Here is a 72,089-nt window from a genome sequence, read left to right on the forward strand (position 1 = left end):
TAAAGCTGCTCATTCGTTTTCTACACTTTGCAAATTAGCGCTAGTAATACCCTGTTCTGTTTGCACTTCTATTTTAGGTACTTTTTTCTTATCTTTTTACCTGCTGTACTTAGCTGCTGCGAGATTTAATATGTCACTATTTGATACTAGAAATAAAACATATATGGATATGGAGACAGAAATAGCCAAATGGTCAGATTCACAATCGATTAGACAAAAAATAACATACAATAATGACGAACATTTAGAAAAACTATTACAGAAAGAACTTAAAATAAAGTGGGAAATAGCAACATTGGAAAAATATTTAAAAGAAGGTATCACCCCAAGAGGCTTAAGATACTTTAAAACCCCCACATTTGATAAAGACGTTACGAGTTTCATGGAGGAATGGAACTGTATGCTTGAAAACTTTTCGATAACCTCTATGAACCTGATTATAAAAAGAAGAAAAGAATACCTTAAAGAACTAGATTTAGAGATAAATAGAAGCCAAAATGCTATTCTTAACAAACTAAATCAAGAACAATTCGATTGTATGACACTGGAAATTAAAGAAAGTTTAGATAAATTAGAAAAAGAAGTTATCAATATAAAAAAGAATAAATATATAAGAGACACGAGAGACTATAAGCTTAATCAAGTCAGAACATTTTCTAAATACAGTTATCAAAATAAGGATTCAGAAACAAGAGAAAACCTAAAAAATCCTAAAGAATACCCGAATGAGAGATCAAATTCAGACAATCTAAGAGATGATAGGGAAAAAAGAATATATCCTAAATATAGGGAGAATAAATCATATAACCAAAGATATAATGACAATTATGGACAAACCCGTTTAAGCAATTGGGACAGACCCAGAACATGATATGCCCAGAACAAAGAAAGATATCAAAATAGGGTTGACTATGGGAGAGAAAAGGATGAAAGGAGAGTAACATACGATGCAAAACCATGGGAAAGAACGAACTATAGAAAAAGACCAGTATATGAAGAGAGATCGAGGGAGAGAAATGAAAGGAGACCTTTTTTCAAAGATGTAAGACCAAAGGAGAGAATTGTAAGGAGGGAAATTGAGAATGGGTCCCCATATCAAGAACCTGCCCATTTTTTGAAAAGGAGAGAACCTCTACCCACACACAATAGATTCCTAACCCTAGATGAATTTGAGGATCAGGATTTTTGGAGGAGCAGGGGAAAAGAGAGGCACAAAAGGGAAGACACCTCAAACATCACTACACCCTACAAAAGACAAAGAAATTCGAGTATAGAGGAACTAGAGGAGGAAAACATATCCAAAAAGGAAAAACGAGAGAGGCCACAAAGAAATCAGATCCCATAAAGGGGATCTTTAATTTAAGCCAAAAAATTTTAACAGAACATCACAAAAAAGTGCTAACGAAAGACCTAAAATTTGCCCCTAATAAACCTCTGAACCAGTTTGAATTTTATATAGACCTAAATAAATTTAAAAGAAATGTATGTCTAAAAAAATACTTTGCTAAAAACCCTATAGAACGACAATATAATCAAGAGGAGGAAATAAGATATACTAGACTAAAAGAAAAATCTACATTTTATCCAAAACAAATGATTTCTGAAAAAATGATTACATTTGAAACCATGGTAATGACGGAAATCAAAAAATTGGAGAAAAAAGATAATTTCAATTATAACCTTACTATGCAAGAAAGACAAGCCTTGAAAGATTTAAAATCAGATACTGACCTGGTCATTAAGCCGGCAGATAAGGGAGGGGGGATAGTCTTAATGTCTAAAGAGCTATACTGCAAAGAGGCCGAAAGACTATTACTAGATGGACATACATATCAAAAACTTAATTATAACCCCAGTAAAAATATGAATCAAAACTTTTTAAAAATTTTTAATAAAGGAAAAGAGTTACAAATACTAAATGAAAAAGAATTCGACTTTTTAAATATTAAATATCCAAACATTCCTGTATTTTATTTTTTACCAAAAGTTCATAAAGATGTAAGTAATCCCCCAGGGAGACCCATTGTAGCAGGAATAGACTCAATATCAAGTAGATTATCCCATTATGTAGACATTCACCTCCAACCCCTCGTTAAGAAAACTACCTCATACATTAAAGACACCATTTCTATTTTAAATATTTTAAAGGAATGCTCTTGGAGCTCGAATTGCTTTTTAGTCACTAGTGATGTTACGGCCCTTTACAGTAATATCCCACATAGTTACGGGTGTAATGCAACTAGATTCTTTTTAACCAATTCCTCAGATCTAACAAGCATCAAAATAGAATATATTTTAGAAGGTATGGATTTAATCCTAAAGAATAACTTTTTCTGGTATGGAGAGGAATTCTATCTCCAGATCAATGGTACGGACATGGGGACCAAGTTTGCCCCCAGCTATGCGAATTTATTTATGGCCCATTGGGAGGAAGAGTTTATCTATGGCCAGCATGGCTGGAGGCAAAACTTGGTCACCTATGGCCGGTACATTGATGACATTTTTTTCATTTGGGAAGGAGAGGAAGGAGATTTAATGACATTTTTAAACTTTCTTAATAATAACACATGGGGGATAGCACTCACCAACAACTGGAGCAAATCGGAAATTATATTTCTGGATTTACAGATATACATAGAAGATGGAAGCATTAAGACTAGAAATCACTTTAAAACTGTAGAAGCTAATAGTTTCATAGGTAGGGAAAGTTGTCATTTTGCCCCCTGGCTCGAGAATGCCCCTAGAGGACAATTCCTGCGTATCCGCAGGAATTGCACTGATCTTACCACCTTTGAGACCCAATCAAATAAGATTAAACAAGAATTTATAGAGAAAGGCTATGAGGAAACGAAATTGGAGGATGCTAGAAAAGAAGTAAAAACAATGGAGAGGGAGAAGCTTTTAAAATACAAAGAGAAAAAGGATAATGAACTCAAAGAAATTCCCTTTATATGCAACTATAGCACACAAAATCATAAAGTCAGAAATATTATTTCCAAATTCTGGCCCATTCTCCTTCAAGACCCTACAGCAAAAACCTTCCTTCCTGAAAGACCCAGATTCATACACAGAGGAGTGAATAATTTATGCACGGCACTTACATCCAGCTTCCTAAAAGAAAGAAAAACTAATGACACATTTTTAAATTTAGATAAGGGTTTTTTTGGATGTGGAAGCTGTCTAGCATGTAAAAGAACTACCAGCAAAAAGAGACATATAAATCATTTTTTTAGCAAAGACGGAACTAAATATAAAATTAAAGAACTCCTTACTTGCCATTCTAACAACCTCATTTATTGCGTGGTATGCCCTTGTGGTTTACAATATATAGGTAAAACCACAAGGGCATTACATATAAGAATTGAAGAACATGGAAGGAACATATCTAAAGGGTTTGAGAACCATAGCGTCTCGGCCCACTACAAAATCCACCATAATTGTGAAACAGCTGGTACCCAATTTTTTGCAATTAAAAAACTAGAAAGAGATTGGAGAGGAGGAAATTTCGATACAAGAATGAGTAAGAACGAGATGGAATGGATTTTTAAGTTAAACACGCTCATCCCATATGGTCTTAACACGGACTTTGAGATGTGCCATTTTTTAAAATAGATATATGTTTTATTTCAAATGTATGGGGATATCGTTCTTATGATGTATTTTCACTTGGGTCTTTGTATGCCTTTTTTTTTTAAAGCTTTGATATTGTAAATTTTACTCAATAGATATATTAACAAATGCCCCCTCTTGCTGCTTATAGCTAGGACCCCCTATGGAAGTATTTATGCACCTTATGGTCCTGTTTATATTTTTATGATTCATTTTCCCAGTTGCCACATTAGATCTCCTGTGAATTTTTCTGAATTTTTCTGTATTATAATTAATTTTTCTGTAATAGATTTATGGCTCTATGTATTAGAGAGATAGAAATCAAATATACCTATTCCTTTTTCACGACAAGATTCAATAAGCAATTATTATTCCCCTTATTGAGAGGAACAAAAAGACATGACTTCTATCGTTATGAATTGATGCGTTTAATTAATATCCCACATCTATCTCCCAATGCTGTATAATGATATCACACACTTCCGGGTATCGGCCGAGTGAACCGCAAGGTGGAACGCATGACGTATCGGCCGAGTGACACGTGACCGGAAGTGATGCGAAAACCCGGAAATAAATGAAAACGAGACGTGAATCGCAGGGCGTCACCGTTTCCATGGAGAAAGCCCGCGGAATCACGGACTCATAATCAAGGATTGGACTTTTAAAGAGGTATAAAAGCAGGAACTGGTCCCAAAGAAGAAATAGAGACTTTTTTATCCCGTTGAAGAAGCTGTTATAGCGAAACGCGTCCTGGAGCTTGGAGAATACCGGTCTTTATTTATTTGGACTTTTTATATGCCTATTCAGTGTTTTTATATTGTTATATATAGTTTTTTATACTGTTACAAATAGTCTTATGTGAATAAATATACTTATATTTTTATAACACTGTTGGCATTGTTCCTGCTCTTTTAAAGAAGGTGTGTGGTCCTTAACCACATATACCCTTGATCAGAGCCGATGTGGATGGCTCTGTGTCTGTAAGTACAAACCTGTTCTTCTTTTATACGTATTTGGAACCATACGGTACTGCACCATATATATGTTTCAACATTTCAGAGATTCAAGAAAGCAATATCCAGTAAAAAGAAGGGATAGGGTCGCCTTCACGGACCCCACGGGCGATCAAATTGAGCTATACACTATTAGCTCTCCAAAGTGTGAGTGGGAATTTTTCACTCTTAATTTAAATTTATTTTAATTTTGTCACAGTTTACACTATGTTTGGTATATTCTGTTTTTTTTAAGGTATTGATTACCAACTTAGGACACCTTTGTGTATACCTAAAAGGTATTGATTACCAACTTAGGACACCTTTGTGTATACCTAAAAGGTACTGTTTATATATATACTTACACTTTAAAGTTTATTCACAAATTGTTAATATTACAATTAGAATCCACAACTGTTATAATTAAATATTCTATAGCGCTTCACCAGCACTACCACTAGACCTACTCTTAAAGATAAGAACTTGGTGTTAAAGCTGCTCATTCGTTTTCTACACTTTGCAAATTAGCGCTAGTACTACCCTGTTCTGTTTGCACTTCTATTTTAGGTACTTTTTTCTTATCTTTTTACCTGCTGTACTTAGCTGCTGCGAGATTTAATATGTCACTATTTGATACTAGAAATAAAACATATATGGATATGGAGACAGAAATAGCCAAATGGTCAGATTCACAATCGATTAGACAAAAAATAACATACAATAATGACGAACATTTAGAAAAACTATTACAGAAAGAACTTAAAATAAAGTGGGAAATAGCAACATTGGAAAAATATTTAAAAGAAGGTATCACCCCAAGAGGCTTAAGATACTTTAAAACCCCCACATTTGATAAAGACGTTACGAGTTTCATGGAGGAATGGAACTGTATGCTTGAAAACTTTTCGATAACCTCTATGAACCTGATTATAAAAAGAAGAAAAGAATACCTTAAAGAACTAGATTTAGAGATAAATAGAAGCCAAAATGCTATTCTTAACAAACTAAATCAAGAACAATTCGATTGTATGACACTGGAAATTAAAGAAAGTTTAGATAAATTAGAAAAAGAAGTTATCAATATAAAAAAGAATAAATATATAAGAGACACGAGAGACTATAAGCTTAATCAAGTCAGAACATTTTCTAAATACAGTTATCAAAATAAGGATTCAGAAACAAGAGAAAACCTAAAAAATCCTAAAGAATACCCGAATGAGAGATCAAATTCAGACAATCTAAGAGATGATAGGGAAAAAAGAATATATCCTAAATATAGGGAGAATAAATCATATAACCAAAGATATAATGACAATTATGGACAAACCCGTTTAAGCAATTGGGACAGACCCAGAACATGATATGCCCAGAACAAAGAAAGATATCAAAATAGGGTTGACTATGGGAGAGAAAAGGATGAAAGGAGAGTAACATACGATGCAAAACCATGGGAAAGAACGAACTATAGAAAAAGACCAGTATATGAAGAGAGATCGAGGGAGAGAAATGAAAGGAGACCTTTTTTCAAAGATGTAAGACCAAAGGAGAGAATTGTAAGGAGGGAAATTGAGAATGGGTCCCCATATCAAGAACCTGCCCATTTTTTGAAAAGGAGAGAACCTCTACCCACACACAATAGATTCCTAACCCTAGATGAATTTGAGGATCAGGATTTTTGGAGGAGCAGGGGAAAAGAGAGGCACAAAAGGGAAGACACCTCAAACATCACTACACCCTACAAAAGACAAAGAAATTCGAGTATAGAGGAACTAGAGGAGGAAAACATATCCAAAAAGGAAAAACGAGAGAGGCCACAAAGAAATCAGATCCCATAAAGGGGATCTTTAATTTAAGCCAAAAATTTTTAACAGAACATCACAAAAAAGTGCTAACGAAAGGCCTAAAATTTGCCCCTAATAAACCTCTGAACCAGTTTGAATTTTATATAGACCTAAATAAATTTAAAAGAAATGTATGTCTAAAAAAATACTTTGCTAAAAACCCTATAGAACGACAATATAATCAAGAGGAGGAAATAAGATATACTAGACTAAAAGAAAAATCTACATTTTATCAAATACAAATGATTTCTGAAAAAATGATTACATTTGAAACCATGGTAATGACGGAAATCAAAAAATTGGAGAAAAAAGATAATTTCAATTATAACATTACTATGCAAGAAAGACAAGCCTTGAAAGATTTAAAATCAGATACTGACCTGGTCATTAAGCCGGCAGATAAGGGAGGGGGGATAGTCTTAATGTCTAAAGAGCTATACTGCAAAGAGGCCGAAAGACTATTACTAGATGGACATACATATCAAAAACTTAATTATAACCCCAGTAAAAATATGAATCAAAACTTTTTAAAAAATTTTAATAAAGGAAAAGAGTTACAAATACTAAATGAAAAAGAATTCGACTTTTTAAATATTAAATATCCAAACATTCCTGTATTTTATTTTTTACCAAAAGTTCATAAAGATGTAAGTAATCCCCCAGGGAGACCCATTGTAGCAGGAATAGACTCAATATCAAGTAGATTATCCCATTATGTAGACATTCACCTCCAACCCCTCGTTAAGAAAACTACCTCATACATTAAAGACACCATTTCTATTTTAAATATTTTAAAGGAATGCTCTTGGAGCTCGAATTGCTTTTTAGTCACTAGTGATGTTACGGCCCTTTACAGTAATATCCCACATAGTTACGGGTGTAATGCAACTAGATTCTTTTTAACCAATTCCTCAGATCTAACAAGCATCAAAATAGAATATATTTTAGAAGGTATGGATTTAATCCTAAAGAATAACTTTTTCTGGTATGGAGAGGAATTCTATCTCCAGATCAATGGTACGGCCATGGGGACCAAGTTTGCCCCCAGCTATGCGAATTTATTTATGGCCCATTGGGAGGAAGAGTTTATCTATGGCCAGCATGGCTGGAGGCAAAACTTGGTCACCTATGGCCGGTACATTGATGACATTTTTTTCATTTGGGAAGGAGAGGAAGGAGATTTAATGACATTTTTAAACTTTCTTAATAATAACACATGGGGGATAGCACTCACCAACAACTGGAGCAAATCGGAAATTATATTTCTGGATTTACAGATATACATAGAAGATGGAAGCATTAAGACTAGAAATCACTTTAAAACTGTAGAAGCTAATAGTTTCATAGGTAGGGAAAGTTGTCATTTTGCCCCCTGGCTCGAGAATGCCCCTAGAGGACAATTCCTGCGTATCCGCAGGAATTGCACTGATCTTACCACCTTTGAGACCCAATCAAATAAGATTAAACAAGAATTTATAGAGAAAGGCTATGAGGAAACGAAATTGGAGGATGCTAGAAAAGAAGTAAAAACAATGGAGAGGGAGAAGCTTTTAAAATACAAAGAGAAAAAGGATAATGAACTCAAAGAAATTCCCTTTATATGCAACTATAGCACACAAAATCATAAAGTCAGAAATATTATTTCCAAATTCTGGCCCATTCTCCTTCAAGACCCTACAGCAAAAACCTTCCTTCCTGAAAGACCCAGATTCATACACAGAGGAGTGAATAATTTATGCACGGCACTTACATCCAGCTTCCTAAAAGAAAGAAAAACTAATGACACATTTTTAAATTTAGATAAGGGTTTTTTTGGATGTGGAAGCTGTCTAGCATGTAAAAGAACTACCAGCAAAAAGAGACATATAAATCATTTTTTTAGCAAAGACGGAACTAAATATAAAATTAAAGAACTCCTTACTTGCCATTCTAACAACCTCATTTATTGCGTGGTATGCCCTTGTGGTTTACAATATATAGGTAAAACCACAAGGGCATTACATATAAGAATTGAAGAACATGGAAGGAACATATCTAAAGGGTTTGAGAACCATAGCGTCTCGGGCCACTACAAAATCCACCATAATTGTGAAACAGCTGGTACCCAATTTTTTGCGATTAAAAAACTAGAAAGAGATTGGAGAGGAGGAAATTTCGATACAAGAATGAGTAAGAACGAGATGGAATGGATTTTTAAGTTAAACACGCTCATCCCATATGGTCTTAACACGGACTTTGAGATGTGCCATTTTTTAAAATAGATATATGTTTTATTTCAAATGTATGGGGATATCGTTCTTATGATGTATTTTCACTTGGGTCTTTGTATGCCTTTTTTTTTTTAAGCTTTGATATTGTAAATTTTACTCAATAGATATATTAACAAATGCCCCCTCTTGCTGCTTATAGCTAGGACCCCCTATGGAAGTATTTATGCACCTTATGGTCCTGTTTATATTTTTATGATTCATTTTCCCAGTTGCCACATTAGATCTCCTGTGAATTTTTCTGAATTTTTCTGTATTATAATTAATTTTTCTGTAATAGATTTATGGCTCTATGTATTAGAGAGATAGAAATCAAATATACCTATTCCTTTTTCACGACAAGATTCAATAAGCAATTATTATTCCCCTTATTGAGAGGAACAAAAAGACATGACTTCTATCGTTATGAATTGATGCGTTTAATTAATATCCCACATCTATCTCCCAATGCTGTATAATGATATCACACACTTCCGGGTATCGGCCGAGTGAACCGCAAGGTGGAACGCATGACGTATCGGCCGAGTGACACGTGACCGGAAGTGATGCGAAAACCCGGAAATAAATGAAAACGAGACGTGAATCGCAGGGCGTCACCGTTTCCATGGAGAAAGCCCGCGGAATCACGGACTCATAATCAAGGATTGGACTTTTAAAGAGGTATAAAAGCAGGAACTGGTCCCAAAGAAGAAATAGAGACTTTTTTATCCCGTTGAAGAAGCTGTTATAGCGAAACGCGTCCTGGAGCTTGGAGAATACCGGTCTTTATTTATTTGGACTTTTTATATGCCTATTCAGTGTTTTTATATTGTTATATATAGTTTTTTATACTGTTACAAATAGTCTTATGTGAATAAATATACTTATATTTTTATAACACTGTTGGCATTGTTCCTGCTCTTTTAAAGAAGGTGTGTGGTCCTTAACCACATATACCCTTGATCAGAGCCGATGTGGATGGCTCTGTGTCTGTAAGTACAAACCTGTTCTTCTTTTATACGTATTTGGAACCATACGGTACTGCACCATATATATGTTTCAACATTTCAGAGATTCAAGAAAGCAATATCCAGTAAAAAGAAGGGATAGGGTCGCCTTCACGGACCCCACGGGCGATCAAATTGAGCTATACACTATTAGCTCTCCAAAGTGTGAGTGGGAATTTTTCACTCTTAATTTAAATTTATTTTAATTTTGTCACAGTTTACACTATGTTTGGTATATTCTGTTTTTTTTAAGGTATTGATTACCAACTTAGGACACCTTTGTGTATACCTAAAAGGTATTGATTACCAACTTAGGACACCTTTGTGTATACCTAAAAGGTACTGTTTATATATATACTTACACTTTAAAGTTTATTCACAAATTGTTAATATTACAATTAGAATCCACAACTGTTATAATTAAATATTCTATAGCGCTTCACCAGCACACTACCACTAGACCTACTCTTAAAGATAAGAACTTGGTGTTAAAGCTGCTCATTCGTTTTCTACACTTTGCAAATTAGCGCTAGTACTACCCTGTTCTGTTTGCACTTCTATTTTAGGTACTTTTTTCTTATCTTTTTACCTGCTGTACTTAGCTGCTGCGAGATTTAATATGTCACTATTTGATACTAGAAATAAAACATATATGGATATGGAGACAGAAATAGCCAAATGGTCAGATTCACAATCGATTAGACAAAAAATAACATACAATAATGACGAACATTTAGAAAAACTATTACAGAAAGAACTTAAAATAAAGTGGGAAATAGCAACATTGGAAAAATATTTAAAAGAAGGTATCACCCCAAGAGGCTTAAGATACTTTAAAACCCCCACATTTGATAAAGACGTTACGAGTTTCATGGAGGAATGGAACTGTATGCTTGAAAACTTTTCGATAACCTCTATGAACCTGATTATAAAAAGAAGAAAAGAATACCTTAAAGAACTAGATTTAGAGATAAATAGAAGCCAAAATGCTATTCTTAACAAACTAAATCAAGAACAATTCGATTGTATGACACTGGAAATTAAAGAAAGTTTAGATAAATTAGAAAAAGAAGTTATCAATATAAAAAAGAATAAATATATAAGAGACACGAGAGACTATAAGCTTAATCAAGTCAGAACATTTTCTAAATACAGTTATCAAAATAAGGATTCAGAAACAAGAGAAAACCTAAAAAATCCTAAAGAATACCCGAATGAGAGATCAAATTCAGACAATCTAAGAGATGATAGGGAAAAAAGAATATATCCTAAATATAGGGAGAATAAATCATATAACCAAAGATATAATGACAATTATGGACAAACCCGTTTAAGCAATTGGGACAGACCCAGAACATGATATGCCCAGAACAAAGAAAGATATCAAAATAGGGTTGACTATGGGAGAGAAAAGGATGAAAGGAGAGTAACATACGATGCAAAACCATGGGAAAGAACGAACTATAGAAAAAGACCAGTATATGAAGAGAGATCGAGGGAGAGAAATGAAAGGAGACCTTTTTTCAAAGATGTAAGACCAAAGGAGAGAATTGTAAGGAGGGAAATTGAGAATGGGTCCCCATATCAAGAACCTGCCCATTTTTTGAAAAGGAGAGAACCTCTACCCACACACAATAGATTCCTAACCCTAGATGAATTTGAGGATCAGGATTTTTGGAGGAGCAGGGGAAAAGAGAGGCACAAAAGGGAAGACACCTCAAACATCACTACACCCTACAAAAGACAAAGAAATTCGAGTATAGAGGAACTAGAGGAGGAAAACATATCCAAAAAGGAAAAACGAGAGAGGCCACAAAGAAATCAGATCCCATAAAGGGGATCTTTAATTTAAGCCAAAAAATTTTAACAGAACATCACAAAAAAGTGCTAACGAAAGGCCTAAAATTTGCCCCTAATAAACCTCTGAACCAGTTTGAATTTTATATAGACCTAAATAAATTTAAAAGAAATGTATGTCTAAAAAAATACTTTGCTAAAAACCCTATAGAACGACAATATAATCAAGAGGAGGAAATAAGATATACTAGACTAAAAGAAAAATCTACATTTTATCCAAAACAAATGATTTCTGAAAAAATGATTACATTTGAAACCATGGTAATGACGGAAATCAAAAAATTGGAGAAAAAAGATAATTTCAATTATAACCTTACTATGCAAGAAAGACAAGCCTTGAAAGATTTAAAATCAGATACTGACCTGGTCATTAAGCCGGCAGATAAGGGAGGGGGGATAGTCTTAATGTCTAAAGAGCTATACTGCAAAGAGGCCGAAAGACTATTACTAGATGGACATACATATCAAAAACTTAATTATAACCCCAGTAAAAATATGAATCAAAACTTTTTAAAAATTTTTAATAAAGGAAAAGAGTTACAAATACTAAATGAAAAAGAATTCGACTTTTTAAATATTAAATATCCAAACATTCCTGTATTTTATTTTTTACCAAAAGTTCATAAAGATGTAAGTAATCCCCCAGGGAGACCCATTGTAGCAGGAATAGACTCAATATCAAGTAGATTATCCCATTATGTAGACATTCACCTCCAACCCCTCGTTAAGAAAACTACCTCATACATTAAAGACACCATTTCTATTTTAAATATTTTAAAGGAATGCTCTTGGAGCTCGAATTGCTTTTTAGTCACTAGTGATGTTACGGCCCTTTACAGTAATATCCCACATAGTTACGGGTGTAATGCAACTAGATTCTTTTTAACCAATTCCTCAGATCTAACAAGCATCAAAATAGAATATATTTTAGAAGGTATGGATTTAATCCTAAAGAATAACTTTTTCTGGTATGGAGAGGAATTCTATCTCCAGATCAATGGTACGGACATGGGGACCAAGTTTGCCCCCAGCTATGCGAATTTATTTATGGCCCATTGGGAGGAAGAGTTTATCTATGGCCAGCATGGCTGGAGGCAAAACTTGGTCACCTATGGCCGGTACATTGATGACATTTTTTTCATTTGGGAAGGAGAGGAAGGAGATTTAATGACATTTTTAAACTTTCTTAATAATAACACATGGGGGATAGCACTCACCAACAACTGGAGCAAATCGGAAATTATATTTCTGGATTTACAGATATACATAGAAGATGGAAGCATTAAGACTAGAAATGACTTTAAAACTGTAGAAGCTAATAGTTTCATAGGTAGGGAAAGTTGTCATTTTGCCCCCTGGCTCGAGAATGCCCCTAGAGGACAATTCCTGCGTATCCGCAGGAATTGCACTGATCTTACCACCTTTGAGACCCAATCAAATAAGATTAAACAAGAATTTATAGAGAAAGGCTATGAGGAAACGAAATTGGAGGATGCTAGAAAAGAAGTAAAAACAATGGAGAGGGAGAAGCTTTTAAAATACAAAGAGAAAAAGGATAATGAACTCAAAGAAATTCCCTTTATATGCAACTATAGCACACAAAATCATAAAGTCAGAAATATTATTTCCAAATTCTGGCCCATTCTCCTTCAAGACCCTACAGCAAAAACCTTCCTTCCTGAAAGACCCAGATTCATACACAGAGGAGTGAATAATTTATGCACGGCACTTACATCCAGCTTCCTAAAAGAAAGAAAAACTAATGACACATTTTTAAATTTAGATAAGGTTTTTTTTGGATGTGGAAGCTGTCTAGCATGTAAAAGAACTACCAGCAAAAAGAGACATATAAATCATTTTTTTAGCAAAGACGGAACTAAATATAAAATTAAAGAACTCCTTACTTGCCATTCTAACAACCTCATTTATTGCGTGGTATGCCCTTGTGGTTTACAATATATAGGTAAAACCACAAGGGCATTACATATAAGAATTGAAGAACATGGAAGGAACATATCTAAAGGGTTTGAGAACCATAGCGTCTCGGCCCACTACAAAATCCACCATAATTGTGAAACAGCTGGTACCCAATTTTTTGCGATTAAAAAACTAGAAAGAGATTGGAGAGGAGGAAATTTCGATACAAGAATGAGTAAGAACGAGATGGAATGGATTTTTAAGTTAAACACGCTCATCCCATATGGTCTTAACACGGACTTTGAGATGTGCCATTTTTTAAAATAGATATATGTTTTATTTCAAATGTATGGGGATATCGTTCTTATGATGTATTTTCACTTGGGTCTTTGTATGCCTTTTTTTTTTAAGCTTTGATATTGTAAATTTTACTCAATAGATATATTAACAAATGCCCCCTCTTGCTGCTTATAGCTAGGACCCCCTATGGAAGTATTTATGCACCTTATGGTCCTGTTTATATTTTTATGATTCATTTTCCCAGTTGCCACATTAGATCTCCTGTGAATTTTTCTGAATTTTTCTGTATTATAATTAATTTTTCTGTAATAGATTTATGGCTCTATGTATTAGAGAGATAGAAATCAAATATACCTATTCCTTTTTCACGACAAGATTCAATAAGCAATTATTATTCCCCTTATTGAGAGGAACAAAAAGACATGACTTCTATCGTTATGAATTGATGCGTTTAATTAATATCCCACATCTATCTCCCAATGCTGTATAATGATATCACACACTTCCGGGTATCGGCCGAGTGAACCGCAAGGTGGAACGCATGACGTATCGGCCGAGTGACACGTGACCGGAAGTGATGCGAAAACCCGGAAATAAATGAAAACGAGACGTGAATCGCAGGGCGTCACCGTTTCCAGGGAGAAAGCCCGCGGAATCACGGACTCATAATCAAGGATTGGACTTTTAAAGAGGTATAAAAGCAGGAACTGGTCCCAAAGAAGAAATAGAGACTTTTTTATCCCGTTGAAGAAGCTGTTATAGCGAAACGCGTCCTGGAGCTTGGAGAATACCGGTCTTTATTTATTTGGACTTTTTATATGCCTATTCAGTGTTTTTATATTGTTATATATAGTTTTTTATACTGTTACAAATAGTCTTATGTGAATAAATATACTTATATTTTTATAACACTGTTGGCATTGTTCCTGCTCTTTTAAAGAAGGTGTGTGGTCCTTAACCACATATACCCTTGATCAGAGCCGATGTGGATGGCTCTGTGTCTGTAAGTACAAACCTGTTCTTCTTTTATACGTATTTGGAACCATACGGTACTGCACCATATATATGTTTCAACATTTCAGAGATTCAAGAAAGCAATATCCAGTAAAAAGAAGGGATAGGGTCGCCTTCACGGACCCCACGGGCGATCAAATTGAGCTATACACTATTAGCTCTCCAAAGTGTGAGTGGGAATTTTTCACTCTTAATTTAAATTTATTTTAATTTTGTCACAGTTTACACTATGTTTGGTATATTCTGTTTTTTTTAAGGTATTGATTACCAACTTAGGACACCTTTGTGTATACCTAAAAGGTATTGATTACCAACTTAGGACACCTTTGTGTATACCTAAAAGGTACTGTTTATATATATACTTACACTTTAAAGTTTATTCACAAATTGTTAATATTACAATTAGAATCCACAACTGTTATAATTAAATATTCTATAGCGCTTCACCAGCACACTACCACTAGACCTACTCTTAAAGATAAGAACTTGGTGTTAAAGCTGCTCATTCGTTTTCTACACTTTGCAAATTAGCGCTAGTACTACCCTGTTCTGTTTGCACTTCTATTTTAGGTACTTTTTTCTTATCTTTTTACCTGCTGTACTTAGCTGCTGCGAGATTTAATATGTCACTATTTGATACTAGAAATAAAACATATATGGATATGGAGACAGAAATAGCCAAATGGTCAGATTCACAATCGATTAGACAAAAAATAACATACAATAATGACGAACATTTAGAAAAACTATTACAGAAAGAACTTAAAATAAAGTGGGAAATAGCAACATTGGAAAAATATTTAAAAGAAGGTATCACCCCAAGAGGCTTAAGATACTTTAAAACCCCCACATTTGATAAAGACGTTACGAGTTTCATGGAGGAATGGAACTGTATGCTTGAAAACTTTTCGATAACCTCTATGAACCTGATTATAAAAAGAAGAAAAGAATACCTTAAAGAACTAGATTTAGAGATAAATAGAAGCCAAAATGCTATTCTTAACAAACTAAATCAAGAACAATTCGATTGTATGACACTGGAAATTAAAGAAAGTTTAGATAAATTAGAAAAAGAAGTTATCAATATAAAAAAGAATAAATATATAAGAGACACGAGAGACTATAAGCTTAATCAAGTCAGAACATTTTCTAAATACAGTTATCAAAATAAGGATTCAGAAACAAGAGAAAACCTAAAAAATCCTAAAGAATACCCGAATGAGAGATCAAATTCAGACAATCTAAGAGATGATAGGGAAAAAAGAATATATCCTAAATATAGGGAGAATAAATCATATAACCAAAGATATAATGACAATTATGGACAAACCCGTTTAAGCAATTGGGACAGACCCAGAACATGATATGCCCAGAACAAAGAAAGATATCAAAATAGGGTTGACTATGGGAGAGAAAAGGATGAAAGGAGAGTAACATACGATGCAAAACCATGGGAAAGAACGAACTATAGAAAAAGACCAGTATATGAAGAGAGATCGAGGGAGAGAAATGAAAGGAGACCTTTTTTCAAAGATGTAAGACCAAAGGAGAGAATTGTAAGGAGGGAAATTGAGAATGGGTCCCCATATCAAGAACCTGCCCATTTTTTGAAAAGGAGAGAACCTCTACCCACACACAAGAGATTCCTAACCCTAGATGAATTTGAGGATCAGGATTTTTGGAGGAGCAGGGGAAAAGAGAGGCACAAAAGGGAAGACACCTCAAACATCACGACACCCTACAAAAGACAAAGAAATTCGAGTATAGAGGAACTAGAGGAGGAAAACATATCCAAAAAGGAAAAACGAGAGAGGCCACAAAGAAATCAGATCCCATAAAGGGGATCTTTAATTTAAGCCAAAAATTTTTAACAGAACATCACAAAAAAGTGCTAACGAAAGGCCTAAAATTTGCCCCTAATAAACCTCTGAACCAGTTTGAATTTTATATAGACCTAAATAAATTTAAAAGAAATGTATGTCTAAAAAAATACTTTGCTAAAAACCCTATAGAACGACAATATAATCAAGAGGAGGAAATAAGATATACTAGACTAAAAGAAAAATCTAAATTTTATCCAAAACAAATGATTTCTGAAAAAATTATTACATTTGAAACCATGGTAATGACGGAAATCAAAAAATTGGAGAAAAAAGATAATTTCAATTATAACCTTACTATGCAAGAAAGACAAGCCTTGAAAGATTTAAAATCAGATACTGACCTGGTCATTAAGCCGGCAGATAAGGGAGGGGGGATAGTCTTAATGTCTAAAGAGCTATACTGCAAAGAGGCCGAAAGACTATTACTAGATGGACATACATATCAAAAACTTAATTATAACCCCAGTAAAAATATGAATCAAAACTTTTTAAAAATTTTTAATAAAGGAAAAGAGTTACAAATACTAAATGAAAAAGAATTCGACTTTTTAAATATTAAATATCCAAACATTCCTGTATTTTATTTTTTACCAAAAGTTCATAAAGATGTAAGTAATCCCCCAGGGAGACCCATTGTAGCAGGAATAGACTCAATATCAAGTAGATTATCCCATTATGTAGACATTCACCTCCAACCCCTCGTTAAGAAAACTACCTCATACATTAAAGACACCATTTCTATTTTAAATATTTTAAAGGAATGCTCTTGGAGCTCGAATTGCTTTTTAGTCACTAGTGATGTTACGGCCCTTTACAGTAATATCCCACATAGTTACGGGTGTAATGCAACTAGATTCTTTTTAACCAATTCCTCAGATCTAACAAGCATCAAAATAGAATATATTTTAGAAGGTATGGATTTAATCCTAAAGAATAACTTTTTCTGGTATGGAGAGGAATTCTATCTCCAGATCAATGGTACGGCCATGGGGACCAAGTTTGCCCCCAGCTATGCGAATTTATTTATGGCCCATTGGGAGGAAGAGTTTATCTATGGCCAGCATGGCTGGAGGCAAAACTTGGTCACCTATGGCCGGTACATTGATGACATTTTTTTCATTTGGGAAGGAGAGGAAGGAGATTTAATGACATTTTTAAACTTTCTTAATAATAACACATGGGGGATAGCACTCACCAACAACTGGAGCAAATCGGAAATTATATTTCTGGATTTACAGATATACATAGAAGATGGAAGCATTAAGACTAGAAATCACTTTAAAACTGTAGAAGCTAATAGTTTCATAGGTAGGGAAAGTTGTCATTTTGCCCCCTGGCTCGAGAATGCCCCTAGAGGACAATTCCTGCGTATCCGCAGGAATTGCACTGATCTTACCACCTTTGAGACCCAATCAAATAAGATTAAACAAGAATTTATAGAGAAAGGCTATGAGGAAACGAAATTGGAGGATGCTAGAAAAGAAGTAAAAACAATGGAGAGGGAGAAGCTTTTAAAATACAAAGAGAAAAAGGATAATGAACTCAAAGAAATTCCCTTTATATGCAACTATAGCACACAAAATCATAAAGTCAGAAATATTATTTCCAAATTCTGGCCCATTCTCCTTCAAGACCCTACAGCAAAAACCTTCCTTCCTGAAAGACCCAGATTCATACACAGAGGAGTGAATAATTTATGCACGGCACTTACATCCAGCTTCCTAAAAGAAAGAAAAACTAATGACACATTTTTAAATTTAGATAAGGTTTTTTTTGGATGTGGAAGCTGTCTAGCATGTAAAAGAACTACCAGCAAAAAGAGACATATAAATCATTTTTTTAGCAAAGACGGAACTAAATATAAAATTAAAGAACTCCTTACTTGCCATTCTAACAACCTCATTTATTGCGTGGTATGCCCTTGTGGTTTACAATATATAGGTAAAACCACAAGGGCATTACATATAAGAATTGAAGAACATGGAAGGAACATATCTAAAGGGTTTGAGAACCATAGCGTCTCGGCCCACTACAAAATCCACCATAATTGTGAAACAGCTGGTACCCAATTTTTTGCGATTAAAAAACTAGAAAGAGATTGGAGAGGAGGAAATTTCGATACAAGAATGAGTAAGAACAAGATGGAATGGATTTTTAAGTTAAACACGCTCATCCCATATGGTCTTAACACGGACTTTGAGATGTGCCATTTTTTAAAATAGATATATGTTTTATTTCAAATGTATGGGGATATCGTTCTTATGATGTATTTTCACTTGGGTCTTTGTATGCCTTTTTTTTTTTAAGCTTTGATATTGTAAATTTTACTCAATAGATATATTAACAAATGCCCCCTCTTGCTGCTTATAGCTAGGACCCCCTATGGAAGTATTTATGCACCTTATGGTCCTGTTTATATTTTTATGATTCATTTTCCCAGTTGCCACATTAGATCTCCTGTGAATTTTTCTGAATTTTTCTGTATTATAATTAATTTTTCTGTAATAGATTTATGGCTCTATGTATTAGAGAGATAGAAATCAAATATACCTATTCCTTTTTCACGACAAGATTCAATAAGCAATTATTATTCCCCTTATTGAGAGGAACAAAAAGACATGACTTCTATCGTTATGAATTGATGCGTTTAATTAATATCCCACATCTATCTCCCAATGCTGTATAATGATATCACACACTTCCGGGTATCGGCCGAGTGAACCGCAAGGTGGAACGCATGACGTATCGGCCGAGTGACACGTGACCGGAAGTGATGCAAAAACCCGGAAATAAATGAAAACGAGACGTGAATCGCAGGGCGTCACCGTTTCCAGGGAGAAAGCCCGCGGAATCACGGACTCATAATCAAGGATTGGACTTTTAAAGAGGTATAAAAGCAGGAACTGGTCCCAAAGAAGAAATAGAGACTTTTTTATCCCGTTGAAGAAGCTGTTATAGCGAAACGCGTCCTGGAGCTTGGAGAATACCGGTCTTTATTTATTTGGACTTTTTATATGCCTATTCAGTGTTTTTATATTGTTATATATAGTTTTTTATACTGTTACAAATAGTCTTATGTGAATAAATATACTTATATTTTTATAACACTGTTGGCATTGTTCCTGCTCTTTTAAAGAAGGTGTGTGGTCCTTAACCACATATACCCTTGATCAGAGCCGATGTGGATGGCTCTGTGTCTGTAAGTACAAACCTGTTCTTCTTTTATACGTATTTGGAACCATACGGTACTGCACCATATATATGTTTCAACATTTCAGAGATTCAAGAAAGCAATATCCAGTAAAAAGAAGGGATAGGGTCGCCTTCACGGACCCCACGGGCGATCAAATTGAGCTATACACTATTAGCTCTCCAAAGTGTGAGTGGGAATTTTTCACTCTTAATTTAAATTTATTTTAATTTTGTCACAGTTTACACTATGTTTGGTATATTCTGTTTTTTTTAAGGTATTGATTACCAACTTAGGACACCTTTGTGTATACCTAAAAGGTATTGATTACCAACTTAGGACACCTTTGTGTATACCTAAAAGGTACTGTTTATATATATACTTACACTTTAAAGTTTATTCACAAATTGTTAATATTACAATTAGAATCCACAACTGTTATAATTAAATATTCTATAGCGCTTCACCAGCACACTACCACTAGACCTACTCTTAAAGATAAGAACTTGGTGTTAAAGCTGCTCATTCGTTTTCTACACTTTGCAAATTAGCGCTAGTACTACCCTGTTCTGTTTGCACTTCTATTTTAGGTACTTTTTTCTTATCTTTTTACCTGCTGTACTTAGCTGCTGCGAGATTTAATATGTCACTATTTGATACTAGAAATAAAACATATATGGATATGGAGACAGAAATAGCCAAATGGTCAGATTCACAATCGATTAGACAAAAAATAACATACAATAATGACGAACATTTAGAAAAACTATTACAGAAAGAACTTAAAATAAAGTGGGAAATAGCAACATTGGAAAAATATTTAAAAGAAGGTATCACCCCAAGAGGCTTAAGATACTTTAAAACCCCCACATTTGATAAAGACGTTACGAGTTTCATGGAGGAATGGAACTGTATGCTTGAAAACTTTTCGATAACCTCTATGAACCTGATTATAAAAAGAAGAAAAGAATACCTTAAAGAACTAGATTTAGAGATAAATAGAAGCCAAAATGCTATTCTTAACAAACTAAATCAAGAACAATTCGATTGTATGACACTGGAAATTAAAGAAAGTTTAGATAAATTAGAAAAAGAAGTTATCAATATAAAAAAGAATAAATATATAAGAGACACGAGAGACTATAAGCTTAATCAAGTCAGAACATTTTCTAAATACAGTTATCAAAATAAGGATTCAGAAACAAGAGAAAACCTAAAAAATCCTAAAGAATACCCGAATGAGAGATCAAATTCAGACAATCTAAGAGATGATAGGGAAAAAATAATATATCCTAAATATAGGGAGAATAAATCATATAACCAAAGATATAATGACAATTATGGACAAACCCGTTTAAGCAATTGGGACAGACCCAGAACATGATATGCCCAGAACAAAGAAAGATATCAAAATAGGGTTGACTATGGGAGAGAAAAGGATGAAAGGAGAGTAACATACGATGCAAAACCATGGGAAAGAACGAACTATAGAAAAAGACCAGTATATGAAGAGAGATCGAGGGAGAGAAATGAAAGGAGACCTTTTTTCAAAGATGTAAGACCAAAGGAGAGAATTGTAAGGAGGGAAATTGAGAATGGGTCCCCATATCAAGAACCTGCCCATTTTTTGAAAAGGAGAGAACCTCTACCCACACACAATAGATTCCTAACCCTAGATGAATTTGAGGATCAGGATTTTTGGAGGAGCAGGGGAAAAGAGAGGCACAAAAGGGAAGACACCTCAAACATCACGACACCCTACAAAAGACAAAGAAATTCGAGTATAGAGGAACTAGAGGAGGAAAACATATCCAAAAAGGAAAAACGAGAGAGGCCACAAAGAAATCAGATCCCATAAAGGGGATCTTTAATTTAAGCCAAAAATTTTTAACAGAACATCACAAAAAAGTGCTAACGAAAGGCCTAAAATTTGCCCCTAATAAACCTCTGAACCAGTTTGAATTTTATATAGACCTAAATAAATTTAAAAGAAATGTATGTCTAAAAAAATACTTTGCTAAAAACCCTATAGAACGACAATATAATCAAGAGGAGGAAATAAGATATACTAGACTAAAAGAAAAATCTAAATTTTATCCAAAACAAATGATTTCTGAAAAAATTATTACATTTGAAACCATGGTAATGACGGAAATCAAAAAATTGGAGAAAAAAGATAATTTCAATTATAACCTTACTATGCAAGAAAGACAAGCCTTGAAAGATTTAAAATCAGATACTGACCTGGTCATTAAGCCGGCAGATAAGGGAGGGGGGATAGTCTTAATGTCTAAAGAGCTATACTGCAAAGAGGCCGAAAGACTATTACTAGATGGACATACATATCAAAAACTTAATTATAACCCCAGTAAAAATATGAATCAAAACTTTTTAAAATTTTTTAATAAAGGAAAAGAGTTACAAATACTAAATGAAAAAGAATTCGACTTTTTAAATATTAAATATCCAAACATTCCTGTATTTTATTTTTTACCAAAAGTTCATAAAGATGTAAGTAATCCCCCAGGGAGACCCATTGTAGCAGGAATAGACTCAATATCAAGTAGATTATCCCATTATGTAGACATTCACCTCCAACCCCTCGTTAAGAAAACTACCTCATACATTAAAGACACCATTTCTATTTTAAATATTTTAAAGGAATGCTCTTGGAGCTCGAATTGCTTTTTAGTCACTAGTGATGTTACGGCCCTTTACAGTAATATCCCACATAGTTACGGGTGTAATGCAACTAGATTCTTTTTAACCAATTCCTCAGATCTAACAAGCATCAAAATAGAATATATTTTAGAAGGTATGGATTTAATCCTAAAGAATAACTTTTTCTGGTATGGAGAGGAATTCTATCTCCAGATCAATGGTACGGACATGGGGACCAAGTTTGCCCCCAGCTATGCGAATTTATTTATGGCCCATTGGGAGGAAGAGTTTATCTATGGCCAGCATGGCTGGAGGCAAAACTTGGTCACCTATGGCCGGTACATTGATGACATTTTTTTCATTTGGGAAGGAGAGGAAGGAGATTTAATGACATTTTTAAACTTTCTTAATAATAACACATGGGGGATAGCACTCACCAACAACTGGAGCAAATCGGAAATTATATTTCTGGATTTACAGATATACATAGAAGATGGAAGCATTAAGACTAGAAATCACTTTAAAACTGTAGAAGCTAATAGTTTCATAGGTAGGGAAAGTTGTCATTTTGCCCCCTGGCTCGAGAATGCCCCTAGAGGACAATTCCTGCGTATCCGCAGGAATTGCACTGATCTTACCACCTTTGAGACCCAATCAAATAAGATTAAACAAGAATTTATAGAGAAAGGCTATGAGGAAACTAAATTGGAGGATGCTAGAAAAGAAGTAAAAACAATGGAGAGGGAGAAGCTTTTAAAATACAAAGAGAAAAAGGATAATGAACTCAAAGAAATTCCCTTTATATGCAACTATAGCACACAAAATCATAAAGTCAGAAATATTATTTCCAAATTCTGGCCCATTCTCCTTCAAGACCCTACAGCAAAAACCTTCCTTCCTGAAAGACCCAGATTCATACACAGAGGAGTGAATAATTTATGCACGGCACTTACATCCAGCTTCCTAAAAGAAAGAAAAACTAATGACACATTTTTAAATTTAGATAAGGGTTTTTTTGGATGTGGAAGCTGTCTAGCATGTAAAAGAACTACCAGCAAAAAGAGACATATAAATCATTTTTTTAGCAAAGACGGAACTAAATATAAAATTAAAGAACTCCTTACTTGCCATTCTAACAACCTCATTTATTGCGTGGTATGCCCTTGTGGTTTACAATATATAGGTAAAACCACAAGGGCATTACATATAAGAATTGAAGAACATGGAAGGAACATATCTAAAGGGTTTGAGAACCATAGCGTCTCGGCCCACTACAAAATCCACCATAATTGTGAAACAGCTGGTACCCAATTTTTTGCGATTAAAAAACTAGAAAGAGATTGGAGAGGAGGAAATTTCGATACAAGAATGAGTAAGAACGAGATGGAATGGATTTTTAAGTTAAACACGCTCATCCCATATGGTCTTAACACGGACTTTGAGATGTGCCATTTTTTAAAATAGATATATGTTTTATTTCAAATGTATGGGGATATCGTTCTTATGATGTATTTTCACTTGGGTCTTTGTATGCCTTTTTTTTTTTAAGCTTTGATATTGTAAATTTTACTCAATAGATATATTAACATATGCCCCCTCTTGCTGCTTATAGCTAGGACCCCCTATGGAAGTATTTATGCACCTTATGGTCCTGTTTATATTTTTATGATTCATTTTCCCAGTTGCCACATTAGATCTCCTATGAATTTTTCTGAATTTTTCTGTATTATAATTAATTTTTCTGTAATAGATTTATGGCTCTATGTATTAGAGAGATAGAAATCAAATATACCTATTCCTTTTTCACGACAAGATTCAATAAGCAATTATTATTCCCCTTATTGAGAGGAACAAAAAGAAATGACTTCTATCGTTATGAATTGATGCGTTTAATTAATATCCCACATCTATCTCCCAATGCTGTATAATGATATCACACACTTCCGGGTATCGGCCGAGTGAACCGCAAGGTGGAACGCATGACGTATCGGCCGAGTGACACGTGACCGGAAGTGATGCGAAAACCCGGAAATAAATGAAAACGAGACGTGAATCGCAGGGCGTCACCGTTTCCATGGAGAAAGCCCGCGGAATCACGGACTCATAATCAAGGATTGGACTTTTAAAGAGGTATAAAAGCAGGAACTGGTCCCAAAGAAGAAATAGAGACTTTTTTATCCCGTTGAAGAAGCTGTTATAGCGAAACGCGTCCTGGAGCTTGGAGAATACCGGTCTTTATTTATTTGGACTTTTTATATGCCTATTCAGTGTTTTTATATTGTTATATATAGTTTTTTATACTGTTACAAATAGTCTTATGTGAATAAATATACTTATATTTTTATAACACTGTTGGCATTGTTCCTGCTCTTTTAAAGAAGGTGTGTGGTCCTTAACCACATATACCCTTGATCAGAGCCGATGTGGATGGCTCTGTGTCTGTAAGTACAAACCTGTTCTTCTTTTATACGTATTTGGAACCATACGGTACTGCACCATATATATGTTTCAACATTTCAGAGATTCAAGAAAGCAATATCCAGTAAAAAGAAGGGATAGGGTCGCCTTCACGGACCCCACGGGCGATCAAATTGAGCTATACACTATTAGCTCTCCAAAGTGTGAGTGGGAATTTTTCACTCTTAATTTAAATTTATTTTTATTTTGTCACAGTTTACACTATGTTTGGTATATTCTGTTTTTTTTAAGGTATTGATTACCAACTTAGGACACCTTTGTGTATACCTAAAAGGTATTGATTACCAACTTAGGACACCTTTGTGTATACCTAAAAGGTACTGTTTATATATATACTTACACTTTAAAGTTTATTCACAAATTGTTAATATTACAATTAGAATCCACAACTGTTATAATTAAATATTCTATAGCGCTTCACCAGCACACTACCACTAGACCTACTCTTAAAGATAAGAACTTGGTGTTAAAGCTGCTCATTCGTTTTCTACACTTTGCAAATTAGCGCTAGTACTACCCTGTTCTGTGTTGTTCTAGTTTGTAATTCCATGAAAGGAATTATTGTGTCGCCTGTGTACAGTTGGTGGGCTCGTTGTAGGTCGGCCCTTTCTAGGCCTTTGAAATCCCTTGGTCTCATGCCTGGGGCAAATGCCCTGTTTCGGTATATGGGAGTGAGGGGGGAAGTTACTGCTGTTAGTTCGTATTTTATGGCGTATTTGTCCCATATTTGGATCGAGTTTGTGATGGCTGGGCAAGTGGTCCTCAGGAGTGCTCTGTGCTCTTTCGGGGTCCATATGTAGAACTGTGGAAGATCTAATTTCATGATCAGAGATTCCAGGTCGACCCACCTCCTGGTTTCTGGGGGGTATGCCACATTGCTATTTGCGTCAGGTGGGCTGCAATGTAATAGAAATGCAGGTGTGGTAGGCCTAGGCCTCCTCTCGCTTTGGGACGGTATAGTATATTGCGGGCTACTCTGTGTCTCTTGTTGTGCCAAATGAAGTGATCAATAGTCCGCTGCAATGGCTTTAGATCATGCTCCTCTCGCTTTGGGACGGTATAGTATATTGCGGGCTACTCTGTGTCTCTTGTTGTGCCAAATGAAGTGATCAATAGTCCGCTGCAATGGCTTTAGATCATGCTTTGTTATGGGGATGGGCAGGGCCTGAAACAAGAAGAGGATACCGGGTAGGATGTTCATCTTGACCGAATGAATCCTCCCGATCCATGATATTGGCTTGTCCACCCAGGTCTCCATGTCCGCTATAAGTTTGGTGATTATGGGGGTATAATTTAGTTTGTGAAGTGCCGTGGTGTCCGCCGGTAATTTAATGCCGAGGTAAGAGAGATAGGTGGGTGATATGCGTATGTAGTAGTCTGAGGTGATTCGGGTGATCTCATTTTGTGTGAGGATAAGTGGGAGGGTGCTGGATTTCTCCATGTTAACCCTGTATCCTGATAGTGCGCTATATGTCCGCAGAAGGGGCATTAGTGCTTGCATGGAATTGATGGGGTTAGTCAATGTGAGGAGGACGTCGTCCGCATATCCTGAAACCAGGAATTCTTGGTCTGCTATCCTAGCCCCTGTAATTTCGTGGTGTTCCCTGATTGCCTGTAGGAGGGGTTCAAGAGTTAATACAAAGAGCAGCGGGGAGAGGGGGCATCCTTGTTGGGTACAGTTATGTATGTTGAATCGTGGGTTGTTTGACCCTGTCAACTTTATTTGTGCTGTCACATCGGTATATAGTTGTCAGGGTACCTGTAGTCTCTACCTCAGAGGAGGTGAGAGACTTAGACGTTTATCCTCCCAGAGGGGTTGTTTCTTCCGTTCCTCGCGGTTCTCTCGGCCATTTACAAGCCGACCGCGAGGGATCCACTTCCTTATATGACGCGACGCTCAGTAGTCGACGTCATGACGCCAACCCGGGTCGACCTGTCAGTCAAGTCCCGAGCACTAATCAGGACTCGTCGGGGGCGTGATTACCCTCTAGAATCAAGGTATAAAGTAAGGCTTTCGGCATCTGCTCATTGCCCTGTCGTGGTTCTAGCCTGTCTAGTCACTCAGTGCTCTCTAAGGCGCAACTCAGTGCTCTCGCTTACCTGTCCTCTCGTTCCCTCGACCTCGGCTTGTTCCTAGAGCATTCTCTACTTACTCCTTACGTTAAGTCCAGCCATTCTAAGGTCCGGTATACGTACCTACCACCTGTTTGTACTCTGCGTGTTGGATCCCTGTCCCGATCCTGACATTACAACAGGGCCAATGGATCCTGCAGGTACAAACACTCAGGTTGGTCCTTCTGACTCTAGGTTCGACGCCATGGATCACAGAATGGACCAGATGGCTCTAGCACTACAGGCGTTACTATCTCGTTCTGGTAATCAACCAGAGGAGATGCGTAATACTTCTATCTCTCCTGTGAGTTCAGGTCTAGAGGTAGCCACTGTAGGTGCTTCTTCCCGTATCACTCCACCTGTACGTTATGGTGGTTCTCCAGAGAAGTGTCGTGGTTTCTTAAACCAAATAGGTATCCATTTCGAATTACAACCCCGCTCCTATCCTACAGATAGGGCGAAGGTTGGATTTATTATCACATTACTTGTTGAGAAAGCTTTGAGATGGGCCAATCCATTGTGGGAAAATGATAATCCGTTAGTATATAATTATAATGCCTTTGTAGCTGCTTTCAGAAGAACTTTTGACCCTCCAGGTAGAAAGGTCAATGCAGCTAGATTACTGTTGCGCCTTAGACAAGAAAACCGAACACTTGTGGATTATGCACTAGAGTTCAGGTCCTTGGCGGCAGAGGTTAAGTGGAATGAACAGGCTTATATAGATGTATTTTTAAACGGGTTATCAGACATAATCCTTGACGAGGTTGCTACTAGAGAGCTTCCTGAAAATTTGGAGGATTTAATTTCTTTTATTTCTCGCATTGACGAACGTTTAAGAGAGAGGCAGAACACTCGAGAGAGAAACCGTAGACCTTCCTTTAAACTAGCCCCTTCATTTCAAAGTTCTGAATCCACAACCTCACTTTTTCCAGAACCTATGCAGATAGGCAATACTCGCCTCTCAGAAGAGGAGAGACAGTACAGGAGAAGGGAGGGGTTGTGTATGTACTGTGGAGTCAGAGGTCATTTACGCCTAAATTGTCCTAATCGCTCGGGAAACGCTCGCACCTAAGTTTCTCTAGAGGACAGGCCTTGGGTGTTTCTATTTTGTCCTCTAATCTTAATTATAAAGATCACAGGCTTCTGCTACCCGTTTCTTTAACTTGGGAGAAGGGAGTACTAGAAACTATGGCATTGATAGATTCCGGAGCGGCTGAGAGCTTTATCGACCAAGTTTTTGTTACCAAACACGCTATCCCATCCCAGTTAAGGGAGACACCCTTGGCCGTTGAGGCCATAGATGGTAGACCTTTAGTTGAGCCTGTTATTTTTCGTGAAACCATACCCGTTAAATTAACTGTTGGTATCTTACACGAGGAAGACATATCTTTATTGCTTATTTCTTCTCCTTCTGTTCCCATAGTCCTGGGGTACCCTTGGTTAAAAAAACATAACCCTATTATTGATTGGGAATTAGGGGAGATAATCTCATGGGGTCAGGGTTGTCAGGACAGGTGCTTACGGACAGTGTCACCGCTTTGCGCAGTTAACACACCGATTAATTCTACCTACTCTACAGAGGTACAAATACCGCCCCTGTACCTGGATTTAAAGGCAGTATTTGACAAAAAGAATGCTGATACTTTACCTCCACACAGGTCTTTTGATTGTAAGATTAATCTACTACCTGGTACTATGCCCCCCAGGGGTAATGTATATCCTTTGTCCACTAAAGAGAACTTAGTCTTAGAGGAGTATATTCGTGAGAACCTTGAAAAAGGATTCATTAGGAGATCCTCCTCTCCTGCCGGGGCTGGGTTTTTTTTTGTTAAAAAGAAGGATGGTACACTAAGACCTTGCATTGATTATCGAGGTTTGAACAAAATAACCATTAGAAATGCCTACCCAATTCCTTTGATTACCGAGCTCTTTGATCGTCTAAAAGGCTCCAAGATTTTCACCAAGTTAGATCTCAGAGGGGCGTATAACTTGGTGAGAATTCAGCAGGGACACGAGTGGATGACGGCGTTCAATACCCGTTATGGGCACTATGAATACACAGTAATGCCTTTTGGCCTCTGTAATGCACCGGCAGTATTTCAGGACCTGATCAATGAAGTTCTTAGGGAATTTCAACATGACTGCGTTATTGTATATCTGGATGATATACTTATACACTCTAGAGAGATTGAGACTCACCACAGACAAGTCAGAAGGGTATTGCGCAAGCTTCTTCAACATGGCCTGTACTGCAAATTGGAGAAATGCAGCTTTGACCAATCCCAGATAAACTTTCTTGGTTATGTGATTTCTGGGGAAGGGTTTAAGATGGACCCGGATAAGCTCCAGTCTATTTTGGATTGGCCTTTACCCAGGGGCCTCAAGGCCATTCAGAGGTTTATTGGATTCTCCAACTATTATAGGCGCTTCATTAAGGGTTACTCTTCAATTATAGCTCCTATTACCAATATGACCAGACAGGGGGCTGACACTAAGAACTGGTCTACTGAAGCCCTTCTTGCCTTCAAAACACTCAAGGAACTGTTTGCTTCTGCACCAATTTTAGTTCACCCTGATACGACTCTGCCTTTCCTACTCGAGGTAGACGCCTCAGAGACAGGTATAGGTGCTATCCTGTCCCAAAGGTTAGGTGTGGATAAGCCCTTACATCCATGTGTTTTTTTTTCCAAGAAACTATCAGGCCCTGAGAGCAGATATGACATTGGTGATAGGGAACTACTAGCAGTTATCATGGCTTTAAAGGAGTGGAGACATTTATTGGAGGGCACCTTACATCCTGTTACTATTTTGACAGACCACAAGAACCTGTCCTATATTGGGGAGGCCAAGCGCTTGTCCTCCAGGCAAGCTCGTTGGTCTTTATTCCTCACGCATTTCAATTACGTGCTCACTTATAGACCTGGTTCTAAGAATTCTAAAGCCGATGCTTTGTCTCGACAATATGAACCTTCTGCGATATCTGAGCCGGTTTTGTCTTCTATAGTACCCAGGTGCAATATTATCGCCAACACGAGTCTTAAGATTCACTCTCCGTTGCTTGGTCAGATCATGAAGTTGCAGCATCTGGCACCTAGACAGACTCCTGGGGCAAGGCATTTCGTTCCCCCTGAACTCCAACTGGAACTCTTACAGTGTTTTCACAACAGTAAGGCGGCTGGGCATCCGGGTATTCGCAAGACATGTTCCTTGATCTCTAAAGATTTCTGGTGGCCTTCTTTACGGAAGGATATTAGGGATTTCATCGGAGCATGTGAGGTCTGTATGAAGACTAAGCAACCTCATACGCTTCCATGTGGGTTGTTACATCCCTTGAACATTCCAGAGAGACCATGGTCCTGTTTGGCTATGGACTTCATTGTAGATTTGCCTGTTTCTAAAAAACAGACTGTGATCCTCACGGTGGTTGATAGGTTTACTAAGATGGCTCATTTCGTGCCCTTAACTAAACTCCCGACTTCTCCTGAATTGGCGGAGATATTCGCGAGAGAGATTTTTCGCTTACATGGGATACCTTCCGAAATTGTTTCCGATAGAGGTTCCCAATTTGTTTCACGTTTTTGGAGATCCTTCTGTTCTCAACTAGGCATCAAATTGAAATTTTCTTCTGCCTATCACCCTCAGTCTAACGGAGCTGCTGAACGTACCAATGAAAAGATTGAACAATATTTGCGTTGTTTTGTTTCTGAACACCAGGACGATTGGGTCGGTTTGATTCCTTGGGCGGAGTTTGCACACAATAATCTCGTTTGTGATTCTACTCGTTCCAGTCCCTTCTTCATGAATTATGGCTTTCATCCTTCCATTCTTCCCTCGGTTTCTCCTTCCCAAGGGGTACCGTCGGTTGATGTTCATGTTGCCAATTTGAGGAAGTTGTGGGATCAGACTCGACAAATTCTCCTACATAATTCCATGTTGTTCAAGAAACACGCTGATAAGCACAGAAGGGCGGCTCCGGTTTTTGTTCCAGGTGATAGGGTATGGTTGAGTACTAGAAACATTCGTTTGAAGGTTCCTTCTATGAAATTCGCTCCTCGTTACATTGGCCCTTACAGGGTTCTGACTCGAATTAACCCAGTTGCGTATCGCCTGGCTCTTCCAGCTGCCTTACGCATTCCTAACTCCTTTCATGTTTCTTTACTGAAACCGCTAGTCTGTAACAGATTTTCCTCCACTATATCCTCTCCTCGCTCTGTTCAGGTTGAGGGTCAGGAGGAGTATGAAATCAACTCCATCATCGATTCTCGAATCTCCCGGGGGAAGTTACAATATCTTATTGACTGGAAGGGATATGGTCCTGAGGAGAGGTCTTGGGTACCTCAGGAGGATGTACATGCTCCTCGCCTCCGCAGGGCTTTTCACTCACGATTTCCATCTCGTCCCGGTTCCTTCCGCCCGGTGGGCGTTTCTGAGAGGGGGGGTACTGTCAGGGTACCTGTAGTCTCTACCTCAGAGGAGGTGAGAGACTTAGACGTTTATCCTCCCACAGGGGTTGTTTCTTCCGTTCCTCGCGGTTCTCTCTGCCATTTACAAGCCGACCGCGAGGGATCCACTTCCTTATAAGACGCAACGCTCAGTAGTTGACGTCATGACGCCAACCCGGGTCGACCTGTCAGTCAAGTCCCGAGCACTAATCAGGACTCGTCGGGGGCGTGATTACCCTCTAGAATCAAGGTATAAAGTAAGGCTTTCGGCATCTGCTCATTGCCCTGTCGTGGTTCTAGCCTGTCTAGTCACTCAGTGCTCTTGTATTCTAGTTGTCTCTTTGGTTCTGACCCGGCTTGTTTGTACTACCCTGTTTATCTCTGTTACCCTTTGACTCGGCTTGTCTCTCGCTTACCTGTCCTCTCGTTCCCTCGACCTCGGCTTGTTCCTAGACCATTGTCTACTTACTCCTTACATTAAGTCCGGCCATTCTAAGGTCCGGTATACGTACCTACCACCTGTTTGTACTCTGCGTGTTGTATCCCTGTCCCGATCCTGACAATAGTGCACGTACTGCCATGATGAAGGAAGGGGGTATGTTTAAGTGTTCCAATAGTGTGAACATGTAGGACCAGTTCACACGGTCGAACGCTTTTTCAGCGTCGAGGGCTATCGCTGGTGTTTTGGTTATAGTGAGTGTCCAGATTGCGTCAATGTTTCGTCTTGTATTTTCAAATAACTGTCTGCCATGGATGAACCCAACTTGGTCTGCTTGAATGAGGCGAGTGAGGTGTGTGTTGCCAGTATTTTGGCTAGAATTTTGCTGTCATGGTTTATGTGTGAGATGGGTCGGTATGCCTCCGGTTGAGCATGGTCTTTGTCTGGTTTGGGTAGGAGTATGATGTGTGCTTGTGTCATGTCCTTAGTAGGTGGGGTCCCTTCCAATAAATCGTGGAATAGGGTTTCCATGTGTGGGAGCAATTCCTCGCGGAAGGTTTTGTAGTAGCTTTCCTCAAAGCCATCAGGGCCTGGGGCTTTGTTGCTTTTTAGGGATGAGATGGCCAAGTTGATTTCGTCCTTGGTGATTGGAGCTGATAGCTCAGCAATGGATGCGGTATGGAGTTTGGGTAGATTTAGGCGTGTTAGGAATTCTGATGTTCTCAGGCAGGCAGCTGTGGTGGGTTTGTCTCATTGGGGGGTGTGGTTGTATAGGGCTTCGTAAAAGGATGTAAAGACTTGCGCTATCTCTGTTGGCGAGGATTTCATGGAGCCATCTGGGGCTTGTATGGACATAATGTGGGGGCGTTGTGTTCTGGGGCGTAGTGTGTGGGCCAGTAGAGTATCCATTTTATTTGATTTGTCGTAGTACGTCCGTTTGGTCCATGTCAGTGCACGTGCTGTGTCGTCTATCAGCAGTTGCCTAATGGATAGGCGTGTGTCGTGTAGGTGTTGAAGTGTTTGCGGATTTGGGTCCGTTTTGTGGCGCTGTTCCGCTTTGCGGAGGGTGTCTAGTAGCTGGGTGAGTTTTTGAGTTTAGATTTTCTTCTTGTGTGTCGCTATTTTGATGAGGTGGCCTCGGATTACGGCTTTGTGCGCTGCCTAAATTACTGTCATTGGAACTTCTGGTGTCAGGTTTTCCATGAAGTATGTATTTAGCTGCTTTTGTACATCTGCTACAACTTGTGGGTCTTTTAGGAGGGATGTATTGAGTCCCCATGTCCATGGGGTGGGGCTGTGTAGGCCGTCCAAATAGATTGCAATGTCTGCGTGGTCTGACCAGGCAATGGAGCCTATTTCTGTTTTTAGAGTTTTCGTGAAGCCCGTTTGGCAGTCAGAAAAAGGTCAATACATGAGTAGGTGTCGTGGGGGGGGGGAGGGGTAGGTATAGTCTTTGTGACTGGGATGTCTATGAGTCCCGTTTTATGGATGAAGTTATTTAGTTGTTTATCTTGAGCACCCATGTCGTGGGATCTGGCTAGTCCCGGGCGTGAGCTCCTGTCGACTGCTGGGGAGGGGGTAGCATTAAGATCGCCTCCCAGCAGTACCACTCCAGTAGTTAGTGACAAGACTGCGTCTGACATATGGTTCCAGAACTGTGGTGATGGGGTGTTGGGAGCGTATATGTTGATCAGGTGTATGGTATGTGTGCTGATTCGGCCTGTCGCTATTATGTATCGCCCTCAGGATCTATTGTCACTTGGGTGAGATGTATAGGGCATCGCTTGTGGACGAGGATAGCTACCCCCATTTTGTTTTTTGGACAGATCGTGCCTCTGCGGCTACGCGGTAGGTATGGTCGCGGAGGGAGACCTGAGCGGACCTAGGTAGGTTACCATATTTATTTTAACACATAGAAATGCTTCAATAATCCAAGCAATACTTACTGTTTTGTATTCTAATGAAGTTGCTATGGCAGACAGAACAAGCCGATGTGAGAAAATCAATCAAGAATTTTAATTATAATGTATATTTTGAAACTGTCTTAAACTGATCAGCTTCAGTATGATGTTTAACCCCTTAAGGACACATGACATGTGTGACATGTCATGATTCCATTTTATTCCATAAGTTTGGTCCTTAAGGGGTTAAAATGATGTGTGGTGATTCATAGTTATACTGTGACTTTTCAAACATATACTTAGCCTTAGTCTGTCTTACCTAGTAGACGACACAGGGCAATGGCAGGCCATACTAACGATCATATTCGTGGGGAATATTTTTCAATACATATATCATTTAAAAAATATCTATTTTCAATATTTAATCAAATGATTGTAGTACATGAAAAATGTGTACAACAAAGTTAAACACTAGTATTGTAAATAATAAGAATAACGATATGTCACTTTGTATTAGCCAAACATCTACTTCCTTTTATTGGAGCCTTGGCTGGCTTTTCGATTGCTCTGATATGTATCATTACAGACAAAGGAATATGTGCATTTAGAACAGAATAAAAAATTTCAGGCTGTGTTTTAAAATAAAAACATATGTGCAAACTAAAATCAAACTGTCAACGTTGAAGGGTGGATTCCACAATTAGTTTTAAAACAGGCTAATGGAGAGTCCAAGACATCATATATGGAATTACCTATGCCTCGTGGCTACAGCTTCCTTATACATGTTTTCCCTATTTCAGCTTCTTCCAGATGAGCCTTGTGTGGGATCTCAGATACAGATTCTCCACTGGCCTATTTTAAACTCTCTAAAACACATTACAATACATCTCACTTGATCAACCTGCATTTGAACAGAAATAAATATATGTGTCAAGACTGTGGGACTCTAAATTAGCTTGGTCATTTATTTTGTTCTGGATCTCTTTACCAACAGTTCTTGAACATGAAGAACCAAACAATGATCACTGAGGTCTTTCTCTTGGGATTTCCAAATCTCGGCAGGTTCAGGATTTTAATCTTCAGTCAAATCCTTGGTATCTACTTTCTGACGTTATTTGCAAATATCCTTATTATTGTATTGGTGATAGTCAGCAAAAAACTCCATTCACCCATGTACTTCTTTCTCACACAAATGTCCATTTCTGACATCCTTTTAACCACAAACATTGTCCCTGAAATGCTTTCTATAATATATAATTAAGGGAATTCCATGTCTTTCAAATGCTGCATTTTTCAGCTTTATTTATTTGGTGTCTCTGCAGTTTCTGAGTGCTTCCTTCTGACAGTCATGTCTTATGACAGATATCTAGCTATCTGTTTCCCTCTAATGTATAACTCAATAATGGACTCAACCTTATGCCTCAAATGTATTGTCCTGTGTTGGATATTAGGCTTATCTCTAACACTAATTACTGCAAAAACAATATGTAATTTACAATTTTGTGGATCAGAACACATTGACCATTTCTTCTGTGATAGTGTTCCATTGTTGGAACTTTCTTGTTCTGAGACTGTGATAGTACAAATAGTAACTTACTTGCTTTCAGTCCCTATTCTTATAATACCATTTATAATCGTTACGGTATCCTATATTTATATTGTCTGTACTATTATAAGAATTCCTTCTATTACTGGGAGACAGAAAGCCTTCTCCACCTGCAGTTCCCACCTGACCGTAGTTTCTATATACTATGGAACTTTAATATGTACATACACTGTTCCACCTAAAGGGAAATCTGCATCTTTCAGCAAAATCCTGTGTCTTTCCTATACTGTTGTGACACCAATCCTTAACCCGATCATATACACACTAAGAAACAAGGACATCAAAGAGGCTGTAAGGAAGCTGTAATGAAGCACAATAAAGTTTAAGAGTCTTACATACAACCCATCTTGTAATAGAAAGATCAGAGAAGATATACTTTGAATCTTGAATACAACTAGGCTTTTTTTTCTTCTCTTTCACCATCATTGTCTGCAAATGAAAATGCAAAGTAGTGTAAACTCATTTTTTTTAAACAATGTACCGTATATACTCGAGTATAAGCCGACCCGAATATAAGCCGAGGCCCCTAATTTTATCCCAAAAAACTGGGAAAACTTATTGACTCGAGTATAAGACTAGGGTGGGAAATGCAGCAGCTACTGGTAAATTTCTAAATAAAATTAGATCCTAAAAAAAATATATTAATTGAATATTTATTTACAGTGTGTGTATAATGAATGCAGTGTGTGCGTATGTGTGTGTGTATGAGTGCAGTGTGTGTGTATGAGTGCAGTGTGTGTATGAGTGCAGTGTGTGTGTGCATGAATGCAGTGTGTGTGTGCATGAATGCAGTGTGTGCAGGGCCGGTGCAAGGATATTTGCCGCCGTAGGCAAAAAAAAATTGCCGCCCCCTCCCCCCCATATGTCCTGACTTCCCCTCCTCCTCCCTCAGTGGTCCTTACCTCCCCACCCCCGTGTTCCTTCACTCCCCCCCCAGTGGTCCTGACTCACCCCTCCCCTAGTGGTCCTTACCCTCCCCTCCCCTAGTGGTCCTTACTTCCCCCTCCCCTCCCATAGTGGTCCTTATCCCACCCCCTCCCTCTCATAGTGGTCCTTATCCCCCTTCTCCCTCCCATAGTGTTCCTTATCCCCCCCCATCCCTCCCATAGTGGTCCATATACCCCCCCTCCCTCCCATAATGGTCCTCATACCCCCCTCCCTCCCATAGTGGTCCTTATCCCACCCCCTCCCATAGTGGTCCTTATACCCCCCCTCCCTCCCATAGTAGTCCTTATACCCCCCCTCCCTCCCATAGTGGTCCTTATACCCCCCTCCCTCCAATAGTGGTCCTTATCCCCCCTCCCTCCCTCCCATAGTGGTCCTTATCCCCCCCTCCCTCCCATAGTGGTCCTTATACCCCCCTCCCTCCCATAGTGGTCCTTATACCCCCCCCTCCCTCCCATAGTGGTCCTTATACCCCCCTCCCTCCCATAGTGGTCCTTATACCCCCCCTCCCTCCCATAGTGGTCCTTATCCCTCCCCTCCCTCCCATAGTGGTCCTTATCCCCCCCCTCCCTCCCATAGTGGTCCTTACCCCCCCCCCCTCCCTCCCATAGTGGTCCTTATATCCCCCCTTCCTCCCATAGCGGTCCTTATACCCCCCTCCCTCCCATAGTGGTCCTTAACCCACCCCCTCCCTCCCATAGTGGTCCTTATACCCCCCCACTCCCATAGTGGTCCTTATACCCCCCCCCCTCCCATAGTGGTCCTTATACCCCTTTTTTATTATTATTATTAATTTTTTTTTAATTATTTTATTTCTTTTTTTTTTTTTTTTTTTTTTTTCGCCCCCCCTCCCTGCTTGATATATGGAAGGGAGGGGGGCTCTCCTTCCCTGGTGGTCCAGTGGCAGTTCAGTGGGGGGGAGAGGGGGGCTGGCAGAGCTGTACTTACCTTTCCTGCAGCTCCTGTCAGCTCTCTCCTCCTCTGCGCCGTCCGTTCTGCTCTTCTGTCAGCTCCCAGTGTAAATCTCGCGAGAGCCGCGGCTCTCGCGAGATTTACACTGCGAGCTGACCGAGGTGCTGAACGGACGGCGCGGAGGAGGAGAGAGCTGACAGGAGCTGCAGGAAAGGTAAGTACAGCTCTGCCAGCCCCCCTCTCCCCCCAGTCTGTATTATGGCAATGCAAATTGCCATAATACAGACTCTGACTCGAGTATAAGCCGAGTTGGGGTTTTTCAGCCCAAAAAATGGGCTGAAAAACTCGGCTTATACTCGAGTATATACGGTACTCAATAAAATGCAGTGCATATTTTATGTCACCAATAGCTTTTAGCCATTCCTCAAATTGTATTGCAAACTGTTTAGAATTATTTTGACCAAAACCAAGGGACTCTCTGGCACCCGTAAACAACTTCCCCTTAGCCATATTAACAATAGAGAATTAAGACTTCTGCACCCTGCAGGATATTAGTACATGATATCTGGACTGCACTGATTGGCTGACAGCTGATTAGGACCATATTATCACAGTACTCTCAACCTTTCAATAGCATTCAAATGAAAAAAAAGTTGACATTGTTAATCTTTAAGTGTTAATTTCCCTTTATCTATGTGTCTGAGGAGGGTTGGTGTCCAAGTGCCTTGGAGCCACATTGCTTTATTAAACTAAATATAAACACTTTGGAAAGAACCTGGTAGTGGCTCATAGAGACTGAAGGCAACACATACTAATAGTTTTGTAGTGGTTATGTAGTTTATAGTGTCTTTCAATAATAACTGCATGCCGTGCATTCTGGGAGATTTTTAGTTTAATATTATGAAGGGATTTTATGATTATAATTGTTATTTATAATGTGACACAATAGTCCACATGTCTCTATAATGAGGGAAATAAACATTTCAAGTAATTGTGGAGGAAGGACAGGAGTGAAGTTATAGAGGAATATATTTACATTTAGTTGGCATTATTTAATCATTTATTTTATATTTTGGAAATATAAGATTAGAGAGAAATTTAACATAAAATTATATTCTGTAAGCTTGAGCAAGACACCTGATGGTATCAAACATTCCAACATTTGTTTGGACGAGTAGTTCAATAAACCACCTAATTTACCTAGAAGCGTGCTAATGAATATTTATTGGAGTTGAATTGCGTCTAGTGGAATAAGTACTTATCAACCTATATGTATTAAACTTTCTAAAATAATGAAATTACGGTTTCAATGGGCCCAAAAATAAAACCACAACATTACTTACAGCTTACAATAAAATCAACAAATAGATACATAGATACATAGCTAGCATAAAATGTTCTCTCCACAAAAACTATAAAATACAAACATCATATAATGCCAGCACTAAATGTAGATACATAGATCAATCAAAATATATATTCCTGTGATGTGCTAGATTTTCATAACTTCTAATTCTTTAAGAACAGTCACCATTTCGTATAACCAAGTGCACATGGACAACAAAAGATTGGCAGCCATCTTGTCTCCCGAACATGAGCAGTGGTACTTGGTCGTCGAGTGCCTGGGACTCTTTTTGGCTAGGCACTTGCACGAACCCCGGTATAGATTAGACCGCTGACAGTTCTATTTCCCGACCACCTATATGAAGACATTCGGGAGATATGAGCTACGGAAAAGGGGGAGCATTCATATTCTGAAACTAAGAGATTACCTTGCATGGTGTTCACATAGGAACCCCAAAACAAAAACCGTCCAGGACACCTATTTCCCTGGAACTGTTTTGGGCTACTGTTTCGTGTCCAGCCAGTCAAAACTTTACCTTAACGGCATTCCCGTTTCACCAAACCAACCTGAGTGATATTTGGATATGTTATACACTCAGATCGGGGCTATCCGGGCTTTACTGTTTGTGGGGATCCTGAGTATGGTGGGGGCACTTTTGGGGTACTGTATATTTTGTATGGATTTTCTGTACCTGAGCGAAAGTGGATTACAGATTTTTCTCACGGAATTATCTCTCAGGCACAGATTATCCTGGGATTGAAAACCCTGTATTTGTGTGTTGGACACCCCATGTTGGGGTCTGGTCATAAAAGCCATGTGTGGCCTGAATAAAATCAGTTGACGGGGGGGTTACCGGGGGAATGGATAATGTAAAATCCTGGTATTCAAAAAGTGAATATAACAGAAAGAAAAGAAGAGGGAATAAGACGAAAATACAATACTTTAGCTCTGAAACTGGAAAAATAGGAATTCACCAAATCCTATAAAACATACAGGCAATCCACAATAAAATGTGGGTATCCAGGAGCTTAATGGTTAACTCACGGTAAAGGATTGAATAAGAATGTATATATCCTATATCATATATTGCAAATAGTAGAATATATACAAAAACAGAGAACAGATAACTTCTTAATAAAATACTTAAAACCACTAAAACATAGAAAACCAAAGGCAGTCTAAACAAAATAGTCAATTGAATATATATCAGCAGTCCCAACAGTGTTATGAGTCTCTTATTGTATCATAAAAAAACCTTTGTCCTGTTTGCATAAACAACACAGGAAAAGTTAGGTCCTTATGAGATACTTTATATATGAAAAAGATAAGGGGGATGACTGGGGTAATGGATGTCTGCAGGTTTTAATGGATCTAGAGTGGCTGAGTGAAAGAATTAGCAGAGGTAACTGGTCGGGTTACCCGTGGTCCGCTACACTCTCGTACTACCAAGAGAGATATATGAGGGGTGGACGAGCTAAATATTGCTCTAACAACTGGATCTAAGATAACCATACAAAACTTTAGCAAACATAAAAAAGTAAAAAAATAATCAGATACAAACTGATTAACAGACCAGGTATTAATAAGTAAAATGCAAACAAATGTAAAAAACAGAAATATATCAAATTACTGGTTAACAAAAAATAGTAAAAAATGTTTGAGGGAAGGGCGAGGCCAACTTCTTGAGCGAGTAGATGCATGGTGTGAGAGCTCTGAACTGATGTAACCCTAAATGTTTCCAAAATTGATCCCAAAAGACTCCTTGAAATAGGATTCCAGTTACTGAACATGATGGCACAATGTAAGCAACTCAAACTAGCAGACTCTGTGCGACAACCTGAAAAAAAGACTGACTAAAATTGTCTCAAGATGGCAATGATCGGGTGGCGCCATCTCCAGCTTCTGAAGGCCTATCAGACAAAAAATTCACTATCCCTACCTCCACTGAAGCCCCTGTTACTGAAAAATGTCTGCACAAAATGTTTAAGGACATCTTTACTACCTTAAAAGCAGACTTCAGGAACAAAATGGCTGGTATCCGTAAAGATCTCACTGAATTGGGTGACCAGACCTACAGGATAGAGAGACGCACGGCGCACATTGAAGTTGTAGACAACCTGGAAGGCCAGTATTGATGGCAAAATACAAGATTCAGAGGCATCGCTGAGACAATATCCCAAGAGGCCTTGTGTTTGTGGTCACAAAGAATAAAAATCTCAGCATCCCCTTCAACAAATTGTGAACGCAGTTAATCAGAGACATATTCGTGGTAATTCTTTTTTTGGTGTATTTCTTTAAAGATGAAACTGCTGAGAAATGTGTGGGCCATAAGGACCACCTCATGTTATACTAATATATGTGGCATTTGCTGCACATAGTCACCAGAAGTGAAACGGGGAGTTAGTATTGTGCCATTCCATAATTTATGTTTTTTAAGTTAAAAAAAAGTTGTATTTGTTTATTTATTTCTTTATGTTTACTATGTTGTATGCCCTATTTCAACAGGTAACTGCCCCAGGAAGGGAGTTGGCTGACACATCAAAAGCTGTATTATGCATTGTTTTAGGGAGAATAAGTTTAAGGGGTTAGCCAACAACCACATAGGCTTAATCTTGTAAATATACTTAGAACTATCTTGTCCCATCATAATAGATGTACAACAATGCCCATCGAGATACTTATAGTAATTTTAACAATAATACAATTAATTAAGAAACAATAACACACGGATTGGATATCCTGCAGCAAGCAAAAGTTATCTTACTGCACTGTATCATTAAGAGTGCCTGGGGCAAGCAAAAGTTAACTTATGGTGTATTATTAAGATGGAGTTGGACCTCTGTAAAAGTGGAATTATCTAGTGGCTCTAGTCTATATACGTACGTATATGTACAGTATGGAACCTTCACAACAATGAAGTAACAATCATACCAGTCATTTGAATCCCATTTAATGTGATATGCAATATAATACATTGCAAAACTTAAAACTTTATAAATTAGGAGACTGGAGAAATTTGCAGAGATAGAATGTTAAACAGAATTCAGTAGCTATATCCTTAGCTATACCCTTGAAGTCCATACATGCCTTGTGGGGAAATATGTATTACCCACAACCCACACCTAGGTCATCAATATATATATCTGATGAATACAAAAAAGGAATTCTAGTGCTTCCGATAATGTTAGTAAGCAGTTAGGACAACCTAAGCCAGAGTCTTTTCTTTCTGATAGTAGGTAAGATGCAAGATGAAGAAAGAGCCTTGTGAGTGTCTTCTGATCCAGATGGTGCTCAGTGCATGTAAAAGAGCAGGAGACACAATATAGTGTAGTAGGTGTACACTTCACCAAGTATAAGTACCTGTGTCTCCTGCTCTTTTACATGCACTGAGCACCATCTGGATCAGAATACACTCACAAGGCACTGCAACCCTCTTTTCTTCATCTTGCATCAATATATATATATAACAGTGTATATATATATATATCTATCTATATATATATATATATATATATATATATATATATATATATATATATAGATAGATATATATATATATATATACAGGGAGTGCAGAATTATTAGGCAAGTTGTATTTTTGAGGATTAATTTTATTATTGAACAACAACCATGTTCTCAATGAACCCAAAAAACTCATTAATATCAAAGCTGAATATTTTTGGAAGTAGTTTTTAGTTTGTTTTTAGTTTTAGCTATTTTAGGGGGATATCTGTGTGTGCAGGTGACTATTACTGTGCATAATTATTAGGCAACTTAACAAAAAACAAATATATACCCATTTCAATTATTTATTTTTACCAGTGAAACCAATATAACATCTCAACATTCACAAATATACATTTCTGACATTCAAAAACAAAACAAAAACAAATCAGTGACCAATATAGCCACCTTTCTTTGCAAGGACACTCAAAAGCCTGACATCCATGGATTCTGTCAGTGTTTTGATCTGTTCACCATCAACATTGCGTGCAGAAGCAACCACAGCCTCCCAGACACTGTTCAGAGAGGTGTACTGTTTTCCCTCCTTGTAAATCTCACATTTGATGATGGACCACAGGTTCTCAATGGGGTTCAGATCAGGTGAACAAGGAGGCCATGTCATTAGATTTTCTTCTTTTATACCCTTTCTTGCCAGCCTTGCTGTGGAGTACTTGGACGCGTGTGATGGAGCATTGTCCTGCATGAAAATCATGTTTTTCTTGAAGGATGCAGACTTCTTCCTGTACCACTGCTTGAAGAAGGTGTCTTCCAGAAACTGGCAGTAGGACTGGGAGTTGAGCTTGACTCCATCCTCAACCCGAAAAGGCCCCACAAGCTCATCTTTGATGATACCAGCCCAAACCAGTACTCCACCTCCACCTTGCTGGCGTCTGAGTCGGACTGGAGCTCTCTGCCCTTTACCAATCCAGCCACGGGCCCATCCATTTGGCCCATCAAGACTCACTCTCATTTCATCAGTCCAAAAAACCTTAGAAAAATCAGTCTTGAGATATTTCTTGGCCCAGTCTTGACGTTTCAGCTTGTGTGTCTTGTTCAGTGGTGGTCATCTTTCAGCCTTTCTTACCTTGGCCATGTCTCTGAGTATTGCACACCTTGTGCTTTTGGGCACTCCAGTGATGTTGCAGCTCTGAAATATGGCCAAACTGGTGGCAAGTGGCATCTTGGCAGCTGCACGCTTGACTTTTCTCAGTTCATGGGCAGTTATTTTGCGCCTTGGTTTTTCCACATGCTTCTTGCGACCCTGTTGACTATTTTGAATGAAACGCTTGATTGTTCGATGATCACGCTTCAGAAGCTTTGCAATTTTAAGAGTGCTGCATCCCTCTGCAAGATATCTCACTATTTTTGACTTTTCTGAGCCTGTCAAGTCCTTCTTTTGACCCATTTTTCCAAAGGAAAGGAAGTTGCCTAATAATTATGCACACCTGATATAGGGTGTTGATGTCATTAGACCACGCCCCTTCTCATTACAGAGATGCACATCACCTAATATGCTTAATTGGTAGTAGGCTTTCGAGCCTATACAGCTTGGAGTAAGACAACATGCATAAAGAGGATGATGTGGTCAAAATACTCATTTGCCTAATAATTCTGCACTCCCTGTATATGTACATATATATATAACTATATATATATATATTGGATACAATAAGGAAAATAATAAACAATTTCTCTCCTTTACCGTAGATTTTTCCCTTCTTTACCGGCGGCTTCTCCTTTACCGGATACTTCAGTAGTACCACAGCCAGCTGTCTCTGAAATTACCACTTCACTTCCAAGTTCAGGATCGAAGAGAGACACAGTTGGGAGTCAGAATTCAAATGGCATGTACTCAACAACTATTCTCCTTTGGTCCCGGATGTAACCCCAGTCTGTTAGGAAGATTCTCTGGGTCAGCAATATTACTCTCTCATGCAATGGACTTTCATCAATTTGGAACTCTCTGTATTTCTCCTCATCTCTAACCAATTGTCCTGATAAAAGCTCCATGTGGGAGCTGAAACTTTTTAAATGGATTGAATAAAAGTAAAATGTTATTTGAAAATCTCTATAAAGTCCTTGGAGTGCGGTCATTTCTGCTATGTCTATATGTAGAAAGGCCATTAGGCCTGAATTTGTGGGAGGAGTAAGTCCCCTACTTAAACTCCCAGCCCCTACTCACCTCTGACGTTCAAGTTCAAGTGTTCCTGATCTACTTCCGGTTCGCTTGACTTCCAGTCCGGGCGTCCTGTCTGTCAGCTGCAATCTCCGGCAGAATCCTCCATTCTATCTGCGGTCCAGCTTCCTAAACCGCTACACCGTGAGTCATACTTACGGTACATTCCGGTCCCCTCCACACCACTCTGTGGTCTTATCAGGGGGCCGGAATGCACATGGCAGCAATCTTACCGGGGACCACCTACAGTCCCCGCAGGCTCGCAGCCTAGGTACTCTCTTTGACTCCAACCTCTCCTTCAGGCCTCATGTTCAGTCTATCGCCAAATCCTGTTGTTTCCATCTCAAAAATATTGTGCACATCCGCCCCTACTTAACTCCAGATGCGACCAAGGTGCTTGTCCATTCCACTGTCCTTTCTTGCCTTTACTACTGTAATCCGCTTCTCAGTGGTCCTACGTGCTCCCAACTTGCGCCGTTACAGTCCATAATGAATGCCGGCGGCGAGGCTCATCTTCCGGTCCCCCCGCACCTCCCACGCCTCACCCTTCTGTCAGTCCCTACATTGGCTTGCTGTAAGATATAGGGCTCAATTTAAAATTATGCTTCTTGCTTTCAAATCTCTACATAATGCTGTTCCCACCTATCTATCCTCCCTAACACACAAGTATGTCCCGTCTAAGCTCTTATGATCAGCTGAAGACTGAGTCTGCTGAGACCCAGTCTCCACTCCTTCAAAAAAATCATTGAAAAGCCACTACTTCATAAAAGCTCATTAATTAAACTGTTAATAGCTCCCAACTGATTCCTCTCTTGCAACTTTCACTAGTCTAATACTATCCTTACCTTTTGTATCATTTTACCCCACTCCCTCTAGCATGTAAGCTCAGTGAGCAGGGCCCTCATTCTCTGTTCATGTGTGTCCAACTTGTCTGGCTACAACAACATGTCTGATCGTCCACCTATTGTAAAGTGCTGCGGAAATGGATGGCTTCAAATAAATAATAGCATACTAATAATAATAATAATAATAATAATAAAGGGATTGAAAACAGTGGAGGAGGAGACTATATTTAAAAGAAGAAAAAACTACCACAACAAGAGGACATTTTGACACAAAAACCATGAATTTCAATCAACTTGTACCAAATATAGAATATTTGGAGTTCATAATACATCTCCAAGATCTCTTTTACATGACTGTACATGACTATTAAATGCCCTGGTCAAAAAATAAAGTTTGTAAAAGATAATCTATTATTCCCACTTGGATGAATAAAGCTTCAGCAAGGTAGGAATTCAGGAGTGCATGCTATTTACTCTCTAGACTCTTATCTTTCTCTCTACAGAGCCTCAATGAAGTGTCTGTGGATTTGAAATCATATATTAAAGGCTCATTTGAAATTATTTTTTGAATACCACAGACTCAACAAGATTCTCTTGCATGCTTGTTGTGACATATGCAAAATTCATGTGGTTATTTGTGAACTCGGTTTACAGGATGCTTCCTTTTGTAATTGTAATGTTTTATTGTAAATTCTTAAAAGACATGTATTTGAGACCTAAAATTGTGATCTGGTCCAGGGATATTAAGGTAGATTGTAAGCTCCTGTGAATGTGACTGTCTCTACGATTGTCACATATGTTCTAAGTAACCATTTTATTAAAAAAAAAACCAATAGAAACAATAGATGCACTTACATTTTTTATGAGTATTGTATAAAAGCAGATGAGGAGACATTTTAAACTCATTGCTTTCTTCAGTCATGTCCTGAAGTCTTTAACTATTTCCTAGAAAAATGTTGGAGAGATCATGCCATCTGCAAGACCCTGGAAACCTAAAAGAGGTATCATTGAAACAGTCAAAGTCTTAAAAAAAATGTGCACATATTTTTAGGCCTATCTAGGTCCATATCAGTATATTTCTCCTAAAATCGAGTTATAGCATTCATAATTGAATAAAAACCACACATGCACTCTTTTGACATTGATTATCACAAACAATCATAACAAACTGTATTTTGCTTTTCTAACAGCTCTAGAAGATTCAATATCAATAACATGAAAGGTGAGGTGAGCATCCACTGAATGTCAGTAAACCTCAGTAGATATAGACGACTGTTGGAAAGCTCTCTTTTACTTAAAGGACAACTGTCATTTAAAATTAAATGTTGAAACAATTTTGTAATAAGTATATTAAAAAAACAAAAAAAAACCAAGAAATGTAACCATCTCTCTTATATATATCATGGTTCCTTCTGCCATATATATTAGATCTAGCCACCTGTAAGTAAATATGTAAATATGACATCCAAGCTTACCATATTTATTTTAACACATAGAAATGCTTCAATAATCCAAGCAATATATTGATTTTACTGTTTTGGATTCTAATGAAGTTGCTATGGCAGACAGAACAAGCTGATGTGAGAAAAGCAATTGCAAATTTTAATTATAATGTATATTTTGAAACTGTCTTAAACTTAGCTTCAGTGTGATGTTTAAAATGATGCGTGGTGATCTATCTTTATACTGTGACTTTTCAAACATATACTTAGCCTTAGTCTGTCTTGCCTAGTAGACGACACAGGGCAATGGCAGGCCATACTAACGATCATCTTCGAACTCTGTCCAACATATGGCAGAAGGATCATTTCAAATGGTAAAGGTGGGGAATATTTTTCAATACATATATCATTTAAAAAATATCTATTTTCAATATTTGATCAAATGATTGTAGTACACGAAAAATGTGTACAACAAAGTTAAACACTAGTATTGTAGATAATCAGAATAATGATCTGTCACTCTGTATTAGCCAAACATCTACTTCCTTTTATTGGAGCCTTAGCTGGCTTTTCGATTGCTCTGATAGGTATTATTACAGACAGGAATATGTGCATTTAGAACAGAATAAAAAATGTCAGGCTGTGTTTTAACATAAAAACATATGTGCAAACTAAAACCAAACTGCCAATGTTGAAAGGTGAATTAGTTTTAAAACTAACGCCATATATGGAATAACCTATGCCTCATGGCTACAACTTCCTTATACATGTTTTACCTATTTCAGCTTCTTACAGATGAGCCTCATATGGGATCTCAGATACAGATTCTCCACTGGCCTATTTTAAACTCTCTAAAACACATTACAATACATCTCACTTGATCCACCTGCATTTGGACAGAAATAAATATAGGTGTCAAGACTGCGGGACCCTAAATTATCTTGGTCATTTATTTTGTTCTATATCTCTTTACCAACAGTTCTTGAACATGAAGAACCAAACAATGATCACTGAGGTCTTTCTCTTAGGATTTCCAAATCTCGGCTGGTTCAGGATTTTAATCTTCAGTCAAATTCTTGGTATCTACTTTCTGACGTTATTTACAAATATCCTTATTATTGTATTGGTGATAGTCAGCAAAAAACTCCATTCACCCATGTACTTCTTTCTCACACAAATGTCCATTTCTGACATCCTTTTAACCACAAACATTGTCCCTGAAATGCTTTCTATAATATATAATGAAGGGAATTCCATGTCTTTGAAATGCTGCCTTTTTCAGCTTTATTTATTTGGTGTCTCTGCAGTTTCTGAGTGCTTCCTTCTGACAGTCATGTCTTATGACAGATATCTAGCTATCTGTTTCCCTCTACTGTATAACTCAATAATGGACTCAACCTTATGCCTTAAATTTATTGTCCTGTGTTGGATATTAGGCTTATCTCTTACACTAATTACTGCAAAAACAATATGTAATTTACAATTTTGTGGATCAGACCACATTGACCATTTCTTCTGTGATGTCGTTCCATTGTTGGAACTTTCTTGTTCTGAGACTGTGATAGTACAAATAGAAACTTACTTGCTTTCAGTCCCTATTCTTATAATACCATTTATAATCGTTACGGTATCCTATATTTATATTGTCCGTACCATTATAAGAATTCCTTCTATTACTGGGAGACAGAAAGCCTTCTCCACCTGCAGTTCCCACCTGGCTGTGGTTTCTATATACTATGGAACTTTAATATGTACATACACTGTTCCACCTAAAGGAAAATCTGCATCTTTCAGCAAAATCCTGTGTCTTTTCTATACTGTTGTGACACCAATCCTTAACCCGATCATATACACACTAAGAAACAAGGACATCAAAGAGGCTGTAAGGAAGCTGTAATGAAGCACAATAAAGTTTAAGAGTCTTACATGCAACTCATCTTGTAATAGAAAGATCAGAGAAGATATACTTTGAATCTTGAATACAATTAGGCTTTTTTTTCTTCTCTTTCACCATCATTGTCTGTAAATGAAAATGCAAAGTAGTGTAAACTCATTTTTTTAAACAATGTACTCAATAAAATGCAGTGCATATTTTATGTCACCTGTAACGCTTACATATATTGATATAGAGCACAACTGCAGATCTCTTAGGAGTTAGATTGTTGATTAGGATACTTAGAGAATAGAATAGGAACTGTGTATTCAATTATGGGAAATACAGGTACTGTATCTTTAATTACTTTGCTGTTTGTTTAAATGGAGTAAGCAGCTTCCGACGTACATGCAATCTAGCACATTGGAGTTTGCAAGTTTTAAGGAAACAGAGGAAGTTAGAAATGAAGTTGAAGCAGGAGTGATTCGTTTTGGAGTAGAGATAGCAGGCCTGAGAGCAGCTGTAGCATGAATGTTTAGCGGACTTGAGAGCAGGCTGTAGCAGGAATGCTTCGCGGGCTTGAGAGCAGGAAAGCTCCTATTACAGATATAACAATTTACTTAGCTTCAAAAGGGTGAAAAATCAGGTTCCCGGAGTTCTCCTCCGGGGAGGGAAGTTTCTCAAACAGGATGAGGAAGTCCAGATACTAGCCGTGGTCGAGGAGAGGAGAAGGAGGGTAAGTAGATTTCCAGTCCGTTTTGGTACACAAGTAGAGTTTGCAGAGAATCTTTAGCCGGTTTGATATCGCGGTAACGCTGTTCAATAATCCAGCGTCTTGTATCTGGCACGGTCGCATTATGTATCGTGGGGAGACCGCGTCAGAGAGGGGGTGTGGCTAAACTCCGTCAACCCGGAAGAGACAAGGAATTACCAGTAGTTAAGGCATGACAGTACCCTCCCTGTAAGGAGCACCCACAGGGTGCGTTCAACATGGTTTAGAAGGATAGCGTTTGTGGAATGCGGTAATTAACCTGTTTGCATGGATCACAGAGGAGTTTTCCCAGGTATCCTCATCAATTCCGTAACCCTTACATCTAATGAGGTACTGTAGAGAGCCACGATGGATCCGTGAATCCAGAATTTTTTGGATCTCGTATTCTTCTTCACCTTGTACCAAAACAGGATCAGGAGTAGTAAGTGCATCTCTATGGAAAGGGTCAGGAAGATGGGGTTTGAGCAAGGAAACATGGAAGACAGGGTGAAGTTTCAAAGTAGGTGGAAGCTTCAATTTCACTACGTTACGGTTGATAATTGACAATATTTGAAAAGGACCAAGAAAAAGGGAACTTAGCTTTTTTGAAGGACGGTTGGTGGATATGTTTTTTGAGGAGAGCAAGACAAGATCACCAATTTTATAAGTGGGAGGAGGTTGCCTCTTAGTATCAAAAAACTTATTTTGATTGGAAGATGCTAATTCAAGATTTTCATGCAATTTCCGAAATAGGGAAGACATGTGAGAAATTTGATTTGAAACGGTGGGGTTAGATGAAGGAATGGTATGAGTGGGAAACGAAGAGGGATGAAACCCATAATTGGAGAAGAACTGAGTCATTTTGCTACTGGTATGAACTGAGTTGTTGTATGCAAATTCGGCCATGAGCAACCATGTGATCCAATCATCTTGTAGGTGGGAACAATAACATCGTAAATATTGCTCTAAACATTGGTTAACTCTTTCAGTTTGCCCATTGGTTTGGGGATGATAAGCTGAAGATAGTTTGTGTTGAATATGAAGAGAAGAACACAATGCGTTCCAGAATTTGGAGGTAAACTGGGTTCCTCGGTCTGATATGATTTCATCTGGAAGTCCATGAAGTTTCATTATGTTATCGAGGAATACTTTTGAGAGTTCAGATGATGAGGGTAATTTTTTCAAGGGGATAAAATGGGACATTTTTGTGAAGCGGTCCACTACTACTAAAATGGTGTTATGATGTTGAGAAGGGGGAAGTTCCAGCAAGAAATCCATAGAAATGGATTGCCAAGGCTTCTCCGGAATCGGTAGATTCAATAATTGACCAAATGGGTGATTATGTTCAGATTTGGATCTTTGGCAGGTTGAACAAGTTTTGACATAGGATTCGATGGTGGTGTCCTGGCGAGGCCACCAATAATATCTTTTGGATAATTCTAGGGTCTTTTTTATTCCAGGATGACCAGCCAGAGGAGAATCATGAATAAATTTTAGTACTTTATTTCTGAATGCGGGAGGAATGTAAATCCTGTCGTTGAAATAATAGAGACGATCTTTCTTTGATAACTTGATTGACTTAGGAAGTTCAAGAGCATCTTTACTTAGGCCTTTTATGTCATCTATAAGGGACGTTAAGATTCCGATGACTGTATGCGGAGGAGGTTCCAATTCAAGATCTTGGTGAATTCTGGAAAGGGCATCCGCTTTTTTGTTCCTAGATCCGGGTCTAAAAACAATTTGAAAATTAAACCGGGAGAAGAAAAGATTCCATCTTACTTGCCTAGCAGAGAGAGTCTTGTTGGAGTGAAGATATTCAAGGTTTTTATGGTCAGTATAAATCATTATAGGAGTTTGTGTTCCTTCAAGAAGATGTCGCCAGGTTTCTAAGGCTGCTTTTATACTCAATAATTATTTTTCTCCTATAGGGTAATTTTTTTCGGCAGGAGACATTGAACGTGAGAAAAAGGCAACTGGATGAAGAGGATCTTGAGGAGTTTTGTGTTGAGAGAGGACAGCTCCGATGGCTGTTTCTGAAGCATCTGTTTCAAGGACATAGAGACATGTGGGGTTTGGAAGTTGAAGAATAGGAGCAGTTGTAAATCTTCTTTTTAATTAATCGAAGGCTTTTTGAGCCTTTTCATTCCAATTGAAAGGATGTTTTTTGCTGTTAAGTAGATTAAGTAAATGAGCTACGTCGGAGTAATTTTTAATAAATTTTCTGTAGAAGTTGGCAAACCCCAGAAAACATTGTAATTCTTTTACATTAGAAGGAATGGGCCAGTTGAGGATACAGTTGATTTTAGAACTACCCATGCTTATCGAATGAGGGGTAATAACGTAACCTAAAAAGGTTATTTCATTAACGTTAAAAATACATTTTTCTGGTTTAGCGTATAATTTATGAGTTCTAAGTCTGGATAACACCCATCTCACGTGTTTTTTGTGTTCCTCAGGAGTGTTGGAATATATAAGAATGTCATCTAAATAAATGATAACACAGACATCTAGAAGATCCCTGAAGATGTCATTTATAAAGTGTTGAAAGGTTGCGGGGGCGTTGCAGAGGCCGAAAGGCATCACAAGATACTCGTAGAGGCCATATCTTGTTCGGAAAGCAGTTTTCCATTCATCGTTAGCCTTGATTCTAATGAGGTTAAATGCCCCACGGAGGTCAAGCTTGGTGTAGATAGTAGCAGTTTTTAACCGTTCAATCAATTCATTTATCAGAGGAAGAGGGTAACAATTTTTAACTGTTATTTGGTTTAGAGCTCTGTAATCTATGATGGGACGTATAGTCAGGTCTTTATTTCTCACAAAAAACATACTGGAAGCAGCAGGTGAGCTGGAAGGTCTAATGAACCCTTTACGGAGGTTTTCATCCAAGTATTCCTTGAGGATTTTTAATTCAGATTCAGAGAGAGGATAGATGTGCCCAAAAGGGATGGGGGCACCAGGTATGAGGTCTATGGGACAATCGTAGGGACGATGAGGTGGGAGTGTTTCAGCTTCCTTTTTACTGAATACGTCTGAGAACTCAGAATAACAGGAAGGTATAATTGGTTCTTCAATAATCTGAAAAATTGGAATATGTTGTAAGCATGTTTCTTTACAATAAGCAGAGTTAAATGTGAGAGAGAAGGGAGACCAAGTAATTTGTGGGTTGTGGTTCCTTAACCAGTTGATCCCTAGTATAACCGGATAAAGAGGTGATGAGATAACATCAAATATAAGATATTCAGTATGAGTATGATTAGTGGTTACTCTTACAGGAATGGTTTCATTTAGTATAGGGCCCGAGGATATGAGGGAGCCGTCAATCACTCTGACAGAAACAGAAGTGCTTTTGCGAACACAAGGAATTTTATTTTTTGTTACAAAGGATGAATCGATGAACACCCCGTTTGCACCAGAATCAATAATGGCTTCAGTCGTAATTCTTTCTTTGTCCCACTTTAATATGAGAGAAATAGAGGAGAATTTAGTGGTTGATTTGGAGGGAAATGCACTTAGTATAGAAGTGTATGAGCATGCTTACCGCCTTTTGGCCGTTTCAATAAGGGGCAATCTGGGATCAAATGATCTTGCGAGGCACAATACATGCAGAGGTTTAGTAGACGTCTTCTGGTTTTCTCTTCTAGAGTGAGAGGACTTCTTATTACCCCTATTTCCATAGGTTCATTTTGTAATGATGGTTTTTCAGTTGTTTTTGAAGGACTGAATGTTTTTTTCCATAATGAACTCGAGAGAGCTTTTTCGGCCTTTCTTTCTCTAAGTCTTCTGTCAATGCCGATTGATAGTTGAATCAGCGCATTTAACGTAGTAGGGAGTTCAGTTCTAGAAAGTTGATCCTTTACTGCTTTGGATAACCCAATTCGAAACTGGTTGCGCAGGGTTATGTCATTCCATTGAGTTTCTATTGCCCATCTTTTAAATTCAGCAATGTAGTCTTCGACAGGTCTATGTTTTTGATGTCAGGTTCTAATGGTTAAATCAGCTGTAGATTGTTTGTTGGGATCTTCATAAAGAAGAGACATGGCTTCAAAAAATTCATCCAATGAGTCTAAGATGGGGTCGTCATTTTCCAGAAAGGAATGGGCCCAGGCCATAGGCTCACCTCTTAGAAAGGAGATAACTGAACACACCTTAGATCTTTCAGTGGGATAAGATCTAGGTTTTAAAGCAATTAATAACTTGCAGGAATTAAGAAACTCCCTGTATTTGGATCGATCTCCAGAAAACTTTTCGGGATTACAGACAGCAGGGTCGCTAGCTGAATGCATAACAGTATGAGGAGTATGTGTTTGTAAGTCTCTGACATAAGTAAGAATCCGTTCATTTGTAACCTGTAGGTCTTGCATGCCTTGGGCAAGTGTATCGACTCTTTGATTCAGCATAGTAAATTTAGAATCAAAATCTGCTGGATCCATTACAAGGGCTGGATTATTCTGTAACGCTTACATATATTGATATAGAGCACAACTCTCCCCTAGTCTTGCATCTTTTAAGAAGTGCCTTAAAACTCATCTCTTTAGGAAAGCATATGGCCTCCAAGACTAACCCTTACCTCACATACCTGTCTCTTGCCCTCTCCTAAAGGGCAGTCCACCTTATTTGATTGCAAATTCCTGTCCTAATGTGTTTTACACCCACCTCCTATAGAATGTAAGCTCGATCGAGCAGGGTCCTCTTCAACCTATTGTTCCTGTAAGTTTATTTGTAATTGTCCTATCTATAGTTAAATCCCTTCTCATAATATTGTAAAGCGCTACGGAATCTGTTGGCGCTATATAAATTGCAATAATAATAATAATAATAATAATAACTGCAGATCTCTTAGGAGTTAGATTGTTGATTAGGATACTTAGAGAATAGAATAGGAACTGTGTATTCAATTATGGGAAATACAGGTACTGTATCTTTAATTACTTCGCTGTTTGTTTAAATGGAGTAAGCAGCTTCTGACATACATGCAATCTAGCACATTGGAGTTTGCAAGTTTTAAGGAAACAGAGGAAGTTAGAAATGAAGTTGAAGCAGGAGTGATTCGTTTTGGAGTAGAGATAGCAGGCCTGAGAGCAACTGTAGCATGAATGTTTAGCGGACTTGAGAGCAGGCTGTAGCAGGAATGCTTTGTGGGCTTGAGAGCAGGAAAGCTCCTATTACAGATATAACAATTTACTTAGCTTCAAAAGGGTGAAAAATCAGGTTCCCGGAGTTCTCCTCCAGGGAGGGAAGTTTCTCAAACAGGATGAGGAAGTCCAGATACTAGCTGTGGTCGAGGAGAGGAGAAGGAGGGTAAGTAGATTTCCAGTCCGGTTCGGTACACAAGTAGAGTTTGCAGAGAATCTTTAGCCGGTTTGATATCGCGGTAACGCTGTTCAATAATCCAGCGTCTTGTATCTGGCGCGTCGCATTATGTCCGTGGGGAGACCGCGTCAGAGAGGGGGTGTGGCTAAACTCCGTCAACCCGGAAGAGACAAGGAATTACCGGTAGTTAAGGCATGACATCACCAATAGTTTTTAGCCATTCCTCAAATTGTATTGCAAACTGTTTAGAATTATTTTGACCAAAAACAAGGAACTCTCTGGCACCCGTAAACCACTTCCCCTTAGCCATATTAAGAATAGAGAATTAAGACTTCTGCACCCTGCAGGATATTAGTAAATTATATCTGGACTGCACTGATTGGCTGACAGCTGATTAGGACCATATTATCACAGTACTCTCAACCTTTCATTAGCATTCACAGGAAAAAAAAAGTTGACATTGGTAATCTTTAAGTGTTAATTTCCCTTTCTCTATGTGTCTGAGGAGGGTTAGTGTCCAAGTGCCTTGGAGCCACATTGCTTTATTAAACTACAAATAAACACTTTGAAAAGAACCTGGTAGTGGCTCATAGGGACTGAAGGCAACACATACTAATAGTCATGTAGTGGTTATGTAGTTTATAGTGTCTTTCAATAATAACTGCATGCCGTGCATTCTGGGAGATTTTTAGTTTAATATTATGAAGGGATTTTATGATTATAATTGTTATTTATAATGTGACACAATAGTCCACATGTCTCTATAATGAGGGAAATAAGCATTTCAAGTAATTGTGGGGGAAGGACAGGAGTGAAGTTATAGAGGAATATATTTACATTTAGTTGGCATTATTTAATCATTTATTTTATATTTTGGACGAGTAGTTCAATAAACCACCTAATTTACCTAGAAGTGTGCTAATGAATATTTATTGGAGTTGAATTGCGTCTAGAGGAATAAGTACTTATCAACCTATATGTATTAAACTTTCTAAAATAATGAAAGTACGGTTTTAAAAATAAAACCACAACATTACTCACAGCTTACAATAAAATCAACAAATAGATACATAGATACATAGCTAGCATAAAATGTTCTCTCCACAAAAACTATAAAATACAAACATCATATAATGCCAGCACTAAATGTAGATACATAGATCAATCAAAATATATATTCCTGTGATGTGCTAGATTTTCATAACTTCCAATTCTTTAAGAACAGTTGCCATTTCGTATAACCAATCGCACATGGACGACAAAAGATTGGCAGCCATCTTGTCTCCCGAACATGGGCAGTGGTACTTGGTCGTCGAGTGCCTGGGACTCTTTTTGGCTAGGCACTTGCACGAACCCCGGTATAGATTAGACCACTGACAGTTCTATTTCCCGACCACCTATATGAACGACATTCGGGAGATATGAACTACGGAAAAGGGGGAGCATTCATATTCTGAAACTAAGATTACCTTGCATGGTGTTCACATAGGAACCCCAAAACAGAAACCGTCCAGGACACCTATTTCACTGGAACTGTTTTGGGCTACTGTCTCGTGTCCAGCCAGTCAAAACTTTACCTTAATGGCATTCCCGTTTCACCAAACCAACCTGAGTGATATTTGGATATGTTATACACTCAGATCGGGGCTATCCGGGCTGTACTTTTTGTGGGGATCCTGAGTATGGTGGGGCACTTTTGGGGTACTGTACGGTACTGTATATTTTGTAAGGATTTTCTGTACCTTAGTGAAAGTGGATTACAGATTTTTCTCACGCAATTATCTCTCAGGCACAGATTATCCTGGGATTGAAAACCCTGTATTTGTGTGTTGGACACCCCGTGTTGGGGTCTAGTCATAAAAGCCATGTGTGGTCTGAATAAAATCAGTTGATTGGGGGGTTACGGGGGAAATGGATAGTGTAAAATCCCGGTATTCAAAAAGTGAATATAACAGAAAGAAAAGAAGAGGGAATAAGACGAAAATACAATACTTTAGCTCTGAAACTGGAAAAATAGGAATTCACCAAATCCTATAAAACATACAGGCAATCCACAATACAATGTGGGTATCCAGGAGCTTAATGGTTAACTCACGGTAAATGATTGAATAAGAATGTATATATCCTATATCATATATTGCAAATAGTAGAATATATACAAACACAGAGAACAGATAACTTCTTAATAAAATACTTAAAACCACTAAAACATAGAAAACCAAATGCAGTCTAAACAAAATAGTCAATTAAATATATATCAGCAGTCCCAACAGTGTTATGAGTCACTTTTTGTATCATAAAAAAACCTTTGTCCTGCTTGCATAAACAACACAGGAAAAGTTAGGTCCTTATGAGATTAATATACTTTATATATGAAAAAGATAGGGGGAATGACTGGGGGAATGGATGTCTGCAGGTTTTAATGGATCTAGAGTGGCTGAGTGAAAGAATTAGCAGAGGTAACTGGTCAGGTTACCCGTGGTCCGCTACACCCTCGTACTACCAAGAGAGATATATGAGGGGTGGACAAGCTAAATATTGCTCTAACAACTGGATCTAAGATAACCATACAAAACTTTAGCAAACATAAAAAAGTACAAAAATAATCAGATACAAACTGATTAACAGACCAGGCATAAGTAAAATGCAAACAAATGTAAAAAACTGAAATATATAAAATTACTGGTTAACAAAAAATAGCAAAAAATGTTTGAGGGAAGGGCGAGGCCAACTTCTTGAGCGAGTAGATGCATGGTGTGAGAGCTCTGAACTGATGTAACCCTAAATGTTTCCAAAATTGATCCCAAAATTGATCTCCTTGAAATAGGATTCCAGTTACTGAACATGATGGCACAATGTAAGCAACTCAAACTAGCAGACTCTGTGCGACAATCTAAAAAAAAGACTGACTAAAATTGTCTCAAGATATCAATGATCAGGTGGCGCCATCTCCAGCTTCTGAAAGCCTATCAGACAAAAAATTCACTATCCCTACCTCCACTGAAGCCCCTGTTACTGAAAAATGTCTGCACAAAATGTTTAAGGACATCTTTACTACCTTACAAGCAGACTTCAGGAACAAAATGGCTGGTTTCCGTAAAGATCTCCCTGAATTGAGTGACCAGACCTACAGTATAGAGAGACGCACGGCGCACAATGAAGTTGTAGACAACCTGGAAGGCCAGTAAAGATGGCAAAATACAAGATTCAGAGGCATCGCTGAGACAATATCCCAAGAGGCCTTGTGTTTGTGGTCACAAAGAATAAAAATCTCAGCATCCCCTTCAACATATTGTGAACGCAGTTAATCAGAGACATATTCGTGGTAATTCTTTTTTTGGTGTATTTCTTTAAAGATGAAACTGCTGAGAAATTTGTGGGCCACAAGGACCACCTTATGTTATACTAATATATATGGCATTTGCTGCACATAGTCACCAGAAGTGAAACGGGTAGTTAGTATTGTGCCATTCCATAATTTATGTTTTTTTTGTTAAAAAAAGTTGTATTTGTTTATTTCTTTCTTTATGTTTACTATGTTGTATGCCCTATTTCAACAGGTATCTGCCCCAGGAAGGGAGTTGGCTGACACATCAAAAGCTGTATTATGCATTGTTTTAGGGAGAATAAGTTTAAGGGGTTAACCAGCAACCACATAGGCTTAATCTTGTAAATATACTTAGAACTATCGTGTCCCATCATAATAGATGTACAACAATACCCATCGAGATACTTATAGTAATTTTAACAATAATACAATTAATTAAGAAACAATAACACACGGATTGGATATCCTGCAGCAAGCAAAAGTTATCTTACTGCACTGTATCATTGAGAGTGCCTGGGGCAAGCAAAAGTTAACTTATGGTGTATTATTAAGATGGAGTTGGACCTCTGTAAAAGTGGAATTATCTAGTGGCTCTAGTCTATATACGTACGTACATGTACAGTATGGAACCTTCACAATAATGAAGTAACAATCATACCAGTCATTTGAATCCCATTTAATATGATATGCAATATAATACAATGCAAAACTTTAAACTTTATAAATTAGGAGACTTGAGAAATATGCAGAGATAGAATGTTAAACAGAATTCAGTAGCTATACCCTTAGCTATACCCTTGAAGTCCATACATGCCTTGTGGGGAAATATGTATTACCCACAACCCACACCTAGGTCATCAATATATATCTGATGAATACAAAAAAGGAATTCTAGTGCTTCCGATAATGTTAGTAAGCAGTTAGGACAACCTAAGCCAGAGTCTTATCTTTCTGATAGTAGGTAAGATGCAAGATGAAGAAAGAGGGTCACAGTGCCTTGTGAGTGTCTTCTGATCCAGATGGTGCTCAGTGCATGTAAAAGAGCAGGAGACACAATATAGTGTAGTAGGTGTACACTTCACCAAGTATAAGTACATGTGTCTCCTGCTCTTTTACATGCACTGAGCACCATCTGGATCAGAAGACACTCACAAGGCACTGTGACCCTCTTTCTTCATCTTGCATCACTATATATATATATATAGTTAAAATAAGGAAAATAATAAACAACTTCTCTCCTTTACCGTAGATTTTTCCCTTCTTTACTGGCGGCTTCTCCTTTACCGGAGACTTCAGTAGTCCCACAGCCAGCTGTCTCTGAAATTACCACTTCACTTCCAAGTTCAGGATCGAAGAGAGACACAGTTGGGAGTCAGAATTCAAATGGCATGTACTCAACAACTATTCTCCTTTGGCCCCGGATGTAACCCCAGTCTGTTAGGAAGTGAAGATTCTCTGGGTCAGCAATATTACTCTCTCATGCAATGGACTTTCATCAATTTGGAACTCTCTGTATTTCTCCTCATCTCCAACCAATTGTCCTGATAAAAGCTCCATGTGGGAGCTGAAACGTTGACTTTTTAAATGGATTGAATAAAAGTAAAATGTTATTTGAAAATCTCTATAAAGTCCTTGGAGTGCGGTCATTTCTGCTATGTCTATATGTAGAAAGGCCATTAGGCCTGAATTTGTGGGAGGAGTAAGTCCCCTACTTAAACTCCCAGCCCCTACTCACCTCTGACGTTCAAGTTCAAGTGTTCCTGATCTTCTTCCGGTTCGCTTGACTTCCGGTACGGGCGTCCTGTCTGTCAGCTGCAATCTCCGGCAGAATCCTCCATTCTATCTGCGGTCCAGCTTCCTAAACTGCTAAACCGTGAGTCATACTTACGGTGCATTCCGGTCCAATCCACACCGCTCTGTGGTCTTATCGGGGGGCCGGAATGCACATGGCAGCAATCTTACCGGGGACCTCCCACAGTCCCCGCAGGCTCGCAGCCTAGGTACTCTCTTTGACTCCAACCTCTCCTTCAGGCCTCATGTTCAGTCTATCGCCAAATCCTGTTGTTTCCATCTCAAAAATATTGTGCACATCCGCCCCTACTTAACTCCAGATGCGACTAAGGTGCTTGTCCATTCCACTGTCCTTTCTTGCCTTTACTACTGTATTCCGCTTCTCAGTGGTCCTACGTGCTCCCAACTTGTGCCGTTACAGTCCATAATGAATGCCGGCGGCGAAGCTCATCTTCCTGTCCGCCCGCACCTCCCACGCCTCACCCTTCTGTCAGTCCCTACATTGGCTTCCTGTAAGATATAGGGCTCAATTTAAAATTCTGCTTCTTGCTTTCAAATCTCTACATAATGCTGTTCCCACCTATCTATCCTCCCTAATACACAAGTATGTCCCGTCTAAGCTCTTACGATCTGCTGAAGACTTATGTCTATCTAATCTCCATACTCCCACTTCTGATGCTCAACTTCAAGTCTTCTCGAGGGCTGCGCCGTTCCTGTGGAACTTGCTCTCCTCCTACGTTAGATGCTCACCCAGTCTCCACTCCTTCAAAAAAATCATTGAAAAGCCACTACTTTATAAAAGCGTATTAATTAAACTGTTAATAGCTCCCAACTGATTCCTCTCTTGCAACTTTCACTAGTCTAATACTATCCTTACCTTTTGTATCATTTTACCCCACTCCCTCTAGCATGTAAGCTCATTGAGCAGGGCCCTCAACCTCTGTTCCTGTGTGTCCAACTTGTCTGGCTACAACAACATGTCTGTTCGTCCACCTATTGTAAAGCGCTGCGGAAATGGATGGCGTCAAATAAATAATAACATACTAATAATAATAATAATAATAATAATAATAAAGGGATTGAAAACAGTGGAGGAGGAGACTATATTTAAAAGAAGAAAAAAATTCCACAACAAGAGGACATTTTGACACAAAAACCATGAATTTCAATCAACTTGTACCAAATATAGAATATTTTGAGTTCATAATACATCTCCAAGATCTCTTTTACATGACTGTACATGACTATTAAATGCCCTGGTCAAAAAATAAAGTTTGTAAAAGATAATCTATTATTCCCACTTGGATGAATAAAGCTTCAGCAAGGTAGGAATTCAGGAAAGTGCATGCTATTTACTCTCTAGACTCTTATCTTTCTCTCTACAGAGCCTCAATGAAGTGTCTGTGGATTTGAAATCATATATTAAAGGCTCATTTTTTTGAATACCACAGACTCAACAAGATTCTCTTGCATGCTCGTTGTGACAGATGCAAAATTCATATGGTTATTTGTGAACTCGGTTTACAGGATGCTTCCTTTTGTAATTTTAATGTTTTATTGTAAATTCTTAAAAGACATGTATTTGAGACATAAAATTGGTATTTGGTCCAGGGATATTAAGGTAGATTGTAAGCCCCTGTGAATGTGACTGTCTCTACGATTGTCACATATGTTCTAAGTAACCATTTTATTAAAAAAAACACAATATAAACTGTAGATGCACTTACATTTTTTATGAGTATTGTATAAAAGCAGATGAGGAGACATTTTAAACTCATTGCTTTCTTCAGTCATGTCCTGAAGTCAAGTCTTTAACTATTTCCTAGAAAAATGTTGGAGAGATCATGCCATCTGCAAGACCCTGGAAACCTAAAAGAGGTATCATTGAAACAGTCAAAATCTTAAAAAAAATGTGCAATTATTTTTAGGCCTATCTAGGTCCATATCAGTATATTTCTCCTAAAATCATGTTATAGCATAATTGAATAAAAACCACACATGCTCTTCTTTGACATTGATTATTACAAACAATCATAACAAACTGTATTTTGCTTTTCTAACAGCTCTAGAAGATTCAATACCAATAACATGAAAGGTGAGGTGAGCATCCACTGAATGTCAGTAAACCTCAGTAGATATAGACGACTGTTGGAAAGCTCTCTTTTACTTAAAGGACATCTGTCGTTTAAAATTAAATGTCGAAACAATTTTGTAATAAGTATATTTAAAAAAAAAAAAAAAAAAGAGAAATGTAACCATCTCTCTTATATATATCACGGTTCCTTCTGCCATATATATTAGATCTAGCCACCTGTAAGTAAATATGTAAATATGACATCCAAGCTTACCATATTTATTTTAACACATAGAAATGCTTCAATAATCCAAGCAATATATTGATTTTACTGTTTTGGATTCTAATGAAGTTGCTATGGCAGACAGAACAAGCTGATGTAAGAAAAGCAATCGCACATTTTAATTATAATGTATATTTTGAAACTGTCTTAAACTTATCAGCTTCAGTGTAATGTTTAAAATGATGTCTGGTGATTTATCTTTATACTGTGACTTTTCAAACATATACTTAACCTTATCTGTCTTGCCTAGTAGACGACACAGGGCAATGGCAGACCATACTAATGATCATATTCGAACTCTGTCCAACAGAAGGTGAATGTATATCCCAGAAGGATCATTTAAAATGGTAAAGGTGGGGAATATTTTTCAATATATATATAATTCAAAAAATATCTATTCTCAATATTTAATCAAATGATTGTAGTACATGAAAAATGTGTACAACAACGTTAAACACTAGTATTGTAGATAAACAGAATAATGATCTGTCACTCTGTATTAGCCAAACATCTACTTCCTTTTATTGGAGCCTTAGCTAGCTTTTCGATTGCTCTGATATGTATCATTACATACATGTTTTACCTATTTCAGCTTCTTACAGATGAGCCTCATATGGAATCCCAGATACAGATTCTCCATTGGCCTATTTTAAACTCTCTAAAACACATTACAATACATCTCACTTGATCCACCTGCATTTGGACAGAAATAAATAGAGGTGTCAAGACTGAGGGACCCTAAATTATCTTGGTCATTTATTTTGTTCTATATCTCTTTACCAACAGTTCTTGAACATGAAGAACCAAACAATGATCACTGAGGTCTTTCTCTTGGGATTTCCAAATCTCGGCAGGTTCAGGATTTTAATCTTCAGTCAAATCCTTGGTATCTACTTTCTGACGTTATTTGCAAATATCCTTATTATTGTACTGGTGATAGTCAGCAAAAAACTCCATTCACCCATGTACTTCTTTCTCACACAAATGTCCATTTCTGACATGCTTATGACCACAAACATTGTCCCAGAAATGCTTTCTATAATATATAATGAAGGGAATTCCATGTCTTTCAAATGCTGCATTTTTCAGTTTTATTTATTAGGTGTCTCTGTAGGTTCTGAGTGCTTCCTTCTGACAGTCATGTCTTATGACAGATATCTAGCTATCTGTTTCCCTCTACTGTATAACTCAATAATGGACTCAACCTTATGCCTTAAATGTATTGTCCTGTGTTGGATATTAGGCTTATCACTAACAATAATTACTACAATAACAATAGGTAATTTACAATTTTGTGGATCAGACCACATTGACCATTTCTTCTGTGATCTTGTTCCATTGTTGGAGCTTTCTTGTTCTGAGACTGTGATAGTACAAATAGAAACTTACTTGCTTTCAGTCCCTATTCTTATAATACCATGTATAATCATTACGGTATCCTATATTTATATTGTCCGTACCATTATAAGAATTCCTTCTATTACTGGGAGACAGAAAGCCTTCTCCACCTGCAGTTCCCACCTGGCTGTGGTTTCTATATACTATGGGACTTTAATATGTACATACACTGTTCCACCTAAAGGAAAATCTGCATCTTTCAGCAAAATCCTGTGTCTTTTCTATACTGTTGTGACACCAACCCTTAACCCGATCATATACACACTAAGAAACAATGACATCAAAGAGGCTGTAAGGAAGCTGTAATGAAGCACAATAAAGTTTAAGAGTCTTACATACAACTCATCTTGTAATAGAAAGATCAGAGAAGATTTACTTTGAATCTTGAATACAACTAGGCTTTTTTTTCCTTCTCTTTCACCATCATTGTCTGTAAATGCAAAGTAGTGTAGTTGACCAAAACCAAGGAACTCTCTGGCACCCTTAAACCACTTCCCATATTAACAATAGAGAATTAAGACTTCTGCACCCTGCAGGATATTAGTTCATGATATCTGGACTGCACTGATTGGCTGACAGCTGATTAGGACCATATTATCACAGAACTGTCAACATTTCAATGAAAAAAAAGTTTACATTGTTAATCTTTAAGTGTAATCTTTATCTATGTGTCTGAGGGGGTTGGTGTCCAAGTGCCTTGGAGCCACATTGCTTTATTAAACTAAATATAAACACTTTGGAAAGAACCTGGTAGTGGCTCATATAGACTGAAGGGATTACATACAAATAGTTATAAATAGACGTGCCGGTGTAGTGCTTATGTGAACAAAGGAAGGTGTGAAATAAAGTAACATTTTAGAGCCTATACCTTAGACTTCAAAATCCTCTTTTAGTATTATTAACCTTCCTGTATGTACCTTAAATAAAGCATAAAAAAATACAAAACATAGTGCAACCTATATAATAAAATTGAATCGATATAGAACGAAATGCCAAATGGCAACTTACACTTTTCTGAGCTAATAAATTTAGCTCAGATTCTTGCGCTTTGGAGTCCGTTAAGGCGACCCTTTCCCTTCTTTGTTATCCAGTGGTCCAGTCCTAGATAGGCATAGAGAGTGGCATATAGTGTAATACAGTTTTAGACTCAGTAATTAAATAAATATAGTGAATAGGTACTCACAAACCCAGAGCCAGAAATTAGGCTCACTTTGCTTTGTGTATGTGGTTAAGGAACACAACACTTCTTTTAGTTTAAGATGGAAAAAGTGCCGTAATTGCATATAAAAAGTATTTTATTAATTCTATAAAAATGTATTATATAACATAAAAATCTTTAAAATATAACACTTATTCGGCTAAAAGTCCAAGTTTAAAAGTCTCTTTGCTCACTTCTTTTCCTCCAGAACGCGTTTTACCAAAAGGCTTCTTCAGCTGGAAAAGTTTTTTTCAAGTTGCTGCTCTGGACCCTTTTCCTGCTTTAAGTATCCTTGTAATCAATGGAAACAGCTGTGTGGGCTTGTAAAAATGCAGGTTTTCTCCATGGTAACGGAGAAACCCTGCGTTTCAAACCTCTTTCTGATCTGCTCCTGTCTGTTTAACATTGCGATATGTCACTTCCAGTTTTCGGCTTAACATTGCGATACGTCACTTCCGGTTTTCGGCTATGCGTTCCACAGTGCGTTCCACTGCGGATTTTAGCTTGCGATCTGTTTCTCCCTGAACTTCATTGTCAGAATTCGTGTTACAGACCCAGAAGACATTATAATAAACATTTGTGGATTATTGCATTAATAGTTGTTCTTCCATATTATTTCGATCTGCTCATTTGTCTACAATATTAATTACAATGAAAGCATCTATATACAAGGGGAACTTTAATATAGCATTGTTATGGTATTAGTTATACTTCATTGAGATGTTTTCACTTTCTATTAGAGATGTCCCGAATAGTTCGCCAGGAACTGATCGCCGGCGAACATAGCTTGTTCTCGGTCGCTGCGGCAGGCGAACATATGTGATGTTCGGTCCGCCCCCTATTTGTCATGGAGGTGGGAGGATCTGGGAGGGAGGGTCTGCTGCTGATTGGCTGGAATGTGTATGCTGACTGTGAGGTACAGGGTCAAAGTTTACTCAATGATGGCGACCGCGAACAAGCTATGTTCGCCGGCGAACAGTTCCCGGCGAACTGTTCGGGACATCTCTACTTTCTATTGGTTAATAAATTTCTCTTCATCAATATATTCTTAATAATAAATCAATGAATTCTCCATATGTATGTAAAGTCCATAAATACTTAAGAACAAATCTTATACATATAACATCACTATCTAGTACAGATACGTAAAAATATGTAAGTATACGTACACAATGGTAATAACAAGTAATCTTCTTATACAATTGACCTCAAAGAAAACATAAAACATAAAAACAATAATAGTGTGGTATGTCAGGTATAGTGGGTGGATAAATAGTGGTAAGTGATCCACACTCACATGGCCCAGAGCTAACTCAAAGCTCAGCTGTTAACACGCCTGGACGGAACAATCCCCGTCTAAGGATATGTGGCTTTCTTTCACGATCTCAGATGGGCGATAAATGAAAAAATAAGAGAACTCCAAATAGTGCAGTGTGTATAAATAAAATATGTGAATAAATAATAAAATATCGTACTCACATTTGCTAGAGCAGAACTTGCTCTAGTCTTAAGGGCATAGGTGGTATAATCCCCACCAAGGAACAAGTTGATGATCAATTGACCTCAAAAAAAGCATAAAACATAAAAACAGTAATAGTGTAGTATATTAAATATAGTGGGTGGATAATTGGTAATAAGTAATCCACACTCACATGGCCCAGAGCTAACTTAGAGCTCAGCTGTTAATACGCCTGGACGGAACAATCCCCGCCTAAGGATATGTAGTTGTCCTCGCAGTCTCAGATGGGCGATATATATCCTATGTAGGTTAACCCACAGGGACATTGTATAAGGTAAATCAAATTTTTTGAATGACAAGTGATAAATTCTTTGATTTGGTAATCTGTACCTTCATTTGTTTCAAACCTCTTTACATGCCTTTTTTATTATTAGTCCTTTTGCATGCAAGCCATTGTCCGCATCCAAACAATCCTTTTTCTGAATTAAGAAAAGTGAGATTGGTTTTAGGTTTTTCTTTTATATAACTTGAGGTCAATGAGTGTTTAAGATTTTTTACTCCTCTGTGTATAAAACGAGGTCTTTCTGGTAAAAATGTTTTCAGTGTAGGGTCTTGTAGAAGAATGGGCCAGTATTTAGACACAGTTTTTCTTACTTTAAAATTATCAGAACTAAAATTACATATGAAAGGGATTTTATTTGTATCTTCATTTTTTCTTTCTTTATATTGTATGAGAGTTCCTCTCTCCATTTCTTTAATTTCTAATCTTGATTTCTCTAATAATTTTTTTTGATTTTATTCGACTGAATTTTAAAAGTTTATATGTCTGTACAATTTCTCCATATTCTTAAAAATTGGTCCTAAGGGGCATTTTCCAACCAAGGGGAGAAATGGCAACTGTTTCGGCCTATGAAGCTATTTGCCTCTACTGTTTTAAAATGTTTTTTTGTTTTAATTATATTATTTTCAATATATATATATATGTAGATCCAAGAAAATTATTTCTTGCTTTCTCCAATTACAGGTCAATTGAATACCCCATGTGTTAGTATTTTAAAATGTTAAAAAATTGCTCAGATCTTCTTCCTTACCTTCCCGTATAAAGAAGATATTGTCTATATAACGACCATAGGTGACCACGTTTTCCACCTAGTCATGCTGTCCATATATAAAAGAGTTCTCTCAATGTGCCATAAAAAGGTTGGCATAACTGGGTGCAAACTTGGTCCCCATGGCCGTCCCCTTAATTTGTAGAAAAAAATTGGTTATCATACCAAAAAAAGTTCTTTTTTAATTAAACATTAGTTCAATTCCTTCTAAGATGAATGCCATTTTAATTGGAGTGAGGTCGGAATGATTATATAGGAAGAATTTTACTGCTTCCTTTCCATAACTATGGGGGATATTACTATACAGTTATGTTACATCACATGTGACCAGGAAGCATTCGTCATTCCATTTGCACTTCTCTAATAGTTTCAGCATCATTATTGTATCTTTTAAATATGCTCTAGTTTTTTTTAACTATGGGTTGTAAGTGTACATCAACATATTGTGACAGTCTACTTGATATGGAGTCAATAGTCAATCGGTTTTCTGTGTCTTTATGTACTTTAGGTAAAAAATAAAAGACCAGTATTTTTGGGAATTCATTATTTAAAAAATTCAATTATTATTGATTTAAAATTTCTAAATTAAAACCTTTACTAAAATATGTAAATACAGTTTTATTAATCTCTATGCTCGGATCTTTCGTTAATTTTTTATAAGTACTTTCATCTTTTAAAAGTCTTTCTGCTTACTTTTTTATAAAATTCTTTGGACATTAGAACAATCCCCCCCCCCCCCCCTTTATCTGCAGGTTTTATAATTAGGTCTGGATCTACTTTTAAATTATAATTTTTTTTTAATTCTTTATTTTTGATTCGGCACAGAGTGCGGCATAGCAACATACAGTGGCTCACGCATCGTCTTTAACTGAGGGGGGGGGGCATTTCCATTTTTATAAGGTAAAAAGAAAAAAACAACAATATGATAACAGAACAGTACAATAAAATACATTGAAATAAAACGTTGCAATGTAAAAGTACAGTGCGGCAGTCAGGATACTTTTCATCTGTTTCACGATGGTAAAATACAATCTGTGTTGCATATATCAGTTTAGGCTTTAACATCTTTGTGTTGCGTCGGTGCTGAGCGTGGTCCGCTGAAACAGCGCGGCTCACACCGAGACCGACCTCCAAGGAGTGTTGTGTGGCTACTTTAAATCCTAGGTGTGTGTCTGTGTATATGGCTTTGGTATCGTGCCTTCCTGTGTTGTTAATAACCATCGTGGGCGTGTTTAGCCCGTACATAGAGTAAAAGGACAATGCAATACAGTGCCATATTCTAGTAAAAGCATAAGAATCTATTGCGACAATGAAGAATAAAAGTAATAAAAATAAAAACATAGGAGGGGGAGGGGGAGGGTGGGCCAGGTTAAGAAGCTGGGGAGAGAGGGGGGGGGAAAGCACCGGTCGTATGGGGGCGCGGCGGAGTGAGGCCCTTTCGGAAGCCTCTGTCTGTCAGCGTCTTAGTGGTATGGCCCTAATCGTCAAGATAGTCTTCCCAGGGTTGCCATATTTTGTGAAATGATTTCTCTGTGTTCCTAATTTGGGCTGTGAGTTTGTCCATCAGATATGTGTCTTTGATCTTTACAATTACGTCTGTGTCCGTGGGTAGGTCAGGTTTTAGCCACACTTGGGCATGAGCCCTTCTGGCCGCTAGTGTTATTTTGTTAAAGAGTTGTTGTTCTTTTCTGGGAAGGCCGTCTATGGGTTTGGATAGTAGGACCGACCAAGGTTCTAAAGCAACAGGTTTCATTAGTACGTCTGCCATTAGTGTCTGTATGCGTGTCCAGTATTTGTGTATTTCAGGGCATTCCCACCACATATGCACAAAGGTGCCTTTACCCCCGCAGCCCTTCCAGCATGTATCGATCGTGGTTTTCCCCATTTTATGTAGTTGCACTGGTGTGGTGTACCATCCCATGAGCATTTTATATGATTGTTCTTGGTGCAATACGCAAATTGAGGTCTTGGCTGTCGCTTCCCATATGTCAACCCAGTCCTCTCCCTCCAGTGTCCCCCCCAGGTCTGTCTCCCATTGGGTAATGTATCGTGGGTCTTTAGCGTCTTTGGCAGGGGCGCTGAGTTGTGCATAAATAGCCGTTATTAGGCCTTTTTGTACGGCTTCGGCGTTACACAGCTGTTCATAAAACGTCATTGGGGTGTGTGCTGCTTTTTTAACCTCTGGGGTTTTGGCGTCTCGTAATTGCATGTGGCGGAATACATCCTTTGTAGTTAGGGTTGTCAGAAGTTTCAGACTGTCAAACATTCTAAAGGTGTCGCCCTCATACATTTGTCCATATCTCTGCATCCCCGTGCTCTCTATGCCCCTAAAGTCTTGTGCGCTCAGCCGGGCTCAAACGCCTTATTCCTCAAGTATCGTGTCAATGGCGAGGGGGTGTGTTTAAGTGCGTACTTGGTAGCTGTCTTGTCCCGTATTCGTACGGAATTTAGAATGGCCGGGCAGGTGGTTCGTAGGGCGGGTCTGTCTTGTTTGGGTACCCATATCCAGAATTGTGGCAGATCCGTGCCCATTAGTTTCGTTTCCAGGTCGACCCACCTATGAGAGCCTTCTGGTGTGTGCCACGCCACTATTTGGGCTAACTGAGCCGCCAAGTAGTAGTGGTGCAAATTTGGGAGTCCAAGTCCTCCTCTTAACTTCGGTCGATACAGCACCTGTCTGGCTATTCTGTGTCGTCTTTGATCCCATATAAAGTTGTCTATGTGTCATTGTAGTGTCGTGAGGTCTTGCTTAGTAACTTTAATCGGCAGGGCTTGGAACAGGAATAGTAGGCGGGGAAGCAGTTTTTATGGCATGTAGTCTCCCAATCCATGAGATTGGCTTTTGTTGCCATTTGTCTATATCTCTGCATAGTTTTTGCAATGTGGGCGTGTAGTTCGCGTCGTACAGTTTCTCTGGGTCTGCGGTTAGTTTGATCCCTAAATATTTGACTTCGGTTCTCGAGAAGTTGAGGGGGTGGTTGGCTTGTATGGCCGTGATCTCTGCCGTGTCCAGTTCCAGTGGCATTGCCACTGATTTGTCTAAATTAATTTTATAGCCTGATATTTGACCGTATTCTTCAAGGAGGGAGAGAAGGTGTGGCAGGGATCTCTGGGGGTTAGTGAGTGTGACCATGATGTCGTCGGCGTACGCAGATACTTTGTATTCCTCCCCCACTGCCTGTATGCCTGGGATGTTCCCATCTTCCCTTATCTGCTGCAGAAGTGGTTCTAGCGCTAGGACGAACAATAAGGGGGAGAGGGGGCAGCCCTGTCTGGTGCCGTTGGTGGGCGTGAATGGGGTCGGAGCTGCTCCTGGGACGGCTGTCTGCGCCCTTGCTGCAGTGTACAGGGCTTTTATGCCCTGTGTGAACTTTTCCGGCATTCGCAGGTGTTCCAAGAGTGAGAAGAGGTAGTGCCACAGGACCCTATCGAACGCCTTCTCCGCGTCCAGGGAAAGGATCAGAGAAGGCGTCCGGGTCCTCACTGCCCACCAGATGACATCCGCCCCTCTCCTAGTGTTCTCGTATAATTGTCAAGACGGCACAAAGCCGACCTGATCTGGGTGGACCAGCCTTCCCAGCAAGGGGTTTAGACGCGTCGCTAGGATTTTAGCAAACAACTTGACATTGAAATTTATAAGCGAGATGGGCCTGTAGTTCCCGGCCTCCGATGGATCTTTACAAGGTTTTGGGATGAGGGTGATGTCTGCCGTTAGTGTTTCCGGGTTAGGATGTCCTCCGTCCATCCATTCAGCGTACACCTTAACTAGTCGTGGGATCAAGGTGTCTCTAAGTGTTTTATAGTAGGAACCGTCGTACCCATCCGGTCCCGGGGCCTTATTGCCTTTAAGTGCTGTGATGGCCTTATCCACCTCATCCTCCTCAATTGGAGCACTCAGTGTTAGTATGTTTTCCGGTGTGAGACGTGGCATTTTCGTTTTGGTTATGTAGTTTGTAACCATGAGTGCATATGATGCATTGTTTTTGTTTAGTTCCGGGGAGTGATTATAAATGATTTCTGTGGGGTTATGTGTTATCTGCCCTGTCTTGTCTTGGATCGCCGTTATGGTTTTGAACTGTTGTTTGGGGTTGAGTGCCCTGGCCAGGAGGGTGTCCATTTTATTAGAGCGTTCATAATAAAGGCGTTTTTTACGGACTAGGTCCCTCCCAAGATCCTCTACCGCTAAGGCCCTTATTTTGTGTCGAAGTGCCCGAAGGTCCTGGAGTCCCTGTGTCGTGGGAGTTTGTTTGTGCTTGGCTTCGGCCCTCCTCAGCGCCTTTTGGAGTTCAAAGAGGGTTTCCGCTTTCTATTTTTTCAGCCGAGTTTTAATGAGCCAATTTAATGAGGGAGCCCCGGATGACCGCTTTATGAGCGGCCCATATTGTGGTTTGTGTCAGGTCCGGCGTGTCCTTTTCGTTAAAGTAGGACGTAAATTCTTCCTGAAGGAGACTCACCACCTCTGGGTCTTTAATGAGTGTGCTGTTCAACCTCCATTTCCAAGGCGGCTTAGGGCCTGGGATTCGTAATATAAGCTCTATATCTGCGTGGTCTGACCACGTAATGAGGTTGATCCGCGCAGAGTGGATCCAGGGGATCCCATGCTGATTGACCAAAAATAAATCTATGCGGGAGTAAGTGGAGTGTGCCGCCGAGAAGAAAGTGTAGTCTCTCTGTCCCGGGTGCCGCAGTCTCCAGGGGTCAAGAAGTTTTGTGTCTTGTATGAACTGGGATAATAGTTTGTCCCGTCCCCCCACCCTCGGGGCCCTCTGGCCTCCCACCGGTGTGCTACGGTCGACTGGTGGGCTGGGAGTTGCGTTCAGGTCGCCCCCCAATACTGTTATGCCATGCGGT

The 72,089-nt window shown here is 38.3% G+C and overlaps 2 protein-coding genes and 1 pseudogene across 2 annotated transcripts; all 3 read left to right on the forward strand.

The window, feature by feature from the left end:
* Nucleotides 1–34,859: 34,859 nt before the first annotated feature.
* Nucleotides 34,860–35,801, forward strand: LOC134601994 (olfactory receptor 11L1-like; annotated as a pseudogene).
* An 11,818-nt stretch (nt 35,802–47,619) lies between these two features.
* LOC134601995 (olfactory receptor 11L1-like) lies at nt 47,620–48,561 on the forward strand. The gene has a single exon (XM_063446496.1). It carries the CDS (start codon nt 47,653–47,655, stop codon nt 48,559–48,561), a length of 909 nt encoding a protein of 302 aa, XP_063302566.1. The 5' UTR covers nt 47,620–47,652.
* Nucleotides 48,562–61,514: 12,953 nt separating this feature from the next.
* Nucleotides 61,515–63,778, forward strand: LOC134601996 (olfactory receptor 11L1-like). The gene is made up of 2 exons (XM_063446498.1): nt 61,515–61,595; nt 62,861–63,778. Exons 1-2 carry the CDS (start codon nt 61,548–61,550, stop codon nt 63,776–63,778), a joined length of 966 nt encoding a protein of 321 aa, XP_063302568.1. The 5' UTR covers nt 61,515–61,547.
* The last annotated feature ends 8,311 nt before the right edge of the window (nt 63,779–72,089 follow it).

The sequence above is a fragment of the Pelobates fuscus genome, chromosome 3, assembly GCF_036172605.1.
Source record: "Pelobates fuscus isolate aPelFus1 chromosome 3, aPelFus1.pri, whole genome shotgun sequence".
Lineage (NCBI taxonomy): Eukaryota > Metazoa > Chordata > Amphibia > Anura > Pelobatidae > Pelobates > Pelobates fuscus.

What these genes read in the sequence shown, in the direction of transcription:
- LOC134601995 (XM_063446496.1), top strand. Translation starts at nt 47,653, where the DNA reads ATGAAGAACCAAACAATGATCACTGAGGTCTTTCTCTTAGGATTTCCA.
- LOC134601996 (XM_063446498.1), top strand. Translation starts at nt 61,548, where the DNA reads ATGTTGGAGAGATCATGCCATCTGCAAGACCCTGGAAACCTAAAAGAG. An exon ending in ACCCTGGAAACCTAAAAGAG is followed by an intron (nt 61,596 to 62,860) that starts GTATCATTGAAA and finishes CTTTACCAACAG; the next exon opens with TTCTTGAACATGAAGAACCA.